This window comes from Nicotiana tabacum, chromosome 11 (genome assembly GCF_000715075.1).
Source record: "Nicotiana tabacum cultivar K326 chromosome 11, ASM71507v2, whole genome shotgun sequence".
Classification (NCBI taxonomy): Eukaryota; Viridiplantae; Streptophyta; class Magnoliopsida; order Solanales; family Solanaceae; genus Nicotiana; species Nicotiana tabacum.
In genome coordinates, this window is record NC_134090.1 from 49,320,712 (window position 1) to 49,392,800 (window position 72,089).

The 72,089-nt window shown below is 39.9% G+C and overlaps 3 protein-coding genes across 3 annotated transcripts; 2 read left to right on the forward strand and 1 right to left on the reverse strand.

Annotated features, from left to right (window-relative positions):
- The first annotated feature begins 26,409 nt into the window (after positions 1–26,409).
- On the forward strand, positions 26,410–32,591 carry LOC107801356 (bifunctional aspartate aminotransferase and glutamate/aspartate-prephenate aminotransferase). Its single transcript, XM_016624664.2, is given in 11 exon segments — positions 26,410–26,729; positions 28,649–28,883; positions 28,981–29,074; positions 29,157–29,260; positions 29,854–30,102; positions 30,212–30,259; positions 30,262–30,327; positions 30,464–30,547; positions 31,440–31,610; positions 31,698–31,811; positions 32,251–32,591. Coding segments are annotated over 11 exon segments (1,443 nt in total). The 5' UTR covers positions 26,410–26,592; the 3' UTR covers positions 32,392–32,591.
- A 1,355-nt stretch (positions 32,592–33,946) lies between these two features.
- LOC107801355 (protein NEN4-like) lies at positions 33,947–35,705 on the forward strand. Its single transcript, XM_075225905.1, has 6 exons — positions 33,947–34,598; positions 34,690–34,736; positions 34,877–34,940; positions 35,044–35,121; positions 35,221–35,397; positions 35,484–35,705. The coding sequence occupies exons 1-6, from the start codon at positions 34,047–34,049 to the stop codon at positions 35,571–35,573; spliced, it is 1,008 nt and encodes a 335-aa protein (XP_075082006.1). The 5' UTR covers positions 33,947–34,046; the 3' UTR covers positions 35,574–35,705.
- A 581-nt stretch (positions 35,706–36,286) lies between these two features.
- Positions 36,287–43,333, reverse strand: LOC107803708 (low affinity sulfate transporter 3). The gene is made up of 12 exons (XM_075225067.1): positions 42,860–43,333; positions 42,728–42,776; positions 42,412–42,619; positions 42,161–42,332; positions 41,980–42,048; positions 41,304–41,534; positions 41,039–41,165; positions 38,896–39,182; positions 38,580–38,773; positions 38,407–38,495; positions 36,845–36,921; positions 36,287–36,712 (listed from the first exon to the last, which is right to left on the reverse strand). The coding sequence occupies exons 1-12, from the start codon at positions 43,226–43,228 to the stop codon at positions 36,554–36,556; spliced, it is 2,031 nt and encodes a 676-aa protein (XP_075081168.1). The 5' UTR covers positions 43,229–43,333; the 3' UTR covers positions 36,287–36,553.
- Positions 43,334–72,089: the final 28,756 nt, after the last annotated feature.

Below are 72,089 nucleotides of genomic sequence, written 5' to 3' on the forward strand. Positions count from 1 at the left end.
ACCGCCACTTCTGACACAACAAGGTAAATGAGCAATTTTTCCCCGTCTCTTGGCTTTGCTAATAGGGGCGGTTTTGATAAGTATGAATTATCCTTTAGAGCTTGTTGATATTCATTATTTCATTCAAATTAATTTTGCTTTTTCAATATTAAAAAGAATTTAAATTTTTTGCTGAAGATTGGGATATAAACCTTCTTAGAATTGCTACTCTTCCTATTAATCTCTGTACCTTTTTCTTGCTCGTGAGTACATAATATATTTCCTCAACTTCTTTGATCTACGCGGGTTTTACTTCAATACCCCTATTAGAAATAAGAAAACCCAAGAATTTACTTGAAGCAACACCAAAGGCACACTTTTCCAGGTTTAATTTCATGTTATACTTGCGGAGAATGTCGAAAGTCTCAATAAAGTGTTAGAAATGGTCCCCTGCTTGCGCTGACTTGACCAATATATCGTTTATGTAAACCTCCATGATTTTTTTCAAGTGTTCTTGAAATATTTTGGTTACCAACCTCTGGTATGTTGCTCCAGCATTTTTCATGCCAAATGACATAACTTTGTAGTAACAAATCCCTTGTCTGTAATAAATGAGGTTTTTTCCTCATCTAGAGGATCCATATTTATTTGATTATAATCAGAATAGGCATCTAAAAAACTTAAGAGTTCATGACCTACGGTAAAATCAATTAACTGATCTATATATGCGGCAAAGAAAATGAATCTTTAAGGCAGGCTTTATTTAAGTCAGTATAATCCATACAAACTCACCATTTTCCATTTTTCTTTGGAACTATGACAATATTAGCTAACCAGTGAGGGTACTTTACCTCTCGTATTGAATCAATTTTCAGAAGTTTTTGTACCTCGTCCTGGATTACTTGATTTTTGAATGCCCTTTGCTTCCTTTTCTTTTGTTTGACAGGTGGGTGCAACCGGTCCTCATTCAGCTTGTGAGTCATTACCTATGGAAATTTACGTGTCATATCTGTATGCAACCAAGCAAAGTAATCTGCATTAGTACGTAAAATTCAATTAACTTACATTTCATTTCCAAGCTCAAGTTTGCTCCTACGTAAACTTTTATGTCAAGCCAGTGAACGAATAATATAACAGCTTCGAGCTCCTCTGTGGTTGTTTTGATATTTTTATTTTCCTATAGTTCTTGAATCGTATCAGGTCTCAAATCTATTTAGCTTGAAATCTCGGGCTTTTAGTTGAGGTGTGCATTAAATTATCCTCAACTAAGTTCTTGAATTGTTATTTTGCACATCCGTCCTCTTTTGTTGCATTTGCAATCACCACTGAATTGATGTCTCATGATGCTTGTTGATCTCCCTGGATTTGTTAGATTCCCTATTGTGATGGGAACTAAATGACTTGATACAATATTGATGAGACCGTGTCTATATCATGAATCTACGGTCTTTTCAAAATTATGTTATAAGTCATGTCCACATCTACTACCTGAAATTTAGTGTCTTTGATGACACCCTCTGCAAATATAGCCAATACGACTTCTCATTTCGTAAAGACGGTTGAATTATCGAACCCAGATAATGACCGAGCTTTTGGTGTGATTTGATCACTTTCTTTCATCTCATTTACCACTCTTAGTAGAATGATATTCACTGAGCTACCCGAGTCAATCAAAACTCGTTTAACGTTAGTATTATGTACAAGTAAAGATATTAACAGCACACTGTTGTGAGAAATTATTCATGTAAGATTGTTTTTCTTTCTCACTAAACAAATTAGTGAGATAGACTTGCTTCAGTAGATATTCAACACTCCCTGCAAGAACCTACAATTTGATGTTCTACAGCCATGATCGTAGAGAAAATCGCACCAAAATTCCTGATTCCTTTTGCTAGAATCTAGCCTCATTTATTTTGGCCACTGTACCTTACCGCACATCCTTCTCAGAAAAGCCACCAATTTGGATGTATTGACGTTGAAATTGTAATCTCCTATTTTTGCTTGAGAGTTTGAATCATTGCCTTGTGTGTCCCATTTCCTCTTGAATCGGGAAGAGAAACTCATCTTTTTTTTCTCGATCTTGAATCAAAACGTGTATGTTCTTGTTTAGATCGGGAATCTCTCCCTACAGGTCCTATGTAGGGCTCGTACCTGTTCTTACCAGATCTTTTTTTCCATTTTTGAACACCTAGACCCTAGCCTTTCTTCTACCTTTGGTTAAGTAACCCTATCTTCTTCTATTCGTAGCTTTGTGTTGTATTGATTGTAATCTCCTTTTTTATTCAAATTACTTGCGAACTCTGTAGCCGCCTAGTTATCAGGTACTAGTGGCAGCAACATCCTCTCGCGAGCAACTTCGTGCTTTCCTTTATAACTTTGAAGATATCTTCCATCCCTCTTTCTACTTTTTGAGCCTCCGAATGTACTTTCATAAATGAATCTGTAAGCTTAGCAAAAGAGTTAATAAATTTTTCAGGTAAGAGTGAGTACCATGTTAATGCCCCTTTCGTGAGCATTTTACCAAAAAATTTAACCAAGAGTCATTCAATTTCCTTCTTGGTTAATTCATTGCCTTTGACCTGTGTGGTGAATGCAATAATGTGATCTCGTGGGTCGGATGTCCTATCATATTTAGGGATTTCAGGCATTTTAAACTTTTTGTGAATTGGTAAAGGTATTGAACTTGGCTTCCAAGGTTGTTGCGAATATTTATCAATATCCACACCCTTGATTATTGGAGGCACACCAGGTATTTTCTCTATATGCTCCTTTTTCTCCTTCAGTTGTTTCTGCGTTAGTACTAAACTTTGAAAATTGGAATTATTCAGTGTACCTGATCCTCCATCTCTGGATTCGTTTGGTATTTCTCCACTTTCAGAATTGTCAAACCCTGAATGCGGATGTTCCAAAGTGGTATTTACTGGTGGAGGAGTTTGCACAATGTTGAGAAATCCACCAAAAGCCCGCAGTGCTTCATTCACGTGTTGTGCAATCAATTGCTTTAAAGTATCTTGCTCATTAGCTTGTTCACCTGCTTGTTGCCCAATATTGTGAGTAGCAGACCCTTCTGGTGAACTTTCTCGTGAATGCTGCGGAGTAGCTATAGGTGTGTGATGTGGTGGAGTTCCGCCTTGTTAACCCATCTGATCAATTTCATTAGCAGTAGACATGTTTTGTTGCTAAAAATTAAAATTTGAAAAGTGAATAGATTATCAGATTCCCGGTAACGGAACTAATTGTTTAACCCAAAGATAGTTTTTATGGTCAAAGTTAATATTAAGAAAAATCGGGTTACTGATAACCAAAATTACTTCACTTTTTTGGTAATACAGAAATAAAGTAAATAATTGAATTAATAATTAATAAGCAAATGAAAGAAAGCTTATTATTGGTTGCTAATCTCCCCCCAGAATTGTGGATTGGAATCTTCAATCAAATAAAATAAAAGACTGATTGCATATATTTAAAGATATTCAGATGATCGTACAAAATAAGGTATAAGTCCTTATATGTGGACACACAATTGTAATAGTTTCCTACTTAATTCTGACTCGTTAATGGGATTAATTACCTTGATTGCGCGTTACTAAATTTACTTGTAACGGTTATTGTAATAATAGAGGATCACACGCATTCAAAGCTAATGTTGATTTCCATTCCATATTTACAACCTGTTCATGAATCTTCCCCTTTTACGGTCTTCATAAATCTCGTGCCTATTTTTTCAACTATCAGATCTGGTACCTTCTCTGATAAAACACCGTAGGTATTTTATCTGTGCCTTTTTGTCTTTCTTTATTGGCACAATTATAAGTGCTACTTGTCACCTCACTGTTGGTCCATGTGTCAAGCCTTTTTTCCACCAATACAATAGAGTATACGCAACCTTACCCCTACCTTTAAGAAGGCAGATAGGCTATTTGTGGTAGACCCTCGGCTCAGAAAGAAAAAAGGGGAGGGGAAATAAAAAGCAAACTAATCTGGCAACTAAAGCAAAAGTACAAAATTAGCACTAAGTAATGCAATCAGAAAATCGAAAAAGGCAACAACAAGTAGTAACAGAAGTCTAGGGATACGAAAATACACCAAAGAAAACTAAGTGGTGTATCAAAGCTACTGTTACAAATAAGGACAACACTCAGCTACCTAACCCTTCATATTTATTCTCAACCTCCACACCTTCCTATTCATTGTCATGTCCTCAATAATCTAGAGCAACGTCATATCTTGTCTAATCACCTCACCCCAATACTTCTTCGGTCTGCCTCTACCCTCCGTTGGCCCTCCAATGTCAGCCTCTCATACCTCCTCACCGGAGCATCATTGCATATTCTCTTCACATGACCGAGCCATCTAAGTCTCACATCCCGCATCTTGTCCTCCACCGGGGTCACATCTACCTTGTCCCGGATAACTTCATTTCTAATTCTATCTAACCTGGCATGCCCCCACATCCATCTCAACATCCTTATTTCAGCCACCTTCATCTTCTGGACATGTGACTTCTTGACTGGCCAACACTCCAACCCATACAAAATAGTCGGTCTGACCACTGCTCTATAGAAATTGCCTTTAAGTTTTGGTGGCATATTCTTATCACACAGAACACCAGAAGTGAGCCTCTATTTCATCCATCCCGCTCCAATACAGTGTATGATATCCTCGTCGATCTCCCCATTCTCTTGTTAAACAAACTCAAGGTACTTAAAACTTCCTCTCCAAGGGATAACTTATGAATTAAGCCTCACGTCTTCGTCCACTTCTTGAGTTGCGCCACTAAACTTGCACTCCAAGTATTCTGTTTCGGTCCTACTCAACTTGAAACCTTTAGACTCCAAGGTTTCCCTCTAAACCTCTAACCTCTCGTTAACACTACTTTGCTTCTCGTCAATTAGTATAATATCATCTGCAAATAACATGCACCACGGCACCTTTCCTTGAATGTGATGTGTCAACACGAAGGCAAACAGAAATTGGCTGAGGGCTGACCCTTGATGTAACCCCATCACAACCGGAAAGTGTTCCGAGTCCCCTACCACTATCCTCACCCAAGTCTTATCTCCATCGACATGTCCTTAATAGCCTTAATGTATGCAACAGGAACGCCTCTAGCCTCCAAATATCTCCACAACACCTACATCGATACTTTATCATAAGCCTTCTCTAAGTCGATGAATACCATATGTAAATTACACTTTCTCTCCCTATATTGCTCCATCAACCTCCTAACAAGGTGAATAGCTTCTGTAGTCGAACGCTCCGGCATAAATCCAAATTGGTTCTCAGAAGTTGACACAATCCTCCTCACCTCAGCTCCACCACCCTTTCACGTATCTTTATAGTATGGCTCAGTAGCTTGGTACCCCGATAATTATCACAATTTTGGATATTACCCTTGTTCTTAAACAACGGAATTATTATACTCCATCTCCATTCCTCGAGCATCTTCTTCATCCTAAAAATGACATTGAATATCTTAGTTAGCCATTCCAAGCCCGCCTAACCCCACACTCTTCTAAAATTCCACCGGAATTTTATCGGTCCCAGTCACTCTCCCCTGCTCATCTTATGCATAGCTCCCTCTACTTCCTCAACTTTTATACGCCTACAATACCCAAAGTCCCGACGACTCTCGGAGTGTTATAAGTCACCCAATACAACGTTCTTATCCCATTATTCATTCAAGATTTTATGGAGGTAAGTCTACCATCTCCGTCGAATAAGTGCCTCGTCCAACAATACTCTACCTTCCTCGTCCTTGACGCACTTCACTTGGTCCAAGTCACGGGCCTCCTTTCTCGCACATTGGCTAGCATGTACAGATTCTTATCCCCTCCCTTGCCTCCAAGTTCTTCATACAAGTGTTCAAATGCGACATTCTTAGTTGTTGTAATTGCTAACTTCGCTTCCGTCTTAGCCATCTTATACTGCTCCCTATTCGCCCTCTTCTCCTCCTCGTCCACGCTCTCTAAACGTTTCAAATAAACTATTTTTTTGGCTTCTACTTTACCTCAGTGCTCCACCACTAGTCCCCTTTGTTGATACCCAATTTTTTTCCTATATATTTTTCATATGCAAAATACTTTCAAAATAACATACGTATGCATATTAAGCATGTCTAAATGTTTTATTATTTTATCAATTTTTAAAAGATTTTTAAATCAATTTATCGCCTTATTTTATTAGAAAAAACCAATAATTATTTCCCAAATTATCATTTTTGGTAACTCCTTTATTTAATTCTCATATTTATACCAAAATATAGCTAAGGTAATTTTTGCACATTTTTTACAAATTTATTTAGCATTCTAAAGTTAAATTGCATATAATTGCAATTTTAGCCTATTTTAAGATTTAATTGTGTTTATAATTAAAAATTTGATTCCAGTATTTATAATTAATATTTACATATTATTAATCTATTTAGTACCTTTAATTTATTTCCAGAAATCATTTTACTATTTTTTATAAAATAAAAAGGGAAAAAGTGGCTATTTAAATAATAGCCCTGCCTATTTAAATTTTAGCCCAAATCAACCCCCCAATTAACCCCAATTTCAATTTCAAATGGACCGGCCCAATTCCTAAACTACCCTCCCCTGATCCAATTAAGTTTAACCCGTCCGGCCCCCCATTAAATCCAGGTCGTTGATCAAAATGATCAACGGCCACAAACCCTCCTTTCCTTTTTTAATATACCAACACCCCTTAACCCTAAATCAGTTCACCTAACCAGCCGCCTCTAAACTCTCAAACTCTCTCGAACATTCCCAAACCCTAACCGCCTCTTACCACCAACTCCACCTTGAAACCCATTGGAATCCATGGCTTCTCAGGCTATGGGAGTCTTATACTCACCTTCTCTTGCTCCCACGCGCCTGATACCTAAATATTCGAGGCCTGAGCTCGAAGGTTTGCACCCAGACCTCTATCGATTCAAAGTTCCACGGCCATCTCCGGCTTTACTCCGGCGTACCATGCTGGTTTGATCCTGATTTCGACCTCTCCGACTCAGATCGGTGACCTTTCAAAGCCTATCTCACTTCTAGGGTTCTTTTGAAACCCTAACCCTTCGAGGTTTTCTCTGATTTCCTTAGATCCGTTGTGTATCTGTGCTCTCCTTGATTTTTCAAACGATTTCCCTAACTTTTCTTTCAAAAATTACTTTCAAAACCGTTTTGTTTCCGATCTAGGGTTTTCGGAAAATGTTTAAGTGTTTCTCTGACTTTCTCTCTTTTGTCTTTTGTGTTTATTTGCCTCTACTGTGTTCTTATGTTTTCTTCTACCTTGTATGTTCTTCTACTGAGTTTTTACACCCCGTTCTTGTATGTTCTTTTACGGAGTTTTTACACTCCGTTCTTGTATGTTCTTCTACTGAGTTTTTACACTCCATTCTTGTATGTTCTTTTACTGAGTTTTATATACTCCATGCTTGTATGTTATTCTATCATGTTTTCCATACTATGCTCTCATATGCTTTTCTACTGTGTTCTTATATTTTTTGTCTTCTACTATGTTACAGGATGTTTCTTCTACTGTATTTTCCTGTTAAGTTCTTAAGTTTCCTTATTTTCCTTCTATTAAGCCATGTTTAAGTTTCTTCTGAAAAATCTCTTAAGCATGTTTCTTTTACTATTCCTATCAGTGTTTTTCTTTTGAGTGCTTCTACTGTGTTTCGCATGTTACTTTGCTATCATGTTTTTCTCATGAGTTTCTGTTGATGAAAGAAGCATGCAAGAGGTTTCAACTCTGAAACCTCTAAGCTGTTTCAACTACTTGTCTTCTCATCTCTGTACTTGATTCAATGTGGAAACCCTAGAATTTGGGGGTTCCGCCACCTTGATTATGTGAGTTGATTAAACTTAGGGTTTATTTCAAAACCCCTAACTCTTTCAGACCCATTCCTAGCTTTCATATGACTCTGACCTTTTGCTAAACTTTTCTATACTGGATTTTCTACTGACTTTACAATGACACTACAGTCTTCCTTCATGCTTAACATGTTTGTATGCTCCTTATATATGATAGACTTCCCTTTAAAGTAGCTTTTGAATTTGTGATTAGTTCCTACTTCCCTCTGAATATGGGTCTAATTGATTCCCTTTCCATTGTTTGCTGATTTCCCTTAAGTTAAAAACCTTTCCCATCATTTGACTCGGTCATTCATACAAAATCTCAGACCCTTTTGATTTACTGGTTGTTAATTGATCTTTTTACCTTATTCGCACAAACCATGTATTTCAAAAACCCTGTCCTTAAATAACTTTTATGTATTCACCCCTAATTGCCTACTATGCATAAAGTGTTTGATTAATTTCTTTCCTTAATTGGTTTATACTCGTTTGAATCTGAATCCCTTAACTAAAGGGAGTCCTGTGTAATTGATTGACAATCAACTCTTCAATTATTTCTTACCTTATTTCTACTTGGTTTTTACACTATAAAAGGCACGATCCTTTTCACAAACACACTACAAACTTCATAATTCACAATCTCTTCTAAACTCTTACTCACATAATAGAACTCTCTCTTCTTGTCTGCACTAAGGTTTACCAGACTACTGCATTTTTCTCTACTTATTTCTTTCAAACTGGTATGTCCTAATTTCAAATTTCAGCCTCCCCACAATGTGTTTACTTACAGCTTTCTACATCTATGTCTACTTTACTACTTCTGCAGAGTTAAATACTTAAACTAGCATGTTGATTCCCTTTTGCTTGTTTCTGCTATGAATCCCTATTCCCTATTTCCCTTTATGTGCTTTGAGTTACAGTTTAAAATATGGCAATATACAAGTTATTGTCTATGTTGAACTTGATCCCTTAGGGGATCCTAACCTCTAAACAATGTGTTCCAGTAGGCTTATGGGTGTGCCAGCATCTCCCATTGTTGGGTTATGCCCACTAGCCTGCTTTTTACCTCTTGCAACTCCTCGTTCCCTATATCCCTATGTGTGTTGTTTCCCTTTCCCTTTCCCCCTTTCAGAATTCTGAACTTACAATTTCTCTTAGTTCCTACGTTCTGCTCCCTCTTGTGAGCCTTGCCTTGGGACCTTGAGTTCCCTCTGAACTTGAACACCTGAGGGTTGGCCCTTCCACACAATACTTTCGCTTAATATGGAGATACATTTGGGTGTAAGCACTGCCCGGATTTCTTATGAAACTCTTAGAGAACTCTGACACACCCAAGTGGGAGAAAGGCTTTGAAGCATGCTATTTGGAGTTGGTTTACTTCATACTTCAGACAGGAAGTCTGAATCAGGCTCTCCTTGGTTGTAATTTTCAATTTCTGATGTATTTTTCTTTATTTTATTTGGACTATAATAACTTGTAATAACTTTTGGGGATGGTTAGTGAAAAGGGAAGGGTAACTATGCATGTAAAAAGGGGTAGATAACCTGCCTATAAGATTCCTGCATTTTTCATATAGCTACCATGCCTATAAGATTTCTGTATTTTTCATATAGCTACCATGCCTATAAGATTTCTGCATTCTCATTTAGTCGTCATGTCTATAAGATTTTTTGCATTCTCATTTAGTTACCACGTCTATAGGAACTTCAGCATTCTCATTTAGATACCATGACTATAGGGACCCTGCACTTTCATGTAGATACCGTGACTTCTGTATATGTATATAGAGAACATGTCTATAGGTTCTGAAAATCAACTACAATTAGATGTCATGCCTACAGGGTTTCTGCATTCTTATTATGTCCAAAAGTTTTTTTTTAAAATCAGCAACGCATAGAAAGCATGCCTATAGGAACTATCACCCAAGTCTGAAATGTTTCACTTGCTTATAAGTCTAAAACTAGTAACAACAATGTCTAATGTCTGCAGAATTTATGATCTTTTGTCAAAAATTGTCTTTCCTGAATAACTGAAAACCTTTTTTAAAATCAGTATACTTCATCTTTTCTGAAATTAGTAGATATCATGCCTATAGGTTTTCGTCTAACACTTAGGTAAGCCATAGGATAGTTTATAAACTGAATCTGGTTTTATTAACTACAACCAGTAGGCAGGCTTGATTCGAGCTTCTTATCTGAACTATGTAATAAATCAATCTTCCTCCACCGTTTAAGTTCTAATCAGACCCTAAACAGTACATGCAAGTCATGCTACATTATGTGCTTTATTTGGTTTAAAGGAGGTTTGTTTGAGCCCTTTTATTTGTTTATATGCTTCCTAAACTTGTTATATGTGTTTTATTTGTCGCCTTAGTATTTTACCTTTTGAAACCACAAATAAGCCCAATACCTCCTCCCTCTAGGATTAGTAGTCCCAAGTGCCTCCGGGGCTGATAGGATTGGGGCGGGTAATAGCATGCAATAAGTAAACGAGACCATTCCGTAATTTAATACCTTAACAGGGTGGGAAAGGGTAGTCATGGATATGATGACCACGCGATAATATCACGTGTAACCCCTCACTGAGGAGTGATTACCGGATGTTGTGTGGGGTGATCCATATTTTTAATAAACCTAGGACCCCCCCCCCCCATCCTTTTGTTTTCTTTGGTTCTTTTAAATTTTTTTAAACCATTTCTTTTAAGAAAATCAACTATCTTGGTTCCCTTTTCTTACTTTTGTTTATTTGTAACCATTACGTGAAAATCCCCTCTTATTTGAAGCCTTTATTTGCCTATGCGTTATTTGCACTTAAGTCACAACAATAGTTTGGCCGGGAACCACACTAGTGGATCTTGAGGGGTGCCTAACACCTTCACCTTGAGATAATTTCAAGCCCTTACCTAATCTCTGGTTTTTCTCAAAACAAACCCCTCCTAGTGTCCTAATGCACTTAAATCATTAGGTTGCGACTCTTCAATTCAAATCTAATTCCCTAAAGGGAACGAGTTGTCCTCCCAAATCTCACAATCCCGATTTCGCGAGAAAAAGGGGGCGCGACAACTTGGCGACTCTGCTGGAGATGACTTTTAGGCTTTTACCATTTCAAGCTATTACTGTGACTTTACATTTCTTATGTGCTTTATTTGTTTAATACCTTTAATCATTTAATTCCCTCTTCTACTGCAAAAACTAACTTGCCTCTTGTTTCTTTCCCTTGTTTCTTTCACTGCTTCCCTTTACTGCACTCCTTTATTACTATTTTAAATTATTGTAATTATTACTTTATGAACGTTAAAATACGTGACAACTTGTTTTAATTATTGCATAAGCATGTTTTCAACATCATATTCCACTCGTGCTAAACAAATACCATAGCAACGCTTATAATGAGTGGTTGCGCTCTTCCGATATTATCACCCTTTAAATCCGGCAAATGCGTATTTGCGGTAAAACCAGTCGATCAATGGTGTAGTCGACAGTTCCGTTCCTTTCCCTCTTGAGTCGTCTGCTCAAGGGTACCAGTCTAAGACCCCCATAGAAACCTTACTTTGTTTAATTGTGCATGCATCATTGGTCAAACCTAGTCGAGTCAGTTATGTCGTCCGCATAATGACTCTTTAAGATAGCCTTATCCAAAGTCCACTGGGTTTCCCTAAGACCCAAACGGACATCACCACGTTCTGTGCATTTATTTGGAGAACTAAATGCTTCATGCTAATTGTTGATGTTAAATAGTCGAGTCTGGTGGGGGTAGGGTCTTAACCCTTTTGTTTTGCAGAAAATGAAGAAAGAGGTCCCCGACTTTGGTATGGTCAGCATACCCTCACTCTTGCTAGACTGGTGGAGGAGTCTTCCATCAAATGACCAAATCAACGAGTAGAAAGAGAGGACCGCCAAAGCTAGCAAAAAGTTGGAATATCTAGAGTACAGTCTGCTGGAATTGGAAGGGAAAGTGAGGAAGAGAGTCACCGACTGCCAGAGCGCCGAGGGAAACGAAGGAGAACACCTGGAAAAGGCATTTTGACTGATGAACCTACACGAACTGGAGGATCTGATCAACGAGAGCATTCAACCTGAGGAAGGTCCTTCAGGGACCAAGTAGATAGGAGTTTATCTTTTTGCTTTAAAAAATGTAATAAGGCCAACGACCACTAGTGACATTTTATTCCTTGTTATTTAGTATCGTTTTGGGATTCATCTACTTTTATCAATAAAATGAGGCATTTAGCATTCTAAGTTCTCCAAATCAATTTGTCGCTAGGCCTACCTCGGGCACAACGAGGCTCCCAAATTAGGACACAATTTACATTCTTGCACTATGTGTTTATATATCGCAACATCATTTTCCTTATAATTCTCACTGACTTGTTACTTTTTTGTTTTACTTTTTGTTTATTTATTCCCCTCCCCAAAGGTTAGTTCATGCACTCTAGCATCGTCATCATATTCCACAAGATCAAAGGGCCCTCCACCCACTCCTCCTCCTAGTCCTATTAGAAGCAGGAACAAAGGAAAGATGGAAGATTTGAACAACACCAGAAAGGAAAACTCAACTGAAGGGGTAGAGGTCAATCATGGTGCCCAGGTCTCCAAAGAAAGTGCGTCCCAACTCGAGCAAAAACTATTGAAATTTTAGGAGGAACTTGATCAGGTTCGGAATCTGGCAAACTTGTCATTTTCCCTCACCACTCCAGATATCAATTTTCCAAACACTCAGAACCCCACACCTCCATAAAACATCCTAAAGCCACAAAACCACCCCGCTCCTTACCACCACTGCAATACATGCCACACATCTAGCAATACTCTACTGCTCATCCCAGAACCTCTGAATTCCACAAATGACCATTTCCACCATAACACCCCCATCTATGTGGAAACCATGCCACACTCCACCCAACCTGTCTCAAGCACACCCGAGTCTGATGATAAAGACTCACTTATCAGGAACCTGGCTACGGAACTCAAGAATTTAACTAGTCGAATTCAGGGTGTCGAAGGAAGTAAGGGGGTTTAAGGGTTGAACTACGAAGATCTTTGCATACAACCGGATGTCGAACTGCACGAGGGGTACAAACCTCCTAAGTTCGAGATGTTTGATAGTATAAGGGATCAGAGAGTCCACTTGAGAACATACTGCGACAAGCTGGTCGGAGTAGGGAAGGACGAAAGGATTCGCATGAAGCTTTTCATGAGAAGTCTGAGAGGAGATGCTCTGTCTTGGTACATTAGCCAAGACCCGAAGAAATGGTCGAACTGGGTGAGTATGTCATCTGACTTTATGGACAGGTTCAGGTTCAACATAGGAAATACGCCAGATGTGTTCTACATCCAGAATTTAAAGAAGAAGCCCACAGAAACATTCCGCGAGTACGCTACTCGTTGGAGATTAGAAGTTGCTAAGGTCAGAACAACTTTAGAAGAAGAACAAATAAACAAGTTTTTTGTTCGGGCTCAAGACCCGCAGTACTATGAAAGGCTGATGTTGATTGAGAGCCAGAAATTTTCCGATATCATCAAGCTAGGGGAAAGGATCGAGGAAGGCATCAAAAGTGGTATGGTTACAAACTTTGAAGCTTTGCAAGCTACCAATAAGGTTTTACAGTCTGGTGGTATGTCCAAGAAAGGGACGTAGGTGTCGTAATGGTTGCACAAAGAGCCAAATCCCCTATCAAATACCAAGCCTATTCGATACATCCACTCACATATCAGCCTGCCCCGAATTACCAAGCACCCTCACCCTTTTACCAAACTCTACCACCTACTTACCAATCACCCCCCACCTCCCACATATCAACCTAATTCACCCAGATATTCCCAACCTACACATGTCTACCAAGCCTACAATGCTCAACCATCCCACTATCAATCACCGCCCACCCGCCAAAACTTTCCTAGACCTCGACCAAATTTTGACTACAGACCTCCCAAATAGTATACCACCATTACTGAACCAATTCATCAGTTGTACGAAAGGCTCAAAGCTGCTGGTTATGTCACCCCTATCCCTGTTATAACCCCTGAAAACCCTTCTTAATGGGTCAATCCAAATAAATCCTGTGCATACCATTCCGGCATGAAACGATATACCATTGATGAATGCCGCTCTCTGAAAGATAAGATCCAAACTTTGATTGATAACAAGATTATAGTAGCAAAGGAGCCTGCCCCGAATGTCCACAATAACCCTCTACTAGACCACAAGGGTGGAGTTGTTCACATGATTGAAATAGAGGACGATTGGGACCCCAAGGGATCGATCGGTTTGATTGCAGAAGGTGATGATCCGAAGAAACCAATAGTCACCCTCAATCCGATTGTAGTTTAGATTCAGCCCTCTGGGATGCTGAGGTAAATATATCCATACCACTTGAGTTTGAAGCACCATCCTCGGCAAAAATGCCAACTCCAATTGAGGTCGAGTTTGGGTCTCTGGCATATGCACCTGTACCATTTGAAGTTGCGGTTTTACCTTCCAAAATACATGCTCCGTTAGGAGTAAAGGTGCCCATTCCAGTAGCAATGTCGGTCGTAACACCATTCCATACAAATGCCATACCATGGGACTACACAGCTGAGGCAAGAAGAAAGGGAAAGGTCAAGTTCGGGGAAGCCGTTGCGGCACAGGGTATGCCAAGAACCGGCAGGGTTTATACTCCAGAGCATTTAGCTGAGTCGAGTAAGCAGGACTCTGTTCGGCTGACCATCACTGAAACCGGGCCCGATGATCTTTGGAGAAAGATACAAGCCAAGGAATACTCAGTCATTGATCAGCTGAACAAAACACCAACACAGATTTCTATCTTAGCTTTGTTGCAACGTTCCGACGTACATAAGAATGCCTTGTTGAAGGTGATGAGTGAGGCATATGTACCAAGCAATATCACCGGAGGAGAAATGGCAAACATGGTAGGGCAGGTATTGGAAAGTCCCAAGATCACTTTTCATGAAGATGAGTTGCCACTAGAAGGGTTGAGTCACAACAAAGCGTTGCACATCACCTTGCAATCCGAAGATTATTTTTATCACTAGGGTCCTGATTGATGGAGGGTCCAGCCTCAATATTTGTCTGTTGGTAACAATCAGAGCATTGGGGAAGGGGCTACATGAGATCAAGGATGGGGCCATCAACGTCAAAGCTTTCAACGGTTCCCAAAGATCCACCATTAGGAAAATTAGCCTGCATTTGCAAATGGGGCCTACTTGGTTCGACGCTGATTTTCAAGTTATAGACGTGCCAGCATCTTACAACTTGCTATTGGGACGGCCGTGGATTCATGGCCATAGCGTCAACATTGCATTAGGCAGTGAAATTTGAGTGGAACCAACAAGAGGTGATCATTCATGGCGACGGTAGCAATCCCATATACAGTCGCCAAACCATCCCAGCAATTGGAGGAAGGAGAAAGATAGGCGGGGAAACCTATCACCACATCAAGCGAGTCAACGTCGTGGACAAAGACAAATAGTGGGACAATAAAATTAAAAGCATATTGAACTAGGGCGGATATGAGCCTGGCAAGGGACTTGGCAAGAACCTCCAAGGAATCGCCAAGACGATCAAACTGAAGAAATATGGCACCACTTTCGGTCTGGGATATGAGTATACTTGGGAGGAGTTCAACAACTGGTCATCACCATGGCGCGGTCCTTACTATCCACTGGAGTAGCCAATACCACATTTGGAGCAGACTTTCTAGCCAGCCGATGTTATTTATGAGTCAGAAGAAGAGGAAACACTGGCAACAGTAAGGAATTTGTTCCTGGAAGACAATGATATGGATTGTTGTGTCATTTTCAAGGAGGAGGGGGAGGAAGGACCTTCCATACAGGCCGTAAGCCGAGGAGCGCACCTCAACAATTGGACCATCAGAACCACCAGAGCTCGGAAAGCCTCGGGATAGCAAGGCTGAACAAAGCATCATGCACTATCTTTTATTTTTACTAGTTGATTTTCCTTTCGCATTTTTGAATTTTCGCAATAAGATCTTCCAAGGTTCAAAACAGTTATGAAATTTATCAAAGCATTTCGGTTTCCTTACAAATCTTACTCTTATTATTTTCTCTCATTATTTTACTTATACAACATTACTATTACCTATCTTGATGAACCAATGGCTATGACATGCAACGAGACAACGCAACAAACGGACATAGATTCAGAGGAAGAGGATATACCGAAAGAGATTGTTAAAGAAGTTGAAAATTTTGAGAACAGAACTAAGTCCAACCTAGACGAGACCGAGATTGTTAACCTGGGAGATGCAGAAAATATCAAAGAAACTCGGATCATCGTTCATTTGTCACCATCAGAAAAGGAAGAATACACAGAATTTCTGAAGGAATATGAGGACATATTTGCTTGGTCATATGATGACATGACTGGTTTGAGCACATCTATTGTGGCCCACAAACTGCCAACTGATCCGACATGTCCACTGGTAAAACAGAAACTCAGAAAGTTTAAACCCAACATGAGTCTGAAAATCAAGGAAGAAGTCACTAAGCAGGTCAAAGCTAAGGTCCTCACGGTAGTAGAATATCCGACATGGTTAGCCAATATTGTGCCGGTGCCGAAGAAGGATGGGAAGGTCAGAGTCTGTGTCGACTACTGGGAACTCAATCGGGCCAGTCTAAAGGACGACTTCCCCTTGCCGAACATACACATCATGATCGACAATTGCGCCAAGAATGAGTTGCAATCATTTGTAGATTGCTTCGTTGGATATCATCAGATCTGGATGGACGAAGAAGATGCTAAGAAAACGGCTTTCATTACACCGTGGGGGATGTACTGCTATAAGATAATGTCATTCGAGTTAAAGAATGCAGGGGCCACCTACATGAGGGCCATGACTACTATCTTCCATGATATGATACACAAGGAGATTGAGGTGTATGATGTCATCATAAAGTCCAAGAAAGACACTGACCACATGGAAGATTTGAGGAAGTTCTTCAATAGACTGAGAAAATACAACCTGAAACTGAATCCCGCAAAATGTGCATTTGGGGTTCCTGCCGGAAAACTACTTGGGTTCATTGTGAGTTGCCGAGGGATAGAATTGGATCCATCTAAGGTCAAAGCTATTCAAGAACTGCTACTGCCAAAGAACAAGAAGGACGTAATGAGCTTCCTGGGAAGACTTAACTACATCAGCCGGTTCATAGCACAATCTACGGTCATCTGTGAGCCGATCTTTAAGATGTTGAAGAAGGTCGCTGCTACCACATGGACTGATGATTGCCAAAAAGCTTTCGACGGAATTAAGAAACACTTATCAACACCACCAGTCTTAGTTCCGCCTGAGCCGGGTAGACCTCTATTACTCTACCTTGCAGTATTGGATGGAGCGTTTGGTTGTGTTCTGGGGCAGCATGATGAAACGGGGAGGAAGGAGCAGGCCATCTATTACCTGAGTAAAAAGTTTACCCTGTACGAGGATCGGTATTCTCTGTTAGAGCGCACCTGTTATGCTTTGACTTGGGTAGCTCAGAAGTTGAGGCACTACTTCTGTGCCTATACTACATATCTCATATCAAGAATGGATCCCTTGAAGTACATATTTTAGAAGCCCATGCCCACTGGCAAGCTGGCCAAGTGGCAAATCCTGTTGAGTGAATTTGACATTGTCTATGTAACTCAGAAAGCAATCAAAGGACAGACACTAGCAGATCACCTTGTTGAAAATCCTGTGGACGGAGAATACGAACCCCTAAAAACATATTTTCCTAATGAAGAGATATCATTAATAGGAGAAGACATTGCAGAATCCTATGACGGTTGGAGAATGTTTTTCGATGGAGTAGCAAATTTCAAAGGAGTTGTCATAGGAGCAGTCCTAGTATCAGAAACCGGTCAGCATTATCCGGTATCTGCCAAGCTCAGGTTCCCGTGCACCAATAACATGGCCAAGTACGAAGCCTGCATCTTAGGGCTCAAGATAGCCATTGACATGAACATCCAGGAATTGCTAGTAATTGGGGATTCAGACTTGCTTATACATAAGGTTCGAGAAGAATGGGCGACCAAGAATGCCAAGATACTCCCTTATCTGCATCATGTACAGGAGTTGAGAAAGAGGTTCACAAAGATAGAATTCCAGCATGTTCCCAGGGTCCAGAATGAATTCGCCAATGCATTGGCTACCCTATCATCCATGATACAACATCCAGACAAGAATTTCATTGATCCCATTCTGGTAAAGATCCATGATCAGCCCGATTACTGTGCTCATGTCAAAGAAGAAGCAGAAGGAAAGCCTTGGTTTCATGATATCAAGAAATACTTGGAAAAAGGAGAATACCCAGAACTCGCAAACGCTATTCAGAAGCTCACGCTTCGGAGGCTATCCAACAATTTCTTTCACAGCGAAGGAATCCTGTACAGGAGGACTCCTGATTTGGGATTACTAAGGTGTGTCGAGGCAAATGAAGCATCCAGGCTATTAGAGGAAATTCATGCAGGGACCTGCGGTCCACCTATGAATGACTTTGTTTTAACAAAGAAAATACTCCGAGCTGGTTACTTTTGGATAACTATGGAAATAGACTGCATCCAGTATATCTGAAAGTGCCACTGCTGCCAGATACATGCAGATATGATAAAGGTGCCTCCAAATGAGCTTAATGCAACAATCTTGACGTGGCCGTTCGCCGCTTGGGGAATGGATGTTATTGGACCAATCAAACCCGCCGCATCAAACGGGCACTGGTTTATCCTAGTAGCGATTGATTATTTTACCAAATGGGTTGAAGCAACATCTTACAAGGTAGTGACTAAGAAAGTCGTGACGGATTTTGTCCGCGACCGTATCGTGTGTCGGTTCAGAATTCCATAGTCAATCATTACTGATAATGGCTCCAACCTCAATAGTGATTTGATGAAATCCATGTGTAAAACCTTCAAGATCAAACACAAGAATTCTACAGCCTACAGACTTAGATGAACGGAGCCGTAGAGGCCGCCAACAAATATATCAAGAAGATACTAAGGAAAATGATAGAGAAGCATAAGCAGTTGCACGAGAAGCTCTCATTTGCTTTATTGGGATACCGCACCACAGTCCGCACATCGATAGGAGAAACCCCCTATATGTTGGTTTACGGTACAGAGGCAGTCATTCCCGCTGAGGTAGAAATTCCTTCCTTAAGGATCATATAGGAAGCAGAGCTCGACGACGCATAATGGGTGAAGATTCGTTATGAGAAACTAGCTCTTATAGAAGGAAAGAGAATGAATGCAGTTTGCCACTGTCAGCTCTATCAGCACAGAATTTCCAGAGCCTTCAACAAAAGAGTCAAGCCGAGACAATTCACACTAGGGCAGCTGGTGTTAAAGAAAATTTTTTCGCATCAAGATGAAGCCAAAGGGAAATTCTCTCCCAACTGGTAGGGTCCGTACATGGTTCACCGGGTTCTGACAGGAGGAGCCCTCATACTTGCAGAAATGGATGGAGAAGTTTGGCCAAAGCCGATCAATTCAGACGCAGTCAAGCGATACTATGTGTAATCTTTATGCTTTCCTTATATGATGTAATTTGAACTATGCCTGACCTGATTCCCGTTTAAGAGGGGATACGTAGGCAGCCCTATGAGTTCGGTCACAATTCAATAAAATTTCCATCTCCCCCGCTATTGGAAACTGGGGCAGAATTTTGAGGAGGACCCTCAAAATTCCGAAGATGATTCTAGCCATTTATCATTAACAGTCGTCAGAAGCAACAACCCAGTAAACTAGGGCAGAATTTTGAGGAGGACCCTCAAAATTCCGGAGCAAGAGAAGTTGCAATGTCTTGAACCACGTCGTAGTTGTCGGTTCATCTAAATAAAACTATTCTTAATTACGTACTTATATTATGCTTTTACTAAATCATGCATGTTTATTACTAAAATTGCCTTGTTTAGCAACGCCACCCCAATAATACAGGCAGTATCACCAGATCAAAGCCGAGCAGGTCAAGCAAAGCCAGCGGGGATACGAACTAACCTTTCCCCCTTTACAAACTCATGATTTTTCTTTGGATGTAGGCACTTGAGTTGCAAAATCATCAAATATACTATACGCTCACTCACAAAGCTCAGGAATACAATTCTCCGAACCATTGCACTTGCTCGCAACTGCTATCCGCACAACAGTGTCCCTAGCAGGTACAATATCCCCAGCAATCACGATACCGCAATCTGCTATCAGCTAAGAAAACTCTATTGCCATTTGCCATTTTTACTTCCTGCATAAGGCTACCATTCTGCCTTCCGAGACTAAGCTCTATCTCCATCTGCATTCTCTGCATTGCATAAGGCTACCATTCTACCTTCCGAGGTTAAGCTCTATCTCCATCTGCATTCTCTACATTGCATAAGGCTACCATTCTGCCTTCTGAGACTAAGCTCTGTCTCCATCTGCATTCTCTGCATTGCATAAGGCTACTATTAAGCCTTCCGAGGTTAAGCTCTACCTCCATCTGCATTCTCCGCATTGCATAAGGCTACCATTCTACCTTCCGAGGTTAAGCTCTACCTCCATCTGCATTCTCTGCATTGCATAAGGCTACCATTCTGCCTTCCGAGTTTAAGCTCTACCTCCATCTTGCATGGCTGAAAGATCGCCACTTCATTTACATCTTGCATGGCTGAAAGATTGCCACTTCATTTACATCTTGCATGGCTGAAAGATCGCCATTTCATTTACATTTTGCATGGCTGAAAGATCGCCACTTTATTTACATTTTGCATTGGCTGAAAGATCGCCACTTCGTTTACATCTTGCATGGCTGAAAGATCGCCACTTCATTTACATCTTGCATCGACTGAAAGATCGCCACTTTATTTACATTTTGCATTGGCTGAAAGATCGCCACTTCATTTACATCTTGCATGGCTGAAAGATCGCCACTTCATTTACATTTTGCATTGGCTGAAAGATCTCCACCTTATTTACATTTTCACTAGCTGAAAGATCGCCACCTACCGCATTTCATAGGCTGAAAGATCGCCAAATCATCCAAAGGCGTCATTGTTCGGAGGCACCATTTGCATAGCCCGAGAACGCCATGTCATGGCCTGAGGACCCCTTTTATCTTTTGCATATCATTATTTAAAGGCGTCATAGTTCGGAGGCATCATTCTCATAGCCCGAGAGCACCATTTCATGGCTTGTGAATCCTTATTATACGCTTCATGGCCCAGGACGTCATGGTCTGAGGATGTCATCCTAATCGTCCAAAGACAACATTTCATGGTCCGATGAGAACTTGCATCATGTTTAAATTTCCGCACGACATATGGTTCATTTGCAGGTAAACTGGCGAGCAACGGTCGTCTTAGCAGGAGCAATCCCGCTCCAGTTCCCGCAGCCCTATTAGACTTTAACCATTTAGCCAACCTAAACATTGCGTCCGTCCTTGGAAAAACTCCATCGGCATACTCTGCTGACGGATCCTGAACTACATATGGCCTGATTCCTGTAAGACAAGGGATATGTAGGCAGCTAAGGAGCTAGAGCTCGGTCAAATTCTTCAAACCATTCCGTTCGGTCAAAATTGGCCATCATATCTTTACCCGATAACTCTTTCATCCTTCCCGGGTAAAGAGGGGCAACTGTTGATACCCAATTTTTTCCCTATATATTTTTCATATACAAAATACTTTCAAAATAGAATATGTATGCATATTAAGCATGTCCAAGTGTTTTATTATTTTTCCAATTTTTAAAAGATTTTAAAATCAATTTATCGCCTTATTTTATCAGAAAAAGCCAATAATAGAACTCACGATCCTTTTCACAAACACACTACAGACTTCACAATTCACAATCTCTTCTGAACTCTTACTCACATAATAGAACTCTCTCTTCTTATCTGCACTGAGGTTTACCAGACTACTGCATTTTTCTCTACTTATTTCTTTGAAACTGGTATGTCCTAATTTTAATTTCAGCATCCCCACAATGTGTTTACTTACAGCTTTCTGCATCTATGTCTACTTTACTACTTCTGCAGAGTTAAATACTTAAACTAGCATGTTAATTCCCTTTTGCTTGTTTCTGCTATGAATCCCTATTCCCTATTTCCCTTTATGTGCTTTGAGTTACAGTTTAAAACATGGCAATATACAAGTTATTGTCTATGAATTGAACTTGATCCGTTAGGGGATCCTAACCTCTAAACAATGTGTTCCAGTAGGCTTGTGGGTGTGCCAGCATCTCCCATTGTTGGGTTATGCCCACTAGCCTGCTTTTTACCTCTTGCAACTCCCTATTCACTATATCCCTATGTGTGTTGTTTCCCTTTCCCTTTCCCCCTTTCAGAATTCTGCACTTACACTCTCTCTTAGTTCCTAAGTTCTGCCCCCCTCTTGTGAGCCTTGCCTTGGGACCTTGAGTTGCCTCTGAACTTGGACACCTGAGGGCTGGCCCTTCAACACTGCACTTTGGCTTAATATGGTGATATATTCCCGGAGTTCTTATAAAACTCTTAGGGAACTCTGACACACCCAAGTGGGAGAAAGGCTTTGAAGCATGATCTTTGGGGTTGTTTTACTTCATACTTCAGACAGGAAATCTGAATCAGGCTCTCCTTGGTTGTAATTTTCAATTTTTGATGTATTTTTCTTTATTTTATTTGGACTGTAATAACTTGTAATAACTTTTGGGGATGGTTAGTGAAAAGGAAATGGTAACCATGCATGTAAAAAAAGGGTAGATAACGTGCCTATAAGATTCCTTCCTTTTTCATATCGCTACTATGCCTATAAGATTTCTGCATTTTTCATTTAGCTACCATGCCTATAAGATTTCTGCATTCTCATTTAGTCGCCATGTCTATAAGATTTTCTGCATTCTCATTTAGTTACCACGTCTATAGGAACTTCAGCATTCTCATTTAGATACCATGACTATAGGGACCCTGCACTTTCATATAGATATCGTGACTTTTGCATATGCATGTAGAGAACATGTCTATAGGTTCTGAAAATCAACTACAATTAGATTGCATATAGGGTTTTTGCATTCTTATTATGTCCAAAAGTTTTTTTTTAAAATCAACAACGCATAAAAAGCATGCCTATAGGAACTATCAACCAAGTTTGAAACGTTTCACTCGCTTATAAGTCTAAAACCAGTAATGACAATGTCTAATGTCTGCAGAATTTATGATCTTTTGTCAAAACTCGTCTTTTCTGAATAACTAACATCCTTTTCTAAAATCAGTATACTTTATCTTTTCTGAGATCAGTAGATATCATGCCTATAAGTTTTCGTCTAACACTTAGGTAAGCCATAGAACAGTTTATAAACTGAATAGATTTTATTAACTACAACCAGCATGCAGGCCTGATTCGGGCTTCTTATCTGAACTATGTAATAAATCAATCTGCCTCCACCGTTTAAGTTTTAATTAGACCCTAAACAGTACATGCAAGTCATGCTACATTATGTGCTTTCTTTGGTTTAAAGGAGGTCTGTTTGAGCCCTTTTATTTGTTTATATGCTTCCCCAAACTTGTTATATGTGTTTTGTTTGTCGCCTTAGTATTTTACCTTTTGAAATCACAAATAAGCCCAATACCTCCTCCCTCTAGGATTAGTAGTCCCAAGTGCCTCTGGGGCTGACAGGATTGGGGCGGGTAATAGCATGCAATAAGTAAACGAGACCATTTCGCGCTTTAATACCTTAACGGAGTGGGAAAGGGTAGACATGGATATGATGACCACGCGATAACATCACGTGTATCCCCTCACTGAGGAGTGATTACCGGATGTTGTGTGGGGTGATCCATATTATTAATAAACCTAGGACCCCCCCTTCCTTTTGTTTTCTTTGTTTCTTTTAAATCTTTTTTAAACCATTTCTTTTAAGAAAATCAACTCTTTTGGTTCTTTTTTCTTACTTTTGTTTATTTGTAACCATTACGTGAAAATTCCCTCTTATTTGAAGCCTTTATTTGCCTATGCGTTATTTGCACTTAAGTCACAACAATAGCTTGGCCGGGAACCACACTAGTGGATCTTGAGGGGTGCCTAACACCTTCCCCTTGAGATAATTTCAAGCCCTTACCCAATCTCTGGTTTTTCTCAAAACAAACCCCTCCTAGTGTCCTAATGCACTTTAATCATTAGGTGGCGACTCTTCAATTCAAATCCAATTCCCGAAAGGGAACGAGTTGTCCTCCCAAATGTCACAAACCCGATTTCGCGAGAAAAAGGGGGCGCGACACCCTTTACGGCCACCAGTGGGGCCCTTTGAGACTCCCAATACCTCCTTAGCAGCCTCCCTAATGTAATTCCCAGTCACGGTCCGCATACTGCTTGCGTTCTCACTACTCCTCCATGCCCTATAGCCATCAACTTATCCCCCAACTCTTAGACTCTGACTTTAGTCAAAGCTCCCCACTTGATTCTAAGAGAACCATACACAACCCTCTTTCTTCGCTTACTCATAATCTCCAAATTCATGACCAGGAGCCTATGCTAGTCATGAGGTTCTCACTCGAGATGACCTTGCAGTCCGCACATAAACTTTTTGATAATATAAATAGAAGGAAAAAGATAAGAAACTTTTATTGCTCTCTCTTCATTCTATATTCTCGGTGACTTTACTTTATTTGGTATTGCTTTTAGTAATTGATGTTATATAAGTTCCTACGTTTAGAACATTTTACCTTTTTTAACTCTATTTTCGTCACAAAAATTGACCAAAATGAATATACGAACTAAATCAAAGACAAACGAATTTATTAATTTAAATTGGCAGTACTAATTTTTCTTTTGTTAACTTTGGTTGACAAATTGTTTTCTTCTTATGCACACTTGTTTCTTCGAAAGAGTTGGTAAACACAAAGAGTAAAAGAAAAGTAGCCCAAATCAAAAGGTTGGGAAAAAAGGTAAATGAAAGTTAACCAGCTTCATTTGAGGGAGAAGTGCACGGTTAGTCACTAATAATATATGTATTTACTTTTAAGTCACTGTTTAAAATATTTTTAGTCTTTAGCCACTGCTTTAATAAACTTTACCTGCCCGGACGAAAATACCCTTCTGCTCATAAAGTTCAGGACCAAGTATCATTAACTTTTGAACTAGCAACTCTAAGTTCAGGACTTCAGGACTACATGTCCTTAACTTTAAAACTTGGAACTCGAAGTTCAGGACCACCTGTCTTTAATTTCTGTGCTTGTAACTCTAAGTTAAGGACTACTTGTCCTTAACTTTTGAACTTGTAAGTCTAAGTTCAGGACCTATTGTCCTTAACTTTTGAGATTGTTAGTCTAAGTTCAGGACCAAGTGTCCTTAACTTTTGAACTTGTAACTGTAAGTTCAGGACCAAGTGTCCTTAACTTTTGAGCTTGTTAGTCTAAGTTCAGGACCTATTGTCCTTAACTTTGAGCTTGTTAGTCTAAGTTCAGGACCTATTATCCTTAATTTTTGGGCTTCTTAGTCTATGTCCTTAACTTTTGAGCTTGTTAGTCTAAGTTCAGGACCTATTGTCCTTAACTTTTGGGCTTGTTAGTCTAAGTTCAGGACCTATTGTCCTTAACTTTTGGGCTTCTTAGCGTAAGTTCAGGACCTATTGCCTTAACTTTTGAGCTTGTTAGTCTAAGTTCAGGACTTCAGGACCTATTGTCTTTAATTTTTGAGCTTGTTAATCTAAGTTTAGGACCAAGTGTCCTTAACTTTTTAACTTGGAACTCGAAGTTCAGGACCGAGTGTCCTTAACTTTTGAACTTGTAATGAAAAGTTCAAAAGTACAGAAACTATTACCTGCTATATGCGGGACAGACATTTATCATCATCTACAAAATAAAAAGTTCTAGTTTATCCTTTAAATTAGTTGCCAAGTGTATTTCCCATGCAGGTGCTTCATTCAGACTATCTTAAGAGGAAATAGTTCTAATCTGTCCTAGAAATGTACCAACTTCTGCTAATGAATCTTTTCTACCAAGTGTCTTATGCATACACTATCAAGTAGCAGTATGCAAAACGAAGATGTTTGTCATCGGTGGATTTCCTTTGTAAACCCACTAATTATATGAGAAATATCCAGAGTCGGAGACACCTTACAAAAAGAAAATCCAATGGAGTCCACGGCAGTCGCCATCTGTGTGAGACGGCGGCACAGTTCTTCTCCCCAACATGAAAGAGATAGAAGAAAAGGTAACACAGTATTTTCATATTAATTTTAATAGACTAGTGACTACTATTGCTAAGCATTGAAAATGCTGGATAAAAAGTAAATATCACTTTAAAAAGTGGCTACCCCACACAATTTTTACTTCATTTGAGGAACAAGTGTGGCAATGGTAAAAGATAATTGGCCTCAGAATATTACACCAAATTATATTAGTTTATCATAATTAAATAATAATTAAAGCAAATGATTGTGTAAAGACAATGTCATATATTTTTGTCACCTAAAGTGAATAAATATTTGCGGGTGTATCATTTCGCCAAGTAACGAATGCAACCTCAAATATTATCCTCAACTTGAATTGTATACTAATTGATGTAATGTTTTTTTAAGACAATAATTATTTACAGCAAGCTCATATAAATAATGATAGGTTTAAAAAACAGAAAGCAAATGAGAAAAGAAAAGAGAAACAACTTCACCAACCAAAGGAGAGCAAAGTAGGCAAATATCAATTTCCACAGCCTCCGACAACAACTACACTTACCAACCCCTCCTTTCTCACTATATATAAAAATGCAATGGAATCATCAATTCAAAACCCAACATTGAAATTGGATATACATTCCACCAAATGGCTGCTGCTACTACTACTACCGCATCTTCCTCAAGAATTGGTTCAAGACCCACCATTCCTCCTGGACTTCATTCTGATTCATTCAACCCCACTTCTATCTCTTTCTCTTCTAACATTCACGGTCTCTCTCTCAAGTAATTCTTTCTCTTTACCCTTTTTGTTTCTTGATTTTTAATTGCTATTACCTCAAAGAATCTTTAATTGCATGCTTTTGGACTTAAAAATGATTGGAATGGTGAAAGTTTCGATTTTTATGCAATAGAGGTTCTTTTCGTAGGGTTAGGAGTCTATTCCAATTTTTGTGAATGTTTTAGGTCTCTGATTTTCCCCTTTTGCTAGAATTGGTCTGTTAGTATTTATTTGTTCACTTATTAGATATCAAGAGAAATGAGGATGGCATATCTTTATTTGAGAATGCTGGGAATGTGGAAGTTGTAAGTCTCTTATTGATGTGGCAATTTCCCTTAATGGTTGAGCCTTATGTTTTAAGCTGATGATCCACAATGTGAAAGTAATTGAGTAAAATATCTGATGATTGATTTAGTTATGTTCAGTGTTTTAAAAGGCGTGGGCGTAAGGCGAGGCGTTTTACATATGCCTCAGCGAGGCGTAAGCCCCATATGTATTTAATTTTTAATATTTTATAAAATAATATAATTACAATAAATATTTATAAATAGGTAAAATTGCATAAAATTGAAGAAAACTATAAATATGTGAAATATGTGTGTGTGTGTTCCATCTCCACAAAAAACTAGTCAAAACAATCTACACAAAAACTAGCCAAAAAAATCTATTATACGCTTAGAAGCACAATTAACTTGAGTCGAAAAGAATAAAGTTTTTTACACGAAGGAACAAAAAGGATAACTATCTTGCAATTTGAACTTTGAACTTGTTGCTATGAAGGAGAATGTAGTTCTCTTTGTATTTGTAAAAGAAATTGAATATTCATTGCTTTTAGGAGATATTAGCAGACTAGTGGACAAGAAAGAATTGGGAAAGACCATGAATTAGGGCTTCAATCAATAGAAAAGGTCTTGACTTTTAAATTTAATACATTTTAGTTCCTTTTTAAAACTTTTGAGTAATTGCCAGGCTGACTTTTGAGAATTTGGGTATATATGAAGGACTTATTCAACAAATTTTGTTTTAAAGTCTCTGGGGCTTACGCCTTACTAAAAATAGCGCCACAAACGCCCGGGCGTACGCCCTGAACGCCCGGGCGTACGCCTCTTGAGACTTTCGCCCCACACTATCGCCTCAGGACGTTTTTGGTGCGTCTCGCCCCAGGGCTCGCCCCGAAAACGCCTTTTAAAATACTGGTTATGTGTACTCACGAATTTTAAAAGTACTTTGGGTTAAAGTAGTTGTAGTTTCTTTCATCAAATATTTTAATCAGAAGAAAGCCTAAGGTTGCAAGTCGATAACATACCCTATCTTCCCCTGCCACCTCTCTCTTTCAATTCCTTGGCTTTGCTTTAACTCATTTGGTGGGCATGAATTATCAAAATAATCTTTTGTCTCTTCTGAAGCAAAAGAGATGTAATTTTCTATGGTATGTTTTATTATGTGCAAACTATCTTATAGATTGATTATCTTCTCAGTATTACTAAGTATAGGTGTATCTTTTTAACTCTTTTTATTAGTCAATCGAATAATGATATGCTTATGGTTTACAAACTTTTATTTTGCATAACTTATGTGTCTTATCAAATTAGAAATATTCCTCTCTCTCTCTCTCTCTCTGAAATTTTGTTGTAACCTTCCATTTCTAAATTCTAATTGAATAATCAGATTGTGTTTTATCTAGATGTTTAGTTTTTTCAAGTTTGAAGTTCAAGGTTTATAGTAACTTAAGGTTATAAAATTACTCAAGTTAAAGGAGAAATTAACTTAAACTAAATTAGATGAGTGGTCTAATGTTAGACAAAATTTGACATAGGGAGAGTGTCATTGACCTATGATAAGCATTCAGTAGGAAATACTCCACGCCTCCACCTAGATGTTTTTGCTGAATTAGAGAATTTGTTTATATGTGCGTCTTGGACAGATCTTCAGTGTCAAAGAAACAGCTATACTCACGTAGAGCAGGTGCAGTTGTCATAACACAGACCATGGACAGAGTTGAGGTTGATATCTCGCTCAGTCCTAGGGTAAATTCAGTAAAACCCTCAAAAACGGTTGCTATAACTGATCAGGCAACTGCTCTTGCGCAAGCTGGTGTACCTGTTATCCGATTAGCAGCTGGTGAACCTGATTTTGACACTCCAGCTCCTATAGCAGAGGTAGTATTTCATGATCATGAAACCTGATCTGCACCTATTCTGAGGAAATCAAATGTTCTACTTTTTCTGTACTACTATATTTGTCTTACTTTTTCAGGCTGGGATAAATGCAATTCGGGAAGGTCATACCAGGTATACACCAAATGCAGGTACTATGGAACTTCGGTCAGCTATTTGTCATAAGCTAAAAGGTACTAGTTTCTCTAGTTGATGTTTTTTACAGAGATTTTTTTTTTCTTCTATTTGCTGTTCTGATCTAACTTCTTGATTTAGAGGAGAATGAGCTATCATACACTCCTGATCAGATTTTGGTAAGCAATGGGGCAAAACAAAGTATTGTTCAGGCAGTGCTTGCAGTTTGTTCCCCAGGGGATGAGGTATTTCTACATATCCAAGGACTATTAACTTTCAAAATAATTTCTCATTTCCAGGTTGAATTGTTGTAATGGTTCTTCCCACATCTCCCTTATGGTGGTGAAAAATTTAAAAATTGGTAACTGTTTGATTGTTTTAAGCAACTCCACTTCTTCTTTCGACTGCTGTGTTCATTTTATTTATCACATATCGGTGTAACAATTGGCGTTTTGTAAAAAGTAAAAAACTTTAGCTCATAAGTGATCAGGGTCATTTTTTTCTATTTGGTAGAAAAATACTTTCTTCTAATTCACTGATGTCATATCCATTAAATTAATGACATATTGTTTTCTTCGCCTTTCTGCTTTGAATAACAAATCACGCGGCCGGAGCTTAAAGACATCCATTTGTCTTCTCTCCATCTTAAAGAATGTCAGATGCAGAAGATAAGGTTGGATAATCTTTTAGTTTTCCCCCTCCAAATATGGATGCTATGCAGTAGGATGTTAGGACAAATATCAGCATTGACAGAATCATAGTTATTTATTAGTTCTGAGACATCAGAAGTAGTTCTTTCTGAAGTTTGTTGGCTTATTAACCCACATACCTGGGACAGGTTCTTATTCCAGCTCCCTTTTGGGTGAGTTACCCTGAAATGGCAAGGATGGCAGATGCAACGCCTGTGATTCTTCCGACCAGCATATCTGAAGATTTTCTCTTAGATCCAAAGCTTCTTGAATCTAAACTTAGTGAGAAGTCAAGACTTCTGATTCTTTGTTCTCCATCCAACCCAACAGGGTCTGTTTACCCTCGGAAATTGCTTGAAGAGATTGCTGAGATTGTTGCTAGGCATCCGAGGCTTCTTGTAGGTTCATCATATCTAACTCAACTTGAATACGAATGTGATCTCAATCTGTATTCTGAACCTTAAATACCTGCTTTCTGCCCCCAAAAATATGTTTTCTGGTTTCCAGGTGATATCAGATGAAATTTACAAACACATTATTTATGCACCAGCAACTCCTATACTAGCTTTGCATCTTTGCCTGGTATGTGGGATAGGACTCTCACTATAAATGGTTTCTCTAAGGTAATGCAGCTCTAATCGCATGAACATTATAATTTCTTATCCTTGCGTTTCTTGAAATCCTTGGTGATGGCTATTTCCGCTGAGATATGCGGAAACATTTCTGGAGGCGTGCCTTATAAAATATGCATTTTTGTAGGCATTTGCGATGACTGGATGGAGACTTGGCTATATTGCTGGTCCTAAACATTTTGTTTCTGCATGTAATAAGATCCAGAGCCAGGTAGCATTTTATGTTCTTAACAACTATATTGACTTAAATGAATGTGGTCTTTCTTCTTCAGAACTCTTATTTAAAGTTAAGAGGTCTGGTAACTGAGTTTCATTGTTGGATTTAGTTTAAGATGATTGACTGAAATCCTAATTTGACTGCTAGTGCTGTGTAGAGCAGCAAGCCCTCGTGCTGTCACCTTAGTTGACCAGTAACCACTTTAAGAATTTCAAAAGTCATTACTGTAGCCGCCAATAGCTGCGTGGTACATAGTGTTTACCTGTTCGTTGAAGTGTTACTACGGATTTAAATGGTTCTTGTTAAGTTGGTGTCGCCACATCTCTTCTATATATTAACGTATGCACCTACGAAAATAATTGGTGTTTGTCACTAGTCTATAGTTTCTAGAAGAGTCCGAAATTTGTTTTTAAATTACCCGGATATTTTCATCTTATTTTTGAGTATATGTGAATATTTCTAAACATGTTGAATTGGCCCAGAAAGACAAAGCTCTCAAAGGCCTGTGACTGGATTTTGCTGAAAACACTTATATATAAACAATGTCATATCTTTCTTCTGAAGGCAGAAATAGAGATCTTAAAAAACTTGTGAAGCTAAACCTTGTTAATTAAAACAATGTGTCATGTTGCATTTGATCACAAATGATCACTGATAAAACCAGTTTTCTTCCAATCATACTTATTGGAGTGTGGCTACTATATGCATTGAAGTACTTTCCTTGAATATGGTCTTTTGTTTGGCCATACTTAACCTATTTAATCTAGACTCATTGAAAATAGTAAAAGACCTGTTCAATGTCTAAATAACACGCTTCATATTATCCAGTGTCTCTTTCCCTCTGTTTGAATATTCACTTCTAAAGCTATTTCTCTGCTGTTTTCAGTTCACATCAGGTGCAAGTAGCATCTCCCAAAAAGCAGCTGTCGCTGCTTTGGGACTTGGATATGCTGGTGGAGAAGCAGTTGCAACTATGGTAAAAGCATTTCGTGAGCGACGTGATTACCTTGTCAAGAGCTTTGGGGAAATAGATGGTGTCAAAATTTCAGAGCCTCGGGTAACAGTTCATTAATATGAATTATGAGTGTACTTACAAAGTAGAGAAACGGGATATATTGAGCCCACTTTCTGTTTTCTTTTGCAGGGAGCTTTCTATCTATTTATTGATTTAAGCTCTTATTATGGAGTAGAGGTTGATGGATTTGGCTCCATCAACGACTCAGAATCTCTTTGCCGATATTTGCTGGATAAAGCTCAAGTAAGATTCACGGTTTTTTGAACACTGAAAAGCATAATTACATACCGACAGATGTGCAAGATGTTTAGCTAACTATAAGCCAGAAGTTGTTCGCACTAAAAGTGACTTGCATTACAGTCTCTTGGCATTTTTTTCCAGAAAATACGAATACTGCAACTTCTTGCTACTTTCACCATGTGAGTGAGCAATCTACTTGAGCATCTAATATAGGGATTCTGCAGATAAGGTTTCCACCTTCACTCTGTCACTATGGATTGTTAGGCAAATATAATCAATAATTATTGATAAAAAATCCAGAAAGACAATCCTAAAAAAATCCGATAGTTTATCGTGGTTTAGTGAATGTGCATTACGTTAGGATGCTAGTACCGGCGTTGCCTCCCGTTTTTTCTGCATGTCCTAAATCCTAATGCCTGCGCCTCTCTCTTACCATTAACAGGTAGCGCTTGTCCCAGGAGATGCATTTGGGGATGACACATGCATCCGTATCTCCTATGCAGCATCCCTCTCGACCTTGCAGGCAGCAGTGGAGAGAATCAAGAAAGCATTGGTTACTCTTAGATCTCATGTCCCAGTTTAAAACATGCATCAATTATGCATACTAATTTGAATGCACCAACAGACAAAAGGTTGTATAATAGTTTGTAGCCTGACCTTCCATGTTCTGTCATTTCATGTATTCGTAAGTGCATTACTGCCAATTATTTTCCCGGATCTTGAGAAAATTGAACTTGTTGATTTGTGTGCAAATAATTGAGTCTGGATTTCCTTGTTTTTGTATCCGGCGTAGAGCCCTTTCTAAAAGAAAATTTCCATACTGAATGATTCAATAATTTGCTCATTTACTATTGACTTTTGCTTAACTATATGCCTGTGTTAGAAGTTGGTAATAAAAATTCTCTCGCCGTTAATTTAAAAGAGGGTAACTCGACCATAAAGTTCAATTTCATATTAAAGCGATGACACCACATTGATGAATTTAATTTATTTATGTTTCACTTTCTGAATCCTTCAGAAAGTGAATTATGATTATAATTTAATTTACTTATTTTGATTATATTTTCGTCCGAAATAAAGTTTGACATAATTTAACTGGTCAAAAAGAGTTAACGTGTGATATGGTGCCATGTGAGCATACGTGCCCCACTTTTCTGGTAACGTTTTAACTAACGGAAGAGAACAGGGAATTGCTTATCTTGTTGGACTTCCCCTTTGCTTCAACTCTAATAACAAAATAAAAATGCTAACTGTTAGGAGGGTTATACTATTTTTAACCTCTCAAAAAAGCATTAGTGTGTGCATGTTTATTTTTCGAATCAGTCGTCTACCTTTCCCTTTAGTTAAATAAAAAAAACGTACCATTTTATTTTTATTTTTTATATTGCCATTCAAACCTGTATCTTTTTATTCTTTTTCCTTTTCTTTTATTATTATGTTCATCTTGAGTCCAACTTAAAATTTTAATTTTAATTTTGCAGAGCTGAACTGTTTTAGCGTTACCAAGTATTAAACCTTTTCAGAAATACTTTTATAAAGTTGTACTTTGTTAAAAAAAAAAAAAAACTTTTTTATGCTTTCTAAATATTCATGTTTGATAATATATAAGTTGATCATTTTCCATCTTAACTTTTAAAATGGTCAAGTTTGTCATCAAACTGGAAAAGGCATGTTAATTCTACTTAAGACAAAGAGCATACTGGCAAAACATCCAATTACTAGAGAATGCAATTTTATATCGGAATAAAAGAATAGGTTCACGTTAAATTGATTTTGAAAACATTTCTATTGTATGTAAAAAAAAAAAATAAAAAAAAAATTGGAATATGCAAGTAAAAGAATCCAAAATGACAACGCAATCCAACTAATATTAGGACAAAATATAAAATTGGCCGGTCGGATTAAATTCGCTGGCCGAAAAGTGTATAAAAATATACATCTTTTTATATAATACACATATATACAATTTATCAGCTAATATTTTTAGGAACAACTAAGAATATACAATATTATGTGCAATTAATCCCAAGGACTAAGGAGGCTAGGAAATTAAAGGAATGTTTCCTATCTAACTGGAATTCCTTAACAAAGGACATCATCAAGTAGAAGCTAAGGACAACTTTGTCCAAACATCAAAACTTAGTCTAACTTGAATTACAAGACAATCTACCAATTAATGTCCCTCTCACACATGCAAGAATATTCTTCATCTTTACATTCTTTTTTCTTCCCCTTCCCATGCATTCTTCTTTCATATATATAACAAAGAAACCATCATTTAATTTCCATCACTTCATCAAACAACAAGCTATCTTACAACTTAAATATCAAAAAACAATGGCAATTCCTACCATTTCAAGCAACAAAAGGGCACCAGAGATTGTGTTTTTCGACTTGGAAACGAACGTTCCATCAAAAGCAGGACAGAAATTCTGGGTGTTAGAGTTTGGTGCAATGGTAATTTGTTCGCGAAAGCTTGTGGAGATAGAGAGCTACTGCACCCTTATTAGGCCAGGGGACTTGTCTGTTGTGGCATTAAAGCCAGGGAGAAGCGATGGAATTTCGCGAAAAGCAGTTGCTAATGCACCTTCATTTGAACAAGTTGCAGAAAAGATATTCAGCATATTGGATGGTAGGATTTGGGCAGGTCATAACATACAGAGATTTGATTGTGTTCGTATTAAGGCAGCTTTCGCTGAAATTGGTCGCCCTGCTCCTGTTCCTGCTGGAATTATTGATTCTTTAGGTGTTTTGTCTGAGAAATTTGGCAAAAGAGCTGGAAATATGAAGGTATATATGCACATTCAGAATAATATGCTTATCTCTTAGTCAATACAAAGTTCAATATTGACCATTGCTTCTTAAATTATCTTTTTTGTAGATGGCATCACTGGCAACTTACTTTGGTCTTGGGGAGCAAAAGCACAGGTTAGATTAAAACGGTTAAAATTCTACTATTATTTTCATGAAATTGGATCGAAATAATTTGAATTGTATCTCTTAAAAAATATGGTCTAAAAATTATCAATTTTTGATGAAATTGGATCCTAATTTGAATTGTATGGCAGGAGCTTAGACGATGTTCGGATGAATTTGGAAGTCCTAAAACATTGTGCAACAGTTCTATTTCTTGTAAGTTCATAGCTTATTGGAGTATTATCTTAGCGGAACTTTGCAATTTGATCTTTATTTGATTATATATTTTGGTTTAATGTGATTCTTTTCTATTGATTAGGAATCAAGTCTACCAGATTTGTCCAATAAGAATTGGCAAGGCACATCCAACATTACTACGAGAAGTAGAAGCCAAGTGGTATGCATGTATTTTTGATAAGATAAGATAGTTTATATATGTTGGATTAATTTTGACTAGTTCTTGAACTACAATTTATTGATATAAATTTATTTTCAGCAAAATCTTTCAAGTTTTTCGATTGATAGGTGGCAAAATCCTTCCTCAATTACAACTAGGAGTAGTAGTAGCAGAGGGAAATTACCCTGCAGAGAAGAAACAAGCCGGAAATCGCCTCCATCGACAACTCTTGGATATCAAAGAGCTGTTCCTTATGCAAGGCAAAGCTTGGGAAAGGTTGTATTTGTATTAACTCTAAATTTAAATACTTATGTGCATGATTGGTATTCATTTCTGACATTTGGAATATTTGGAATATATAGATGACTGCAGGTGTGAGGAATTTCTTATGTAAAGCTCAAAACAAACCTCTAAACAATTTATTAAAGCATTCACAGACACTTTTCCGATGAACAAGAAGAACAGATCCTGCTCATTTTAAAGAGCTTTGATTATTGGAACACCGTAACATCATCAAATGTTCAATTATTTTGTATATGTTTGAAAATATTCAAGACACAAAATTCAAGCATATGGTGCATAACTGTGCCTGTTTCTGTGAAGTTGATTAAAACTTTGGAAGCTAAGAAGATTACATCAAATTGTCCAGTTTCTAATTTAACTTTCTAACTAATTTGTATTCTTTTGTTACTGATTCTTTCGTTCTTTCAGTTGTGGACTTATGTAAATCTTTGTACATCACAATAAATAAATTCCAGATGATATTCTTTGATTCTACACACTTATGTTTTCTTCCCCTTATTTTTCTCAGTTATGGAAATAGTTCAGTTACGTTTTTCTGGAAGATATCATTCATAAAATATTGTCGCTCTTCTATATAGGATTGTTATTTCTATAACATGCTGTACGTAGTTGTAAAAGCTTTCGATCAGTTTGAATTATGGAAACAATCTCTCCAACGAGCCGATGTAAGGCTGTCTTATTGGCGGATTGGAGCTCATAGCGCGTTTTAGTTATTGACTTTGTAATTTAATATTTATACATATTTAATGAATTTTCTAATATAAATACAAGGTTTAAGAAAAATCTATTGGGTTCGTTCGAACCCGTAGCTAATGTTGTAGCTCCGCCATGTCTATATTTGCTTTCTCCAAAGCCGGCAATGTATGCGAAAATTACTCACATATATTACATTCATACTGCAACAAACATATATGTTACAACATAATAACGTTCAATTCAAGCCAGCTGATTGAAATCCAGTAGCTCTTCAAGTTTTTTTTCCCCTACCATATATCATTCTTTCAGTGATAGGGAGCAACAATATAATAGTATTAGCTCCTTTTATTATTGTTCCCTTGAATATACATACTGAAGAAGTTTAGCACTATAGCACTGAGGTTAGCTAGGCCTCAAATTAACAAGCATCAAATTAAACCACAGTCAAAGATGAAGCATGCATGTTCTTGCTAGTAAAACATGCTTCAATGGCTTCTCCAATGGTCAAAAAGACCCTCCCTTCAATTTTCTTCACAAATTTGGCTAACCTCAATTTGTGGATCACATGCCACCTTGGGTTCGCTAGTGCCAACTGCAAAAACCAAACATAAACAGTAATTCATGTGTACGTTCAACAACTAGGTTCAATAAGAGAATCCTAATTAATTTGTTATTTTTTCGTTTGTTATTAAGGAATTAGACATAATTGAAGCGGATTACTCACCTTCATTCCATTTGATTCCAGCTCACTGTGCAGTTCCTCTAGAGAAGCTATACTGGTTGTGTCAATGTTGAGCAAATCTACATCCATCAATTCAATATAAACTAATAGCAAAGTCATAGTTTTTTTCGAAAAACTATATATATCTAAATGTGCCGTGATAAATAAAACTAAACAAGTAAAAATTATGTGCCAATTGTACCTCGTTGATTAAAAAATGAAGTGCTAATGGTTTATAGCTAAATGACCCTCCCACCTAATAGTTGAGTGACTATTACTCAAATGGTCACTCAACTATCCCAAATTATCTCCTAAAGTCACTTTTTTTTGTTTGTAACAACAAAGTCACTGAACTATGCCTATTGCACTCAGAAGGTCACTCAACTAGATTTTTCAAATTTTGGATTTCCAAATACCTATTTTACCATCTAAATTATAAAGATTTATCTTTTTTTTTTTTAAATTGATATTATTATTTTTCCCTTTTTAATTTAAATTATCGACTTACCTATAGAATAAATAAATATTATTTATAAATTACAAAAAGTATTTAAGCATATATAATGCTGGAATAACAAAATAATGAGCATAGTAAAAAAATTAATTAGAATACTTTGTTAGTAATAATAATTTTGGTATTAACAACAAAAATTCAAAAATTTATTTACACAATTCAGAATGAAAGAAAATAAAGGTTGTAAAATATATATTCCATGCACGTAATATAAAAATAATTATTTAAATAAAAGTATTTTTATAATATACATTATATATTCTTGAAAATTATGCTCAATTATATTATATATATTCCATGCACGATTTAACATAGTATATTTTACCCTGTACGACTTAACATAACATATTTAACCTATACAGATAGTCCCCCTGTTTTCCGGTGACATAACTTTGTGTTATTGGAAAGTTAGCAGAAATATAATAATATATTTGGGCATAATTTTCAAGAATATATAATGTATATTATAAAAATAACTTTATTTAAATAATTATTTTTATATTACGTGCATGAAATATATATTTTACAACCTTTATTTTCTTTCATTCTGAACTGTGTAAATAAATTTTTGAATTTTTGTTGTTAATATTAAAAAATTAAAAAAAATAAATAAAAAGAAGATAAATGTTTATAATCTAAAGGGTAAAACAGGTATTTGGCAATTAAAAATTTGAAAAATCTAGTTGAGTGACCTTATGAATGCAATAGGCATAATTCAATGACTTTGTAGTTACAAATGAAAGAAAATTTGGGATAATTAAGTGACCATTCGAGTAATTGACTCTTTGGTTGGCTTCTTGTGTTTGGTCTATATCATTGGTATCAAAGCTGTGTGCTAGGAGTGGGAGCCCGGATCCAAGATGGGTGCCAGCCGTGCCGAATTAACAAGGTCGTTATTGTTATGCGCCAATTGTCCCTCATTGATTACAAAGAAAAATGCTAATGATTTTATAGCTAAATAGGTTCTCGCACTTAATAGACTAGTCTTGTTGGTGGATCGTTCTCCGTTTGTTTGGTCTATAACAAACTGAACTTTAACTTGGACACTTACTTGACATGTCAAGAATAACTAGTTGCACTCTATCTTCGGCACTTTCTATGGCATCCTCATTTTGTTCTTCCAGTGCCAAGTCCAAAATCCTGGATAATAAAGAACAAATTAAAAGACATTAAGATCAATAGGAAACAAAGAAAAACAGATTTGTTTGTAGTTTGAGGACATACTTAGCTCTAATGAAGTCGGCATTAGCAAAACAAAGCAAAGCAGACTTGACTCTGACAATGAGAATTCCAGGTATCTTCATTGCCATGGGATATTGGTTCACATCTCCGAACAAATCACTTCCCGGAAGCCTTCCTAATTTTTCTGTCCCCGGCTGGATTGAGTTTAGAATGACCTTTGCAAATGATATACCAACCTGAAATAATACATATAATTGAATATCCCCTAGCAAGTTAATAACATCGGAGATGTAAAAATTACAACTAGATCAGTAGATAATATTATAAGCAAGCAAAATAAAGCTGGAAAAGAAGTTACCGCGAGGAGCAGGCCAATTTCCACAGACACAAAAACGACACCAAAAAATGCAGCAGTGCAAGTAAGGAAGTCCATCTTATCAACTTTCCAAATGTATTTAGCTTCACTTAGGTTGATGAGTCCAGGTAAAGCAGCAAGTATAACGGAAGCAAGAATGGCTATTGGAGTGAAATACAATAGCCTTGTGAAAAATTCTAGTGATATTAGCACTGTTACAGCCATCACTATGTTGGACACTGCAGTTTCACAACCAGCACTGAAGTTGACTGCAGTTCTTGAGAATGAACCTGCATCCAATGAGTTTTCAAGCATATGATTCATGGAATCCCAAGCACCCGCGTAACTAGAAATCTCGTGTTCAAACTTTAAAAAGATTTTAAAAAATTCAATAAATAGGCACACCAAAATGCTCAAATCAAACGACATAATAGTATTTAGCTAAATCATAAATAATAATAGAACTAACAATTGTATAAATCAAAACTAATGGTATATATATAAGTTAAGAAAAATACTACTAGTAAAAGCGTTATACGTTGATTAGAAGAATAATCACACATAAAATCAATATACCCCAAAGATATATAATTGTAAGACAATCTGACTAATAATAATATGAATTATTAGTTGGAGTTTGAACAAAATAATTTTCTATGGTCAACAATCATACAATTCATACAATAAACTAATACGGAATGCCTAATGTGGAGGATAAATTAGAACTATTCTATGGTGGTAAGGTGTGACCATACGTGCAATATTGGATAGAGGCATTATATGTTTGGCCTTTCTCCAATTACTTTTGGCCAAAGGCGGATCTAAGAGTTACGGGTTCAATTGAACCTATAATTTTCGACGCGGAATAGAAATTTATATGTAAATATTCATTAAAATTGTAAAAATAATAGATTTGAACCCATAACTTTAAATATATAATGGATTCTTAAAAATCTTAAAAATTGAACCCATAAAATTTAAATCTTGTATTTGCCTATGCTTTTGGCCCCGTTCGTGTCCTTCCAATATCCTCTTTGAGTGGAAGTTAGATATCTTTCTTTCTTGTTTTCATATGTTATTTTTCTTGTTGAAGAGGGGTGGATAATTGTGCTCGGTGGCTCTACTTTTTTATTTTCCAGTTAATATTGATGTTCCGATGAGGGCCTTTTCTTCCTGCCTTTTCTGTAAAAGACTTTTTTTCCTGCCTGAGTATGGGTCTATCTGCCTTATTCTTAAATGCCTTACCCTTCCTTATCCTGAGTCTTGGTATGCTTAGATTCCAGTTCGGACGCATTTAATTTTATCAATTACTTCATCACCATAAATATCGAGTAACTCTCGGCACACAAGAATTAAAGCCGATGCATGAAATCACCTATCTTCCTGCTTTTCTTTCGACGCCTCGGTAGAGATGAGTTAAACGTTGACTCCTAAAGTGGAGTAAATGGTAAATTTAAGGGTTAAAAGTACTATTTACTAATTATGTTATTTTTGGCTTCCTTCCAATTTTTCAATTTTATATTTTTCCGGCCATGGGCCAAATTTTTATAAGTTACACGTTGAGCAACTCTAGTAAAGAACTTGTGAAAATAGCACGGCCAACCAGTTTTCGGACTAATAATTGAAAAATAGCCGGCGTTTGCAAAGTTATTGAAAATAACCAATATTTTGCTGCAACATGGAAAGTTCCAGCATAATATACTAGAGATTGATGCACCTGTGTATAAACTTCCAGCATATTATGCTAGAACTCTAGCACACGGAAAGTTCCAACATAATATACTAGAGATTGGAGCACATGTGTATAAACTTCTAAGTTATTATGTTGGACCAGTATATTATGCTGGAACTCCAGTATATTATGCTGGAAGTTCACATATAAATAATTCGAACTCTAGTATATTATGCTAGAATATTTTCGAATTTTGAATAGTGTTTTCGTTCAGATTTATCTTTGTATGAAAAGTGGTAAAATTTCGATTACTTTTAAAATTGTGGCTATTTTTCAATTAGCACTTGCAAATTTGGCTATTTTTGAATTTCACCCAAAGAACTTTAGTAAGTAAAAGGAATCTAAGGAGAGAATTAGTTTGCATTAAAACCTTCGTATTTGGAAATAGTAGTAATAACAAATTAAAAGACTAACCAGTTGCAACATAACAAGAAGTTAAAGATCCAGTAATATTCATAACACCCATGGCCAGCATTTCCTTGTTTCCATCAAGTCGGTATCCTTTCATTGTAGCAAAGGATCGGCCTACAGCAATGGCTTCCTGGTAAATTAAACACTATAAAATGTTAAAATATACCGATAGAATAAAAAGCTTTTACGCCTATATATAAGTTAAATCCTTTAAACGAAAAATAACATCCATAGATTGTCTAACTAAATAAAGAATATATTGACGTACTGTGAGAGCGATAAGTGCAACGATGAGCCCAATTTTGGCAGCTTCGGCAGTATGAGGACTATTGAACTGCAAGTCATGGATGGAAGTCGGGTTCAAACCTCCAGTGATGTGCTTCACTATCTTAACACCATGTTTATCAGCTCTTGTCAAGAAAACAATTAGTGTTGACAGAATTACAGACAGTAATGGCGCCATTGCAGATAACAAGAAGAGTTTCTTGTGCTTTCTTGCCTGAAAAATCATGGTATATATTGGCACAATGCTGTTAGAAGTTTGATTATTTCAAATCAACATAAAATTAATTCATTATGACTATATAATTATTGTTGCGTTTTCCTCTCTCTCATATACATATACAGAAACCATGCATGTTAAAAAGGGAGTAGTTATGGAGTATCATAAAAATTTAAAACAAGCTGTATCATAATTTAAGAATATGAGAATATAGTCTTTTGTGACTAAGAAAGTGCAGAAATAGGAGAAAATAATCCTGTTCAAGTAAGAAAGTGCATTAATAGGATTTCCTCTCTGATGTTATAATTTTTTGTTATCCCTTTCTACAGGTTTAGGCTTATATGTGACAATATATCGCAAGGTTTTTTTTGTCCAAGTGGATCTTGTTAAGTAGAGTCAGTGAATCTAGACTTATAAAGGATATATATATATAGCTACTTGCCAGATAGTACTTGGTAAAAAGGATGAAGATGAAGAATGAACTCCCAATCATAAAGCTAAAAGGGTTCCACTGCCAAAAGAAACGCTGGAATTAGCTGTCTAATTGAGAAAAAAAGATCTAATATATATTAAGCTGTAGATATTACTTAATTGAGAGGACAAAAAACAACAAATTAATTTACAGTATGCATTGATTTGCTGATAGAAGTTAAGACAGAGATGATATCAGTATTGTTTGTAAACTTTGAAAGCCCAAGCAATGATTTGAGTTGTTGTAGACCAATCACACAGGCAGCACCAGCCATGAAACCAACAATAGCAGCATGTGACAGAAAATCAACTAGAAATCCCAACCTGTAATTTATAATATCACTACACAACCATTCATTAAAATTAACTGATGTTAGTTAAATTTTAAGATTAATTAACTTACCTAAGTAGTCCAAAGGCAGCTTGAAAAGTACCCGCGAAGAAGGTTACAGTAAGCACGAGCTTTGTGTATGCAGCTGGATTAACAGCAGGATCTTCAAATTTCTGAATCATCGAGGACAAGAGTAGTGAAACAACAGCAACTGGTCCAATTGCTATATCTCTTGAACTCCCCATTATAGAGTAAATTAGCGGTGGGATAACACTTGTGTCTAGTGGAAATAATTAACAGAAAATTGTTAGTATGTTTTCTTAAATTTCATAAAACGGAAATGGAAAATAAAATCAGAATCTTGTAGTACAAGGCTTTGATCACTTACACAGGCCATATTGAGGATCAAGTTTAGCAAGAGTCGCGTAGCCAATGCTCTACATAAGTAGGAGTAAATTAACGATCGATATCCTCTAACGATGAATATTATATTGTTGAAACAGGTGTGCTAATTTATTACCTGAGGGATGCAAAGGCTTGCAAGAGTTAAACCAGCCAAGATATCACTTTTGAATTTTGTTACATTGTATTGTTTACACCAAGAAAGTGGAGGAAATATGGTCTTGAGAATCGAAATGAGTGCAGGAAGGGGCTGCTTTCCAATGCAGTGAAGCTTGTTTTCAAGAGGAGAGAATATTGTTTTCAGCTTGGAAAACAGACCTGGTGGTTCCGGCACATTTAGTACCCAATTACGCCTTTGTGTTTGAAGTGTTTGGGAGAACTGATCAAATGTATTTTTCTGACTCTCAGCAAAAGTTGGACGAGTTGTTTCTTCAACTGTTTGGGCCAAGTGTGAAGACTCTGTCTCACCTTCTCTTGATACAGCCATTTTCTTGAAGGTGAAGTTTAGGAGCTAAGGCCTCCAAGTCAATTGACAGAGCTCCAGTTGTTCAAAAGCACATCTTCAACTATTTAAAAGGCTTCTTGATTAACTTTTTTAACCTGGAAAATCAATTTTTTAAATTAAAAAAATTGTTGGAGAGAAATTGAATACTAGTATTTCGAAAGGGAAAGTCGTCCCTCACTGGTTAAAAAGGTCGGGCTTGCGCACATGAGAAATGGTCCAAAAGACAAAAGTAGTGGATTTGGCCGGTGAAGAATTAACCCAAATAGTTGTACACCCAATCGCTTAAGTTAGAAATAGGCGAGGGAAATATAATATATATACATAATTTATATATCAATGTGTATATGTTTACTGTGAAAAAGGTAATAACAATTAAATTTGATTATGAGACTCTAAAAATACATGATCTATTTTTATGCTAGTTGTTAAGCAGTAAATGCTACATATGTGAGACTTAGAAACGAAATGAGAGTTAAGAATAGAGAGATAATCAAACTGATAGGCTAACAATCGGGGCCTCAAGGTCGATTCTGGAGCTCGGCTGGGAGCTATCGAGGGGGGTCAAAATATGACTAACAGTTATAGTGAAATCAACGAAGGCTTTTTATGGCCAATGGTAAACAATAAATGATGAACAACAATGAAGATAATAAATAGAAGCAATAATATCAAGAGAATGTATTGGAGAGCAAAGAGAATGTTCTTGTATATTTCATGTGGAGCAACTGAAGCAACAGAGAATTACAAAATGACAAGGATCCCCTTTATATAGGAGGGGAATCCCAACATAGTACAAAATACATTAATGACAAAGAAGTGAAGATGGGACAGCTAGATAACACCCTGATTCGGGTTTAGAGTAGTCCACTAGGCTCTGTCAGTCCTTGCCGTATACCTTGGAAACTCCCCATTTCTACCATTACCGTAATCATCACTGCCCCGAGGTCGAATGTCAACGACACTCGAGGGAGGATACTCGGTCGTGGCCTCGAGCCTTCGAGGTGATCTTCCGAAGTTCCTTAATGACGAGAAATTGGACCCTTCGATTTTACCGTATACAGTATAATTGTACGTAGGGGTGGTAAACGGGCGGGTCAGGTTGGATATGGGTCGGGTCGAAAACGGGTAATGCATGAGGAGAAATCTGAGTCTTCCAAACTTGAGAAACCCCTAATTTGAGGCTTTACAAATGTAAAAATTAAAACCATTAGTTATCCGTTTTCTAAATGGATAATATGGTTCTTATCTATATTTGACATGTTTTTAAAAAAGGTCATTATCCAACCCATTTTTAGTGGATAATAAGGTGGATAATTGTTTTCTTTTAACCATTTTGCCACCACTAATTGTGTATAATTAATTCTATGTATATGGTTAGAAAAAGTAAACAGTGAATATGACTAGCTATTTGTGTAATGATCCCTTTGCTCTTCCCTTATGCAGGTTCTATCAGGCTATTTGCATAAATAGGAAAACATTTGTGCCACTTTTATATATATATATATTTGTGCCCAATGCCAGCATTTTAAAGCGCGATGAGCAAAATTTTTGGTACAAATCCTGACAGATCACTTGAATTTTTCAACATTGTGACTGAAAAATCTTGGGAACATCAGGATTCCTGATTTTTCAAAATTCTAGCGATCAGGAGCATGCTTAAAATTCTAACGCGGGGCTATTTTTTTTTAATTTTTAACGAAATCAAAATGTAAATGATGGTTTAGAAAGGTCCATCCAGTGTAATTTTTGGCGTGATATCACGTGTGAGACTTGATCCGAGTCTCCTTTCAAAAGGTTATTTGTATCTATTTATATTATAGGAGTATAATTTTTGACTTATCTTTGAAATGACCAAATTCAGCTTCTTGTTCAGTATTTAAAGGCTAGTCCGGTGCATTAAAATTTTGTTATGCATGGGTCTGGTCGAATCACCCTATATTTCTGTAAGAAATTATTTTTACGGCTCGAAATCATGATTTCCCGGTCACACAAGTCAGATATGTGAATAAGTCAAATATTTCGGTCTCACTGTATGGGTCCGAATTTGATCGACCACGACTTATGGTGGGTACGGCAAATGACCAAAAACCTATGAGTCGGCAAAGGGATACGACCTTGTGAAGGGAGGAGAGATACCACCGCATCGGCAATAGATTCGGCATGTTAGGTGACCTAGGGAATATTCATTAGATACTTCTTAATTTGTCGTCCATACGATTATAGGAAAACCCCTCAGTATATAAGAAGGGTGAAAGTCTTGTAAAAGGGGGATTTTTGGGAGAAAGAACCACTGGTCTTGAACTATTATCATATCTCTACTATTATCATCTCTCTACTATTGTCATCCTAGAGTTTATTATCTTCGGCTACGATTTACCCCTTCATCTTTGATTGATTTGCTTAAAAAGAGTTCGAAATCTTTTGAGTCAAACAATTTGGCGCCGTCAGTGGGAATTTCCATAGCTGAAATCCTAGTTCTCATCTAGGTTCTTAAAAGAGACAATCACTGTTCTTCAAACCCCATAAAAACCAACAATAGCGGAGAAAGAAGCGAGGTCGAAGATGATAGCAGATGTCTCAAACAACCTCCTGAACTCCCTCAACGAAGCTGGTAGAGAAGACATCGAGAATACAACACCAGGGGTTGCACCGGAGGGGGAGATCTCACCTTCTCCACACGGGAATCTAACGATCCTGCGCGAAAGGAGAGCCTCCACGTCCACGGCAGGAGAAACTCCACCAGCAGTCAAAAAGCTACTAGAGGAATGGTTGACAAGTGCTCTGAGCGACATGCTCAAAAAAACCCCTTAGGGAAATGTTGAAGACCTACCACCTACGGAAATCGCAGTTACCATAAGCGAACCAAGCACTACACGAACGGGCAGCACCCGCACTGTAGCTGATGCAGGTGGCGATGCACTCGTAACCATCTTAAAGAAAATGGAAGAGATGGAAAATGAGAACAAAACGCTCCGAGATCAAATGAAGGAGCATCAGGAAAGAGTTGACAAAATACCAGGTGCCCCTAAGCTATTTCCAAAACGCAATGTGGGCCGATTCGTCGAACAGCCATACAACGAAGGGGCTGTCCCTCATCCTATTCCAAAAACTTTAAAGATGCCACCATATTTGAAAATATACGATAGGACCACGGACCCGGAGGATCATCTAATCCATTATGTTACTGCGGTAAAAGGCAACGAGCTATCAAAGGAGCAAGTACCATCTGTGTTGCTAAAAACGTTTGGTGAGACTTTGACGGGGGAGCACTAGCATGGTATTCCCAACTGCCAGCACGATCAATATCAACATTTGAAGAGATGGCGGATAAGTTCGCCACCGCTCATGTAGGGGCGAAGAAGGCTGAAGCCAGGGTCAATGATATCTTTGTAGTTAGGCAAACGACGGGTGAAGGACTTCGGGATTTCTTGGTTCGATTCAACAGAGTAAGGATGAGCCTCCCAAACATATCAGAAGGAATGGCAGTTGTCACACCTCCTTTTTCCGCACCCGCGAGGGGGCAAGGGAGTTTATTTCAATTAAAGGAAAATCGAAACGGGATTTGTTTATTTATTTCAGAGTCGCCACTTGGGAGATTTAGGGTGTCCCAAGTCACCAATTTTAATCCCGAATCGAGGAAAAGAATGACTCTATATTACAGTCTGCGTACCAGAAATCCGGATAAGGAATTCTGTTAACCCGGGAGAAGGTGTTAGGCATTCCCGAGTTCCGTGGTTCTAGCACGGTCGCTCAACTGTTATATTCGGTTTGATTATCTGATTTTTATACAAATTGAACATATGTGCAAATTTTAACTTTTAACCGCTTTTGTCGTTATTATTATTTTACAAGAATTGCAACGTCGTGAAAACATATCTCGAACCACGTTACATCAATGCACCCGTGGTTATCGACATATCTCGACTCGGTTGAGATTTGGATTTGGGTCACGTAAATGTGCACCTGAATTAAGGAAAATAAATTATTAAAGGCGCGCCTAAAGCAACTAGCGTCTTGTTATTTTGGGGAAGGTCGTAAAAATTCGTTAAACGACACATCCCGAATTCTAAATACTTTAATATATACATACATTTAGAGGGCCCCGCAACTTTGTACATTTTTGTTTGTCGAGGCTCGTCTCATTCTTATTTTTAAAAGGAATTTGCGACGTCATGGACACGCATCTCGAACCACGTCACAATCAATATACCCGTGATTAGAAACACATCTCGAATCCGTCGAGATTTGGATTTGGGTCACATAAATGTGCACCCGAATTTAAGAAGGTAAAATTATTAAATACGCGCTTAAAGAGGCTATCGCGTTATTATTCCGGGAGGGTCGTGAGATTTGCTAAACGACCCACCTTGGAAACTGAATGCTTCGATATACACATTTAACGAGGGCCCCGCAGCTTGTGCTTTTTTTTTTAATTTATTTTTGTCGAGGCTCATCTCGTCCTTATTTTAAAAGGATATCCTATAACAACTACGTTTCTTGTCGCGTTTGTCTCTACTAATTGAAAACAGAGATAGTCCTAGTTAATTACATGCTTGCAGGCTTATTTATAGCAGGATTCAAAATGCTTTTACAGAATAAGAAAACGTGACTACGCACACGGACAGCTGATCGAACATCATGGGCCCAGATCCAGCTCATGCGGGATGGGCCAGACCTGGGCCACTGTTTATCCGATACGGGCCTGCTTGGTCTGTTTCGACCTGGGCTCGACCTTCATGAGGTTGAGGCCCTGAACTGGTTCTTTGTTCTAAAATGAGTTTATCGGTTATAACAAGGCAGTTGATCAAAGAGGAAGAAATTAACTAATGATTGGCAGCCTTCAAGCATTCATAGTCATGTTAATCATAGACATAACTAGTTTCTAAACTATAACCTAGTATACTGTCAAGCCTTTCATCTATCATCCTATACACATACTAAAATATCAAGTTACCCTATAATCGTCATTTTGCTAAGTATGAGGACTAAAGCCAGTATCCAAACAGAAATGTAAACTATTATGCATTACAATGATAATCCATCTAACAGTCTACATATGAAATAAACATCTTCAACCCTTCTCTTTTGTATTCATGCTCGACTTTCAAATTACATTGGTAGTGTATTAGTCATGTACCTGGTAAGAAAGCAAAGGAAGAAGGAGAGTAATCAGCTGAGTAGTATGCAACAAACAACAGCAACAACAGACAAACAGCAACAACACAGCAACAATGCAGTATTAGTCCACAGGCAAACAACAGCAGTTTCCACCACGAGGAAAACCCAATAGTTGGTCGAGCACCAAACAAACGGTCCCAGAAACAGAGTAATGAACCAGCAGAAATAGCAGAGTATTCAATGTAACCACACCAGCAGTTCAACAATCACAAGCAGTTCAACAGGCAACCAATAGAAATTGGCCAAGACAGCTTGACCAACGTGAACTCTTATGTAATTTTCAGACAGTGTTTGGTTATAATATTCTGAGACTTTATGTTTCTTGTTTTTCTTTGAAGACTAAGAATGTCCAGCCTTTAAGAAAACCCTCTCTCCAGGCTCCAAAAAATCCTCTCCCTCTAATGGAAGGTCTGCCTCTTTTTATAGCCTAAACTCAGCACTTTACAGTCTGTTTGACAATTCAGAATCCCCCTCCCTGCTGTTTTTCCACTCAGCTATTTTAAATAACCAAACCTCCCATGAGATCCCTGACAGCCCCTCTCTATTTTGTTGTTAAAGTGTCCTAATCTCTTATTTATTTAGCCAAAGTATGGGCAGCAGGAATATAATCTGACAGCACATGCTGTCCAATTTTAATTCCTTAACAGCTGACCATACACATGCTGCCCACAATCGGAACCAAGTAAACATGCCATCCATTTAAGACCAAAGTCTGAACTGCCATTATAACTTACCCCCTAAATGTTTTTTGATTCAAATTGAACAAAATCAATAGGCAACATAATTCAGTTCCTAATGGAATTCAAATACGATCACAGCAGAAACAAACAGCATGAATCAAGTTGTTACCATTTAATGGATGAAACTAATTGACGACAAACATCGACTCGACTATATTAATCGTAACAGGTAATAATCAGTTGTTCATATAAACAATACGTACAGGGTCCTGAATGGCTTCAAACAATTTTTGTTCAATTACTGGGAACCTATACGAATTAACTATTGGACGACTAATCTAATTGACGAGCACGTATATCACCAGATGTATTCATATACACAGAAGAACAAACGACCAAATAAAAGGTCTTTGACAGGGATGGAAAGGATTAAGAAAAATACCAGAGAATACGAAACAAACACAACAGAAACATGCTAATAAACTTAATCAGCAGGCAAATGAAACATAAAAAAGAAAAGAAAAACTTACTGAAAATGTTCAAACAAAGTCGACCCAAGTCTGACTCAGCTTTGACCATTTGAGGCCGAACAAACTTTAATCGGGGTGTTCTCAACCGAGAACACCTTGATTAAGGTCTATTAGACCTCAAACCCCTGTTAAGACTGGCCGGATTCCTCAGGTTCTTGTGTTCTAAGGTTTGGATTCTCAGATTTGAGATTCTAGGAGTTGTGGGTAGATTCGGACCAAACCAAGCTTGGTTTGGTCACGAGGGAGGTTAGGGGACTGTCTAGTGTGAATCTGGGATGGTTTGGTATAGATCAAGTCTTGTCTCGAATCTTCAAATGAAGATTCGAGAAGGTGGGAGAGGATTCGAGGCTAGGGGGTAACAGATTTGGGTTCGGGGTGGTGAGATGCATCATGGGTGTTAAGGGGGTGGTCACCGGCGTTCATGCCGCCGGGTTCTGGTAAAAGGGAAGCCATGGCGGCTGCTAGGGTTTCGGGGGGTTCAGGGTTTGGTGAAGAAGACGAGTGAAGGGGGGTTCGGATAGGGGGGCATGGGGTGTGATGGAGGGCTTATATACGGAGTATGGGATTGGATCTGGGCCGTTAGATCAGATGATCTCAACGGCTTGGATCCGATGGTGAGGGGTGAGACGGGGTCGTTTGGTATTAAAACGAGGTCGTTTGGTTTAAGTGAGGGGTTGGGTTGAACCGGTTACTGGGTCGGGTTTGGGAACGGGTTGCTAAAGGGGGGTCCTGGGCCGTTGGATTGGCCTGGACGGATGGCTCAGATTAGATGCCTGAAACGGCGTCGTTTGGGTAAATGAGCAGTCTGATCAAGACCGCCTGTTTGAGTCAGATCAACGGCTTCAATAGGGACGCTGATACGGTGTCGTTTCAGTCCGTACTTGGGCAGGCCTGGCTTGGACTGGGTCATGTATTGGCTTTGGGCCTCATTTGGGGCCCAATCCGACTTCTTCACTTCTTTTTTTTCTTTGTCTTTTTTTTTTAAAATACAACTAAATTAAAATGAATTTTAAACACCCATTAATCAACACCTAAACAATTATCACACACATATTAAAATTTCTTTAAAAATGGTTAAATCACAGCCTAGAACAAAAGCTGCATATTTTTGTGAATTTTCTTTTAAAAACCGAATTACGGCCCGATTACACACGGCATACTTATTTTGTATTTTTGTTTGATAAGATTCAATGAAAAAATGGAGAGAAACACAAAGGACTACCAGCACATGTCACGAAAAATCGAAAAATTGTATAGCGAGGTCATTTGTCACTATCTTTGTTTTCTTTTGGAGTGATTCCCGTGAAGCAAAAATCACGTGCTTACAGCTGCCCCTCTTTGCATGAAGACACGAAGAATTTTCGCGCAAAGATAAAGCGAGCGATTTTTGCCCGTCCGAGTACTCCTTGTGAAGCATTTTTTTTTTGAAAAAGATTTGACCGAACCTTTGCTTCAGAGGTTTCCTACATATCCTGGGTTGAACAGGAATCAGGTCAATGTAGTTCGGGAAATTTTGGTAGCTGGGACTACCGTGTGACTGCAGTGTTTGCTGCTGTTGTGCGCTGTTGCATGCTGCTATAGGATGCTACCGCCCATCGATCTCCTTGTTACATTGTTCTGAAAGGAAAAACAAGAAGCTAAGCCAGACTATGGATCATGAAATCTCATCTATCTTCAACTTGTTCTTGTTGCCTTGCTTTCTTGTCGGCTAGCGCTTTCCTCCGATGCCTTTATTTTGTGAACTTGGGGGATGATACTGGTCCTTCGCCTTTTCTGAATGCCAGTTTTCATCACTTCACTTGATCTGCTGGGAACATGGCCCTCTTCTTTAAGCCTTTCAATGGTTTCTTCAGTGGTATGGCTTTCTTCATCAAAATTGTTATGCTGGGCATGCTATAACGTTCCCAAGCTGCTTCTTTCAAGACGTGTCCCTTCTTCCTTTTAAATCGCACGCTTGCCTTTGCAGCCTTCTGCTTCTTGGTGCTGGGGATTTTATTGTTTCCTGCTTGGGGATCTCTGTTGTAACCTTCCGCCTTTTGGTGGGGTTACGATTCCAAAATCTGTAATATAAGACCAAAAAATTGCTTAAATGCAAAATTATGAAATGCATGCCCGCATTTTACTGGTGGACGACCTAGAGCTGAAAAGTATTCCCGCATTTTACTGGTGGGCGACCTAGAACTGAAAAGTATTCCCGCATTTTACTGGTGGGCGACCTAGAGCTAAAAAGTATTCCCGTATTTTACTGGTGGGCGACCTAGAACTGAAAAGTATTCCCGCATTTTACTGGTGGGCGACCTAGAGCTGAAAAGTATTCCCGCATTTTACTGGTGGGCGACCTAGAGCTGAAAAGTATTCCCGCATTTTACTGGTGGGCGACCTAGAGCTGAAAAGTATTCCCGCATTTTACTAGTGGGCGACCTAGAGCTGAAAAGTATTCCCGCATTTTACTGGTGGGCGACCTAGAGCTGAAAAGTATTCCCGCATTTTACTAGTGGGCGACCTAGAGCTGAAAAGTATTCCCGCATTTTACTGGTGGGCGACCTAGAGCTGAAAAGTATTCCCGCATTTTACTGGTGGGCGACCTAGAGCTGAAAAGTATTCCCGCATTTTACTGGTGGGCGACCTAGAGCTGAAAAGTATTCCCGCATTTTACTGGTGGGTGACCTAGAGCTGAAAAGTATTCCCACATTTTACTGGTGGGCGACCTAGAGCTGAAAAGGATTCGGCATTCTGATTTTCACATTGATCTCAACCATGCTCGGGAAACTGGTGAGCGACCTAGAGCTGAAAGTATTAAAATTGTTTCCTCGTTCTTCCGAGAAATTTTTTTGACAATCGGCAGAAAATTTTCTGCCCCGGTTTTGGTGATTTCCCTGGCATCGCGTCTTGCTGCCATCATCAATCCTTTGTTTTCCTGCAGCAGACAAAAAGGATTTAGTTAGTTTTAATCATGGTGGGAGGAGGTGCCTTTCCGGTGGATGATTTTTCCTCTCTTTCCCTTTTCTTGCTCTGTGCCCCCATAACTGGTTGGTGGACAAAGTTGCTTGCTGGGGGTTTCCGGCCTGCTGGGGATTGGTTTTCAATTTATCCCCTTTTCTGCTTTCTCTTTACAGTACATGCTGTGGGAGTCTGCTTTTACTCCCGAAACCACTCCCTTTAGGAGTTTACTTCCTCCAAAACTGCAGGGCGCAACATTGCATTGCCTGGGGCTAGCCTTTAGGACTGTTGGGGTTATCCTGCATCGGATGAATCCCCCTTCGGTCTCTGGTAGTAAGCTTTGAAAAATCCTTTTCAAGACAAATTTTTAGAAAGAGAAATAAAAAGATGGAGAAGGAGAAAATATTTCTGAACCAATACTTGGTGGGAAAAGAAATTCGGAAGAACTTATCTGGACGACATGACTGGTTCCCGTGATCATGACGTGCACCATAGATTCCCGACCCAGTCTAGTTGTATCAATCGACTTGCCCGATGGTCTGACTTGCCAGGGATAAATGAGTGTCCATTTCTTTGCGAATGTGGACGCTTTTGTTGATCTGTCTTGTTGCCTCATAGTGCCCTTCGAGGGGTTTTCACTAATGAGATTCTCTCTTTTCTCTCATCTCCCGGCGCCTTATGGTGCCTGTGAAGGTTTTCACCAATAAGACTCTCTCATTTTATATCTCTCATCTTACGTTGCCTTTCGGTGCTTGTGAAGGTTTCACCGATAAGACTCTCTCGTTTTATTTCTTCATCGAGGAATCGGGGTGTTGTCGATACGACCCTCTCTTCTGGAGATTCTATTGACCATCAATTCATTCTTAGTCTTATGATCCTCTTCTTTGCTGGGGATCGGTGTATTATTCTCGGCTTTATTTGCCTGACTTGGCATCTCTTGGACATTGATCGGGAGGTCTTTTGGGCGTCGATGTTGGTTTTGGTGTGGGGTCTAGAAGAAAGGCTTATCAAAAAATGAAATAATTTCGACGGGTGATCTGCTACAACTTTTGGAATCAAACCTTTGTTGGAATTTTAAAACATAGCCTCTGCCCCAGTTTTCTTGCTTGGGGGATTCTATTTTTTACTCTATGTTGAGCTATGTGTGTTATGTACACTATGCCTTATTATGCGTATTTATGTACACTATACATCCTATATACACTACGATGCACACTATGACCGAGCCGTGAGGCGCCTACGTATCCTCTTTGAGGAATCAGGTCAAACGTAGTTCCCACTTTTTTTTTTCCTTAAAGATTTTCTTTTCTTCTTTCTCTTTTCATATCTTTTCCGTTAGTGATTCCAAAAGAGGGGTATGAAAGAATAACTTAAGGCTCAAAAGGGGGAGACAAGGGTTAAACGTATTTGGATAGAAGAAAGAATTGCCTCCGTCATCTCATTATCCAATAAATACCAGATACAAACAAACGAACCAAAAATTGCCATAATTAAAGAAATTACGCATAATATCTCTTGACTGCATCAGAATTGATAGCCATGTCGACGCATCTCCCCTCGATATCTGTCAAACACAAAGCACCGTTGGACAACACTCTGGTTACAATATAAGGCCCTTGCCAATTTGGGGCGAATTTGCCTTTTGCCTCGACCTGATGTGGGAGGATATTCTTTAATACTTGCTGCCCTACTTCGAACTTCCTAGGGCGTACCTTCTTATTATATGTTCTCGCCATTCTCTTCTGATACAGCTGACCATGGCACACTGCTGCCAATCTTTTCTCGTCTATCAAGCTCAACTGTTCCAATCGAGCTTTGACCCATTCCTCATCATCAATCTAGGCTTCAGCGACAATCCGAAGGGACGGAATTTCGACCTCCGCTGGTATTACGGCCTCAGTTCCGTACACCAACAAATAAGGAGTTGTACCTATGGAAGTCCGGACGGTAGTGCGGTAACCCAACAAAGCAAAGGGTAATCTCTCGTGCCATTGTCTGGACCCTTCCACCATCTTTTGCAATATCTTTTTGATGTTCTTATTGGCTGCTTCGACCGCTCCATTCGCCTTAGGACGATATGGGGTGGAATTGCGGTGTGTAATCTTGAATTGTTGGCATACCTCTCTCATCAGGCCGCTATTAAGATTCACACCGTTATCCGTGATTATTACTTTTGGGATCCCAAATCTGCAGATGATATGGGAGTGCACAAAATCCACCACTGCCTTTTTAGTTACCGACTTGAAGGTCTTAGCTTCAACCCATTTGGTGAAGTAGTCAATGGCTACTAGAATGAACCTATGACCGTTGGATGCTGCCGGCTCGATAGGTCCAATGACATCCATGCCCCATGCCACAAACGGCCAGGGTGCTGACATTGTATGTAACTCTGTTGGCGGAGAATGAATCAGATCTCCATGTATCTGACACTGATGGCATTTTCTCACAAAAGAGATACAGTCATGCTCCATGGTAAGCCAATAATACCCTGCTCGAAGGATCTTCCTTGCCAGTACATATCTGCTCATATGTGGCCCACAAACTCCAGCATGTACCTCTGTCATAACCGTCGTGGCTTGACCGGCATCTATGCATCTCAACAATCCCAAATCCGGGGTTCTTTTGTACAAAACTCCTGTGCTGAGGAAGAAACCATTTGACAAACGCCGAAGGGCTCTTTTTTGGTTTCCAGTGGCCTGTTCCGGATATATCCCCATTCTGAGGTATTCCTTGATATCATGAAACCAGGGCTCGCCATCTGGTTCCTCTTCTACGGCGTTGCAATAAGCGTGCTGATCACGGACCTGGATGTGCAGAGGATCAACATACATTTTGTCAGGGTGGTGCAGCATTGATGCTAAGGTGGCCAAGGCATCCGCAACCTCATTGTGAACTCTCGGGATATGTTTGAACTTCACAGATCGAAATCGCTTGCTCAGATCATGCAAGCATTGTCGATATGGTATGAACTTTAGATCCCGCGTTTCCCATTCACCCTGAATCTGATGTACCAAGAGGTCCGAGTCTCCCAAGACCAAGACATCTTGGACATCCATGTCCGCAGCCAAGCGCAGACCCAGAATGCAAGCTTCATACTCGGCCATATTATTGGTGCAATAGAAGCGTAGTTGGGCCGTAACAGGATAATGGCGTCCTGTTTCAGAAATGAGTACTGCTCCTATTCCAACCCCTTTCGCGTTCGCGGCTCCATCGAAGAAAAGCTTCCAACCCGGTTCCTCGGGTAACTCCAGCTCATTTGTATGCATTACCTCTTCGTCGGGAAAATACGTTCTTAAAGGCTCGTATTTCTCATCAACGGGATTCTCTGCCAAATGGTCGGCCAGCGCCTGGGCTTTCATGGTTGTCCTTGTCACATAGACGATATCGAACTCTGTGAGCAGAATTTGCCATTTTGCCAACCTCCCTGTGGGCATAGGTTTCTGGAAGATATACTTCAATGGGTCCAAACGGGATATGAGATAAGTAGTATACGAGGAAAAGTAGTGTTTCAACTTCTGAGCTACCCAAGTTAGGGCGCAGCATGTTTTCTCGAGTTGAGTGTACTTGACCTCGTATACTGTGAATTTCTTGCTAAGATAGTAGATGGCCTGCTCCTTCCTTCCTATGTCATCATGTTGCCCCAGTACACAACCAAACAAATTTTCCAGGACCGTCAGATAAAGAATTAAGGGCTTCCCTGGCTTAGGCGGGACCAATACGGGTGGATTAGACAGATACCATTTGATTTGGTCGAAAGCCCCTTGACACTCTGCCGTCCAACTTACCGCAGCATTCAGCAGCCGAAATATGGGCTCACAAGTTGTTGTGAGTTGAGCGATGAACCTGCTGATGTAATTGAGTCTACCCAGCAAACTCATTACCTCTGTTTTGTTCTTTGGCGGTGGCAGATCTCCGATGGATTCGATTTTGGATGGGTCTAACTCAATCCCCCGTCGACTGACGATGAATCCTAACAACTTTCCTGATGGAACCCCGAATGCGCATTTGGCCGGGTTAAGCTTGATATCATACCTTCGGAGTCTTTGGAAGAATCTCCTTAGGTCTGCTACATGGTCTTCCTGACGCCAAGACTTTATGATCACATCATCGACGTACACCTCAATTTCTTTGTGTATCATGTCGTGAAACACAACAGTCATTGCTCGCATGTACGTTGCCCCGGCATTCTTTAGTCCGAACGGCATTACCCGATAGCAGTAAGTTCCCCATGGCGTGATAAATGCTGTCTTTTCCGCATCTTCTTCGTCCATTAGGATCTGATGATAACCCGCATAGCAATCCACAAATGATCCGATCTCGCGCCCAGCGCAATTATCGATCAAGATATGGATGTTGGGTAATGGAAAGTTGTCCTTGGGACTGGCTTTGTTGAGGTTGCGGTAGTCGACGCACACCCTGATTTTCCCGTCCTTCTTTGGAACTGGTACCACATTGGCCAACCACTCGGGATATCGAGTGACCCGAATGACCTTCGCCTGCAACTGTTTAATCACCTCCTCTTTGATCTTTACACTCATTTTTGTTTTAAATTTCCTTTATTTTTGCTTGACCGGAGGGTATGCCGGGTCAGTGGGCAATTTGTGAACCACTAAATTGGTGCTTAATCCCGGCATATTGTCATATGACCATGCAAAAACATCTTTGAATTCCATGAGGGTTTTGATCAATTCTTCCCTGACACTCGGCTCAATATGGATGCTGATCTTGGTTTCTCGGACATTATCAGCGTCTCCTAGATTCACAGCCTCAGTGTCATTTAGGTTAGGTTTGGGTTTTTCTTCAAATTGGCATAGTTCTCGGTTTATCTCTTCAAAGGCCTTATCTTCGTCATATTCAAATTCATCGTCGCAAACGACCTCTTGCATCATTGAGTCGGATTCAGATTGATTTATTAGACTAGGTCGAAGATCCGCCGTGCATGCCATGTTATTAGAACCAGTAAAAAGAGAACTGTTCAGAAAGAAAAAGAACAAAACAAAATTAAAATGGGACAAAATAAGAGAACTTTATTAAACTTGCGGGATAAAAGGGTTCACACTTTTACAAAAAAAAAAGTAAAATTTGGATTACACCCTGGAATAATCCGAACAAAACAAAACACACAAAACATAAATCAAAGCCTACTACCAAGACTCCCCTCGGACAGGAAGAGGAGTAACTGTTCAATTGTTGGTTTTGGCCTCAGGCCCCACAAACTGTATCTTTGTTCTGCTGGCACCTTCTCCAGCTTCTACCATACTGACATCAGCGAATAGCCTCTCGAAACTCTGATTCAGGTCCTCATTCATACCAATCGATGGTCCTAGAATCTTTGGGACTGGCGGCCCTTTGGCGCTTGCTCTGACAAAAGATCTTGATAGTCGTGGCACCGGTTTGGGCAGAAACCAGACCCTCTTCTTCATTTTTCGCGCCTGCTTCCTATATGCTGCGGTTGGTTTGAACCCCAATCCGAAAGTTTCCAGATTTTTAGGCAGGGTGACAGGTTGGACAATCCCCTGAAGCTCGACTCCCAGGCCCTTTCCCGGCACAAATCCATTACCCAGCATTTCCGACACCATCATGACTGTCGCAGCAGCTACCCTAGGGTGCGGGATGCTTTCTCCTTCAACAACTTTGTTTGCCGACACTATATCGAAAATCTGGTAGACCCAAGGACCTTTGTCATCAACGGTCTCTATGAAAGGTACAATGGCACCACCCATGGTGCACGCCATGTCCTCACCGTGTAGCACGACCTCTTGTCTTTCCCACTCGAACTTCACCATCTGATGTAGGGTGGAGGGCACTGCTTTGGCTGCATGAATCCATGGCCGTCCTAACATAAGGTTATAAGATACTGTGGCATCTAACACCTGGAACTCCATGGTAAACAGGACTGGACCGATGGTCAATTCAAGTACAATATCCCCTACAGTGGCTGTTCCATTTCCGTCGAACCCTCGGACACAGATGTTATTCTTGTGGATTCTTCCGTGGTCGATCTTTAACTGGTTCAGGGTAGATAGTGGACAAATATTGGCACTTGAGCCGTTATCCACCAATACTCGAGTTACCACCGAGTCTTCACATTTGACAGCCAGGTATAGGGCTTTATTATGCTCCGTACCTTCCACCGGCAGATCATCATCTGAGAATGTCACCCTGTTCACCTCAAAAATCTTGTTGGCAATGGTTTCCAGGTGGTTTACAGAAATCTCGTTGGGTACATGAGCTTCGTTCAATATCTTCATCAAGGCCCGGCGATGCTCCTCAGAATGGATCAGCAATGACAGCAGCGAGATCTGGGCCGGTGTTTTCCTCAGCTGTTCGACCACAGAGTAGTCCTGCACTTTCATCTTTCTCAGGAACTCCTCCGCCTCTTCTTCGGATACAGGTTTCTTGGTTGCAGCTGGGTTGGTTCTCCTTAGCTCCACCGGAGCAAAACATCGACCTGATCGAGTCAGCCCTTGCGCTTCACAACTAACTTCTTCCACCTGTTTTCCTTTGTACATCACCACCGCCTTTTCATATTTCCACGGCACAGCCTTGCTATCAATCATCGGCAGCTGGACTACAGGCTTTATGGTGACCAGTTCTCTATATACCCCCTTCAATACAACTGCAGGTGCGGGCGGAATCCCTGATATTACCAACTTGTTTGGCTCGGGTTTGCTTGTTATGGAGGACGGGCTCTTTCCCAATATCACTACTGGCTTGACGCCTTCTCCCTGCGACTGTACCCTCGTTCCCCCACTAGTTGAGACTTCTTTCGGGGCGGCCTAGATCATCATCACTGTTTGTGAGGGTTTTCTTAACTCTCCTCCCTCATACACCAACTCAATCATGTGAGTCTCGTGGTGCGCTGGCAGTGGGTTCTGGTTGATGTTAGGAGCCTCTGGTGTCTGGACCTCGATCTTATTGGTGTCAATAAGATCCTGTATGGCATGCCTCAATTTCCAACACTTTTCGGTATCATGCCCGAGCATCCCTGAGCAGTATTCACAACTTATTGATCGATTCAAATTCTGGGGTGGGGGATTTGGTTCTCGAGTCTGGACAGGACTAACCAAACCCAATTGCCTCAGTTTGTGGAACAAAGCGGTGTAGGTTTCTCCCAACTCCGTGAAAGTTCTGTGTTTCCGCAATCTGTCATTCCTAGCATCTGGATTTCCCCGAAAGCCTGCCCCTGGAGGGTTTCTATACGCCTTCGGTGGAGGATAGGTGTTTTGTGGTGGTGCATATATGTTCTGGGGAGCCGGCGCGCGCCATTGCGGGCGAACCGGAGGCTGAGTGTATGCCTGGGCCTGGTGTACGGAGCAATGTGGTTCTCGAGGCGGATAGAAATGTTGTGGTGGACTGTATGGGTAGTTTGACCTGTGAGGTATGGGTTGGTTGTAGTGTGGCTTGCCAGCCCTGGACCAACTGCCTGCCTTGATCGTGGCAACTTCTTCTTTCTTTCTTCTCAGCGCACCTCCCGTGCCGCTCTGAATAGCCTGGGTCGTGGCCTTGAGTGCCGAGTAGTTCAAGATTTTGTCAGACCTCAGACCCTCTTCTATCATGACCCCTATCTTGACCACCTCATTGAAGGATTTTCCAACCGTTGTCACCAAGTGACCAAAGTAGGTTGGATCCAATGTTTGTAAGAAATAGTCCACCATCTCTCCCTCTCTCATGGGAGGATCGACTCTGGCCGCTTGTTCTCTCCAGCGGAACCCGAACTCGCGAAAACTTTCCCCGGGTTTCTTCCCAGATTTTAATAATGTGAGACGATTAGGGACTATCTCGAGATTGTACTGGAAATGACCTGCGAAAGCCTGCGCCAGATCATCCCAAGTATACCACCTACTGGAATCCTGCCTGGTATACCATTCTAGTGCAGATCCGCTCAGACTTTGGCCGAAATAAGCTATTAGCAGCTCATCCTTGCCGCCTGCCCCTCTCATTTTGCTACAGAATCCCCGCAAATGTGCCATGGGATCACCGTGCCCTTCATATAAATCAAACTTAGGCATCTTGAACCCAGCCGGGAGTTGGACGTCTGGGAAAGGGCACAGATCTTTGTATGCTACGCTGATCTGGTTGCCCAAACCGTGCAGGTTCCTGAAGGAATGCTCCAGGCTTTTGAACTTTCTCAATATCTCATCCTGTTCAGGGGCTTTAACCGGCTTTTCAATCTCTGTCGGTACCTCCAAGTGTGGATTGTAAGCGTGTGGTTCGGGGGCATGGAATGTAGGCTCAGGGGGATAGTATTGCGTATCGTGAGCCTGAAACAATGGCTCACTGGTCATTCTTTGCAAGGGGGCTGATGTGGATCCCACAAAAGTAGGAATATTGGGTGTTGGGAGAGGTTGATGGGGTGGTGGAGCTTGGGAATCATGAGGGATTCTTTCTTGATGATAACGGGGGTTTGGGAGGCTTGTTGAAGGGCCGGAGTGAGGGTATTCCGGCATGTGCCCCAGTGGCTCAGGGCTCTTTTGTGCTTTGGCTAGGGCTAGCTGCATTGCATTCATCTCTAGTCCCATCCTTTCAATCTTTTCCATCGCTTCTTTTAACAACTGGCTCATCGGCCTTTCCTCCTCATTACTATTCTCTGAAGTAGTCATGCTTGTTGCTACCGGTCCTTTGGATCTAGTTTGGTAGGAGTGTGTTGCCAGAGTTCTTTAACAACTAACTTGTCTGGATTCAGACAACAACAAACTTTGTTAGCGTTAGAGCTTAACAGATTTGATCATAACACATAGAGGATGCAATGCTCCTAGGCAATTAACAGTTTCTACATGCTTTGTTTCAAACAACATGCGTCATCCCGGCTTGCTCATTTGTCCCTTTTTCAAAGTACTTTGGGAAACCCCGTGTTTTATTTTATTTTTGTATTTTCTTTTCTTTCTTTATTAAAGGCGGTCGAATCTTATGGGGATTGCCTACGTATCACGTCCCCTCGCGAATCAGACCAGGCGTAGTTCTGCCACAAAGTAAAGACACATAAAAATTCTTCTGGAATCACTTAATTTCATTATCAAAATTTTGCTATTACAGACTTAAACCAAGAACAGCAATAGTAAAGACTCCAAAGTTCTTAACCCTATTTTAAAAGAAAAAGAAAACAACACATGGGAATGCAACAAAGCCAAGCAACAGGATTTTGACCACGGATTAATTTTCCAACTTAGGGACCCACGAGGCATCATTCGGCCCTTTCGCGGCCCTAGGTGTAAGGTCTCTCTGCAAGCTTCTCAATTCATTCATGATCCGGTGGACGCAACCCATAATGGAAACAAGGAGGGTCTTCCGCGGCATTTGCTCACATGCTAGGCATTTCATGTAGATGTAATGCCCAATTTCGTCGATCCTTCCTCGAATGTTGTCCCTTTCAATGAACAATTGCCCGATTTGTCGGTTCTTTAGTCCCAGTGCTTGAGCATTGTCGGCAAGTTGATCCTGGAACAACTCCATTTGTTTCTCCATGCAGGCCATTGCATCGTAACAACGCCTTCCGTCAGCCTGAGCGTCTCGTGCTTGTTTGATGATCCGATCATGTAGAGTGGAGTTCGTTTCCCTTAATATCCCGATGCTCATTTCATAATCCCTTATAACCTATTGCAGACGCTGCCTCCGGGCCATTGTACCTTTTGCCCATTTGACCTTCATCCTTGCTATGCAAGCTTCTGATTGTTCTAATTCTTCTTGGCTCTGGATGACCTGATTTCTCAAACTTGCTATCAATCTTTCGTCGGAGCGATGCTTCTGTCAGTCAATGTTACTCTTACTGGCTTGGCGAAGGCGGGCCTTCAGGATCTGGTTCTCTTGGGCTAGCTTGTTTCTTTCAGCCTGCTCCGAGGCGACTTGCACGTTGTTTTCAAATACAAGCCTTTCTACTTGTCGCTTTAGCTTCCTGATTTCGACCTGGTAACCTTCCTCTTTTGCGAGCCAGCCCCATTATTCTTCTGATGACTCAACAAAATCTTGGAGGTGAGGCCGCTTGGTTGGCCGCTCTGCAATGTTCTTCTTATTAAGCCAAGCGAGATAGGCCGGCGAGACTTCACCCCTAGACACATCAATTACCCGAGTATTTGCCGTCAGGTACTGGCATTCACTCCATATGTAACGAACTGTCTTTTCAGGGAATTGGCCGTCACTACTGACCTCGACCGCATAAGTGCTGAGATCTTCGTCCGGATGTACTACTTGACATCTTCCTAACTGCCTCATCACCCTGTAAGGGGCATAAGGTTGAATACCTCTGAGTCCCACTAAGAGGAAGTGAGGACAAGTGGCGGGCATGTATACAATTTCTCTCACAGGAAGCCAACCTAATGTCCAGTTTATTTGTTCTGCCATGATAGCCCGGAGATAGGATACCCATTCTTCAAACCCTTCTGGTAATCGGGAACCTGAAACCCTCAGGTTATAACCTTCGATGCAGTCCTCATTTGTAGACATGTAGCGCATACACTGAGGATGGCGACACAAGTGTTCGATCATCCACATCTGTAATAACAAGTTGCACCCTTCGAAGAAGTCTGTCCCGACCTTACAAGCCGTGAGGGCTCGGTATATTTCCGACACTACCATAGGATCAAGGATGCTTTTATCGTTGGTAATCAGGACTTTAACGATTCCAGCCACCTTCAAATCGATATTTCTATCTTTTCAGGGAAACACCACAAGGCCCAAGAATGCCACCATGAAAGCGAACCGCCTATGCTCATTCCACTTTACTAGATTTCCCCTACTGCATACACCACTTTCTGGATCATTGAATCCTCCCATGTTCCCGTACCTCTGGTATATGAATTGCATGGTAGAAAAACCTCTATCCAGTTCAGCGTATGGGACTCCCTTGCTTATCTTCAACAGATCCATGAATTTGTGTGAATTCACAGCTCTTGGAGCGATCAGGTATTTGTGTCTCAAACCTTCAGTGACGTCCATGTAACCCGCCATTTCTTCTAAGGTTGGGGTGAGTTCAAAATCCGAGAAGCGGAATACGTTGTGGGCCGGGTCCCAAAATGTAACCAAAGCCTTTATGATGTCGCATCGGGGCCGGACATTCAACAGACTAGCCAGACCTCCCAGGTGCAGTTTGATCTTGTCTTGCTCTAACTTTTCCAGATCCTCCCACCATAATCGCACCTCCAGAGGGATTTTGCTTCTAACTGTTACCGGCAAACTTGGACTTATGCTCATTCTGCATGTTTATTGGGGTGATTAAGCAAAGATCCAGACTCATTGGACTCAAATACCAAATTGGCACACCCTTCTTTCCTAGAAAAACGAAATTTGGTTGTTTCTGAAAAGTATGATGCCACCTTGATTATTTAAAAACTTTTGTTCTTTTGGATTGTACCTATATTTTGAAAAATAAGTTGAGCCCGATAGGGGTTGCCTACGTATCTCGCACCCTGCGAGAATCAAACTGACGTAGTTCGGGCATAAGCCGAATTTTGGAAACACACTATTTTTCCTCTTCTATTTGAAAATAAAACAAAGACTATTTTTTTTTTACTTTCTAAAACAAATTAATAAGACACACATTTTTCTCTTCAAAATTCTGGCAGAGTTTTAACTGTTTTCTGGGTACTGGTTTTTCAAAAATAAATAATTAACTCCCTAACCGTTATTTTCTCTTTTTTTCTTTTCTTTTTTTTTCACAACATTCCCGATATTCAAAAGCCAGTCAGCATGCAAGCCTTGAAACAAGTAAATGCATAAAGCAAACAGGATGTAGCAGGATGGTCTTTATTTTCAAGTTGCTTGTCCTAGACGGACCCAACCCCTGTGTTGAGTCCCCTAAGTCAAATGCACATGATGCAAATAAGCGTTCCTACTAGGGATCCGGCATGAAGTCATGTTATACTAAGCTGTAAAACCTAGGTGTTTGTTCTAGACCTAGCTTACCCGAGCGGACAACTCGAGCCAAGGATGGGAGCTGTGTACCGGTAACCAAAAGGCCATCCGATTTTGCAACTCCTCCGAATCCTCATTCTATTTTGGTATATGACACTAACAGAAAGAAGTCACGACTAGCGTGCACTCCTCAAGAGAGAGAAGAGAGGGGTTTCAGCACAGTTTATATATACAGTCCAAGTAATATCAAAGCGGTAAGAGCAACATTTTGCACATTAGGCTCAAAACATTTAAAATCAGATAAAACCGAATATAGCAATTTATCTAAGCTCGAATTTCTAACCTTGAACCAGTGGTTCTAGGTACTCCAAATCCCCAGCAGAGTTGCCAGAGCTGTCACACCTCCTTTTTCCGCACCCGCGAGGGGGTAAGGGAGTTTTTTCCAATTAAAGGACAATCGAAACGGGATTTGTTTATTTATTTCAGAGTCGCCACTTGGGAGATTTAGGGTGTCCCAAGTCACCAATTTTAATCCCGAATCGAGGAAAAGAATGAATCTATATTACAGTCTGCATACCAGAAATCCGGATAAGGAATTCTGTTAACCCGGGAGAAGGTGTTAGGCATTCCCGAGTTCTGTGGTTCTAGCACGGTCGCTCAACTGTTATATTCGGCTTGATTATCTGATTTTTATACAAATTGAACATATGTGCAAATTTTAACTTTTAACCGCTTTTGTCGTTATTATTATTTTACAAGAATTGCAACGTCGTGAAAACATATCTCGAACCACGTTACATCAATGCACCCGTGGTTATCGATATATCTCGACTCGGTTGAGATTTGGATTTGGGTCACATAAATGTGCACCCGAATTAAGGAAAATAAATTATTAAAGGCGCGCCTAAAGCAACTAGCGTCTTGTTATTTTGGGGAAGGTCGTAAAAATTCGTTAAACGGCACATCCCGAATTCTAAATACTTTGATATATACATACATTTAGAGGGCCCCGCAGCTTTGTACATTTTTGTTTGTCGAGGCTCGTCTCATTCTTATTTTTAAAAGGAATTTGCGACGTCATGGACACGCATCTCGAACCACGTCACAATCAATGTACCCGTGATTAGAAACACATCTCGAATCCGTCGAGATTTGGATTTGGGTCACATAAATGTGCACCCGAATTTAAGAAGGTAAAATTATTAAATACGCGCTTAAAGAGGCTATCGCGTTATTATTCCGGGAGGGTCGTGAGATTTGCTAAACGACCCACCTTGGAAACTGAATGCTTCGATATACACATTTAACGAGGGCCCCGCAGCTTGTGCGTTTTTTTTTTATTTTTGTCGAGGCTCATCTCGTCCTTATTTTAAAAGGATATCCTATAGCAACTACGTTTCTTGTCGCGTTTGTCTCTACTAATTGAAAACAGAGATAGTCCTAGTTAATTACATGCTTGCAGGCTTATTTATAGCAGGATTCAAAATGCTTTTACAGAATAAGAAAACGTGACTACGCACACGGACAGCTAATTAAACATCATGGGCCCAAATCCAGCTCATGCGGGATGGGCCAGACCTGGGCCACTGTTTATCCGATGCGGGCCTGCTTGGTCTGTTTCGACCTGGGCTCGACCTTCATGAGGTTGAGGCCCTGAACTGGTTCTTTGTTCTAAAATGAGTTTATCGGTTATAACAAGGCAGTTGATCAAAGAGGAAGAAATTAACTAATGATTGGCAGCCTTCAAGCATTCATAGTCATGTTAATCATAGACATAACTAGTTTCTGAACTATAACCTAGTATACTGTCAAGCCTTTCATCTATCATCCTATACACATACTAAAATATCAAGTTACCCTATAATTGTCATTTTGCTAAGTATGAGGACTAAAGCCAGTATCCAAACAGAAATGTAAACTATTATGCATTACAATGATAATCCATATAACAGTCTACATATGAAATAAACATCTTCAACCCTTCTCTTTTGTATTCATGCTCGACTTTCAAATTACATTGGTAGTGTATTAGTCATGTACCTGGTAAGGAAAGCAAAGGAAGAAGGAGAGTAATCAGCTGAGCAGTATGCAACAAACAACAGCAACAACAGACAAACAGCAACAACACAACAACAATGCAGTAATAGTCCACAGGCAAACAGTAGCAGTTTCCACCACGAGGAAAACCCAATAGTTGGTCGAGCACCAAACAAACAGTCCCAGAAACAGAGTAATGAACCAGCGGAAACAGCAGAGTATTCAATGTAACCACACCAGCAGTTCAACAATCACAAGCAGCTCAACAGGCAACCAACAGAAATTGGCCAAGACAGCTTGACCAACGTGAACTCTTATGTAATTTTCAGACAGTGTTTGGTTACAATATTCTGAGACTTTATGTTTCTTGTTTTTCTCTGAAGACTAAGAATGTCCAGCCTTTAAGAAAACCATCTCTCCAGGCTCCAAAAAATCCTCTCCCTCTAATGGAAGGTCTGCCTCTTTTTATAGCCTAAACTCAGCACTTTACAGTCTGTTTGACAATTCAGAATCCCCCCCCCCCTCCCTGTTGTTTTTCCACTCAGCTATTTTAAATAACCAAACCTCCCATGAGATCCCTGACAGCCCCTCTCTATTTTGTTGTTAAAGTGTCCTAATCTCTTATTTATTTAGCCAAAGTATGGGCAGCAGGAATATAATCTGACAGCACATGCTGTCCAATTTTAATTCCTTAACAGCTGACCATACACATGCTGCCCACAATCGGAACCAAGTAAACATGCCATCCATTTAAGACCAAAGTCTGAACTGCCATTATAACTTACCCCCTAAATGTTTTTTGATTCAAATTGAACAAAATCAATAGGCAACATAATTCAGTTCCTAATGGAATTCAAATACGATCACAGCAGAAACAAACAGCATGAATCAAGTTGTTACCATTTAATGGCTGAAACTAATTGACGACATACATCGACTCGACTATATTAATCGTAACAGGTAATAATCAGTCGTTCATATAAACAATACGTACAGGGTCCTGAATGGCTTCAAACAATTTTTGTTCAATTACTGGGAACCTATACGAATTAACTATTGGACGACTAATCTAATTGACGAGCATGTATATCACCAGATGTATTCATATACACAGAAGAACAAACGACCAAATAAAAGGTCTTTGACAGGGATGGAAGGGATTAAGAAAAATACCAGAGAATACCAAACAAACACAATAGAAACATGCTAATAAACTTAATCAGCAGGCAAATGAAACATAAAAAGAAAAGAAAAACTTACTGAAAATGTTCAAACAAAGTCGACCCAAGTCTGACTCAGCTTTGACCATTTGAGGCCGAACAAACTTTAATCGGGGTGTTCTCAACCGAGAACACCTTGATTAAGGTCTATTAGACCTCAAACCCCTATTAAGACTGGCCGGATTCCTCAGGTTCTTGTGTTCTAAGGTTTGGATTCTCAGATTTGAGATTCTAGGAGTTGTGGGTAGATTCGGACCAAACCAAGCTTGGTTTGGTCACGAGGAGGTCAGGGGACTGTCTAGTGTGAATCTGGGATGGTTTGGTATAGATCGAGTCTTGTCTCGAATCTTCAAATGAAGATTCGAGAAGGTGGGAGAGGATTCGAGGCTAGGGGATAACAGATTTGGGTTCGGGGTGGTGAGATGCATCATGGGTGTTAAGGGGGTGGTCACCAGCGTTCATGCCGCCGGGTTCTGGTAAAAGGGAAGCCATGGCGGCTGCTAGGGTTTCGGGGGGTTCAGGGTTTGGTGAAGAAGACGAGTGAAGGGGGGTTCGGATAGGGGGGCGTGGGGTGTGATGGAGGGCTTATATACGGAGTAGGGGATTGGATCTGGGCCGTTAGATCAGATGATCTCAACGGCTTGGATCTGATGGTGAGGGTGAGACGGGGTCGTTTGGTATTAAAACGAGGTCGTTTGGTTTAAGTGAGGGGTTGGGTTGAACCGGTTACTGGGTCGGGTTTGGGAATGAGTTGCTAAAGGGGGTCCTGGGCCGTTGGATTGGCCTGGACGGATGGCTCAGATTAGACGCCTGAAACGGCGTCGTTTGGGTAAATGAGCAGTCTGATCAAGACCGTCCGTTTGAGTCAGATCAACGGCTTCAATAGGGACGCTGATACGGCGTCGTTTGAGTCCGTACTTGGGCAGGCCTGGCTTGGACTGGGTCTTGTATTGGCTTTGGGCCTCATTTGGGGCCCAATCCGATTTCTTCACTTCTTTTTTTTCTTTTTTTTTTGATTTTAAAATACAACTAAATTAAAATGAATTTTAAACACCCATTAATCAACACCTAAACAATTATCACACACATATTAAAATTTCTTTAAAAATGGTTAAATCACAGCCTAGAACAAAAGCTGCATATTTTTGTGAATTTTCTTTTAAAAACCGAATTACGACCCGATTACACACGACATACTTATTTTGTATTTTTGTTTGATAAGATTCAATGAAAAAATGGAGATAAACACAAAGGACTACCAGCACATGCCACGAAAAATCAAAAAATTGTACAGCGAGGTCATTTGTCACTATCTTTGTTTTCTTTTGGAGTGATTCCCGTGAAGCAAAAATCACGTGCTTACAGCAGTGGCAGCCTTTCAGAATGGGTTAAACAGGAACGGATCGAAGGCAACCAAAGAATTGCTCAACAGACTCATGAAGTATCCTCCCACCACGTGGGAAGAGATCCATAATGCCTATTGCTCCGAGGTAAGGGCAGATGAGGATGATTTGAATGGCCCGATTCAGTGATTAACGTCAGTTCAGACCGAGGCAAGGAGAGATTGACGTAATGACGGGCGAAGAGACCAACCACCACATTTCAATCAAGAAAGGCATCAGCCCTATATTCGAACATCCAATGTGCCCCCTCCACGACACGCGAAAGCCTTGCAACGACACACTACGCCCCTCTGAAATGAAAGAGGTATGCCTCCACTACTATCTACTCATAAGTTTTGTGTTTCCCCTTCAGAGATAGTGTACGCATTAGAGAAGCTGGGTACGAAGGTACAATGGCCACAAAAGATGAAATCGGACCCGAGTACTAGGAGGTCCAACGTTCTCTACGAATTCCACCAAGAAAGAGGACATAAGACCGAGGATTGCATAGGTCTACGCCAAGAAGTAGTTATTGAACCAGGGGTACCTGAAAGAACTACTCAACGACAAAGGAAGGGCCAACTTCGCCAGAGGACGTGATCCATCTCAAGGACCTCCAAAGCCACTGTCGCCAGCACGCACCATACAGATGATCAAAGGAGGCGGTGATGACACGGTAATCAACCATGTAAAGTTCACCACCATTCATAAATTCAAACGATCAATCACCCACGAACGGTATGATGACCTCGAAGACAATATCATTTTCGATAAGTCAGATGCCGACGGTTTGTCTTTCCCTCACTATGATGCTCTTGTTATCACTTTATGTATTGCAGATACTGATGTAAAAAGAATCATGGTAGACGACGGAAGCGGCGCGTGTATCGTTCACTCGAGAGTTCTCATACAAATGAGGCTCGATGATAAAATAATACCGTGTTGCATAACACTAACGGGTTTTATCAATGCAGTAGAGCGGACGTCCGGGGAAATAATGCTACTTGTCCTAGTAGGGGAGTCACGCTGGAAACAACATTCCACATCATGAACCAGGAAACAGCCTATATCGCCATCATAGGGCGCCGATAGATACACGCCATGCGAGCCGTCCCCTCAAGCTTCTATCAAGTGGTCAAATTTCCCACCCCGTAGGGAATATTCAGCATCTGAAGCGAGTCGCGCACCGCCAAGGAATGCTATCGGATCGCCCAAGATTGCATGCACGCCAAACAACTGAAAGGTGCAAGTGCGGAGGCATAGCAATCAGCCATGTCGGGAACCAAACCCGACCCACCAACAAAGGCCATCAAATACCCAGACATCATAGAAGACTGCAAGGCGACTATAGAGGACCTCGACCCAGTCCAATTGGACGACGCCGGCAATACAAAAAAGGCTTACATAGGGCACAACCTCTCAGAGCCAGGTAAGTATCGTGAATTTTTAACTAACAATGCCGATCTATTTGCCTTTTCCCATTCAGATATGCCAGGAATCCCAAAGGACATCGCCACTCATAGGCTGAATGTCGATCCACTATATCCGCCAGTACGGTAGATGAGGAGAAAGTTCAATGCCGCAATCAATGAAGCGGTCAGCGAGGAGGTGGATAAATTACTCGCCAACGGTTCCATCAGAGAATCAAAATACGCCAATGTGGTCATGGTCAAAAAGAAGAATGGGAAATGGCGAATGTGTGTGGACTTCACCGATCTGAACAAAGCATGCCCTAAAGACTCCTTCCCGTTACCCCATATCGACCAGCTGATCGATGCGACGGTGGGGCACGAACTGTTGAGTTTCTTGGACGCCTACTCCGGATATAACTAAATTCTAATGGCAGAAGAGGATCAAGAGAAAACGACGTTCATCACCCACCATGGGACTTATTGCTATAAAGTGATGCTGTTCGGACTCAAGAACGCAGAGGCCACTTACAAGAGGTTAGTCACCAAAATGTTCAAAGAACAGCTCAGCAAGACCATGGAGGTCTATATCGACAATATGCTGGTAAAGTCGACCAAGAAGGAAGATCACATTAGTCATTTAAAAGAAGCCTTCGAGATATTGAAGCAATACAGGATGAAGTTGAATCTGGAGAAGTGCGCCTTCAGCGTGGCCTCAGGAAAATTCCTAGGTTTCTTTATGTCACAGAGAGGAATCGAAGTCAACCCGAATCAAATCAAAGCCATCGACACAATACCAGAGGTACTGACCAGCAAAAAGTAGGTGCATAAATTAACGGGGAAAATAGCCGCCTTATCAAGGTTCATTTCACGATCCTCAGATAGATGCCACAAGTTCTTCAATGTGTTGAGAAAAGACCATGGGCTGCAATGGAACGAGGATTGTGTCGATGCCCTGAGAAAATTAAAAGCGTATCTGTCTTCGCCGCCATTGCTCATCAAAGCGGATCTAGGCGAGTGTATGCTCGTGTACTTGGCAGTCTCCGAAGTTGCGGTAAGTGCAGTCTTGGTCCGTGAAAATAAAGGTACGCAATCTCCGATTTATTATATCAGTAAAAATCTCATCGATGCCGAGACAAGGTACCCTCACCTTGAAAAGTTAGCTCTGGCGTTGGTCGTAGATTAGCGAAAGCTTAGACCATATTTTCAATGTCACCCCATAAAAGTAGTAACGTCCTTCCCCCTAAGAGGTATCCTGCACAAACCCGAATTATCGGGTAGACTCGCCAAATGGGCCATAGAATTAAGCGAGCACGATATAACATATCAACTGCGAACTGCCATTAAGTCGCAGGTGCTCGTAGACTTTGTCGCTGATTTTAGCACGGAGATATTGCCCGAGGCAGAACAAGAAGCGCTCCGCACCTCCACACATACCGACCTCTGGGTCCTCTACACCGATGGCACCTCCAATGCCTCGGGATCGGGACTGGGACTTGTCCTCGATGTCCCTACGGGTGAGGTGATTCGCCAGTCCATACGATGCCCCTAGATGACTAACAACGAGGTCGAGTACGAAGCTGAACCTCAAATATGGTGCCCGACGACTTATCCTCTACT

Excerpts from the sequence above, each read along its gene's own strand:
- LOC107801355 (XM_075225905.1), top strand. The coding sequence starts at position 34,047 with ATGCATTCTTCTTTCATATATATAACAAAGAAACCATCATTTAATTTC. Across the intron at positions 34,941-35,043 it reads GTGCAACAGTTCTATTTCTT|GAATCAAGTCTACCAGATTT; the intron begins GTAAGTTCATAG and ends TCTATTGATTAG. Across the intron at positions 35,122-35,220 it reads CGAGAAGTAGAAGCCAAGTG|CAAAATCTTTCAAGTTTTTC; the intron begins GTATGCATGTAT and ends ATTTATTTTCAG.
- LOC107803708 (XM_075225067.1), bottom strand. The coding sequence starts at position 43,228 with ATGGCTGTATCAAGAGAAGGTGAGACAGAGTCTTCACACTTGGCCCAA. Across the intron at positions 38,774-38,895 it reads AAATTGGCCTGCTCCTCGCG|GTTGGTATATCATTTGCAAA; the intron begins GTAACTTCTTTT and ends GTATTATTTCAG. Across the intron at positions 36,922-38,406 it reads AGTTATTCTTGACATGTCAA|ATTTGCTCAACATTGACACA; the intron begins GTAAGTGTCCAA and ends TGATGGATGTAG.